General features: G+C 39.9%; 2 protein-coding genes across 2 annotated transcripts; one reads left to right on the forward strand and one right to left on the reverse strand.

Moving 5' to 3' along the window:
- Nucleotides 1-2,040: 2,040 nt before the first annotated feature.
- On the reverse strand, nt 2,041-43,840 carry ube2f (ubiquitin-conjugating enzyme E2F (putative); the record flags this gene model as incomplete). Its single annotated transcript, XM_071545539.1, has 9 exons — nt 43,655-43,840; nt 39,820-40,011; nt 37,110-37,139; nt 34,230-34,295; nt 16,928-16,995; nt 12,917-12,987; nt 11,301-11,358; nt 3,607-3,639; nt 2,041-2,103 (listed from the first exon to the last, which is right to left on the reverse strand). Coding segments are annotated over exons 2-9 (504 nt in total), but the record flags the coding sequence as incomplete, so codon positions are not given.
- A 4,906-nt stretch (nt 43,841-48,746) lies between these two features.
- On the forward strand, nt 48,747-52,845 carry LOC139666357 (collagenase 3-like). Its single transcript, XM_071545544.1, has 5 exons — nt 48,747-48,768; nt 51,857-51,988; nt 52,113-52,274; nt 52,431-52,560; nt 52,686-52,845. The coding sequence occupies exons 1-5, from the start codon at nt 48,747-48,749 to the stop codon at nt 52,843-52,845; spliced, it is 606 nt and encodes a 201-aa protein (XP_071401645.1).
- Nucleotides 52,846-60,948: the final 8,103 nt, after the last annotated feature.

Here is a 60,948-nt window from a genome sequence, read left to right on the forward strand (position 1 = left end):
TGATAAAGAAGTGAGAGGAACGACAGCTGAGACAAAGATGCACAAGATAGAAATAAAGGGAGAGGGCGAGTGGGGAGAGAGAGAGAGAGAGAGAATGAGTGTGTGATAGAAAGAAAAACAATTAGCCAGGGTGCCTGCCTATCTTTCTGAAGCATTGTGCAAACATGTTTGGCTGAGATGAAGGATGGCATTCAACTACGCCCACTCCCACTCAACTTCTATCAAAGTGTATGCAAAACAAATGGCCAAATAGTAAAAAGATTGCCTTGGAGATTTTTTTGGTGAATTCAACCCAGAATATTGTAATTGAAGTCACAGTTCACCAAAAAATGTTTAGTTCGTAAGGCCAATGACAGCAGCCAATATTCTAGTCCTATTTCAGTTATGGGGGAAAACTTTCATGCTTTCTGTAAACAACTGTCGGCCTTCGCCAAAGAAGACTGAGAACTGGACACTAATTTAATTTAAATCCTTCAAAAGCTTTGTTCAAGGATGTAAAACACACACCTACACACTATCTCAAACACACACACACAGGCACACAGAGATGTACACACACACACACATACAAACAAACAAACACGGCAGCAAGGAGAGGATCGTGAGGTCTGTGTAAATTCAGAGATCGGGTTTAGGGAGTTAATTTGACTTTCAAATTGCTGTCGACTACAGAGGCATGGAAGTAGGTAGTTATGCATGAACAAGTACCTGCCAAAATAAAGAAAACAACCTTTTTTTGAATAACTCTGGAAATCTGGAATATTAAATAGTATATTCCGTACCTAATAGAAAAAGGTATCCATAGGCCACTTCCAACAGGACAAACCTAAATTATGAATGGACATGAATAAAATGACGTTTCGGCAAAACAAGTGCCTTCCTCAGAGTCACAGGAACCATTAAAGTCACACAGTAGATATAGACATCAATCATCAACTGTGATGATGTGTGCAGAATATATGCAACAGGTTAAACCAATCACACAGAGGAGTAATAGTTCTACGCATCCCAAATTCATTGAACATTACATGATCAAGAGTGTATCAAACTGCAATTTAGTAACAAGAGGCAACAATAATAATATAGTTCAGGAACTCACTACAGGGTTCCTATAATAAACCACTTTCACAGCAAATATATAGAGAAAATTTTAAATTAGATCCAATAAAATAATAGAATATCCAATGCAATATTAAAATCTAATTATGGCAGAAACCAGGAACCAATTACAGCCTATACAAAAAAACTTAGCCTACAAAAGACTTGAGGGATTCATGTAAGCCTAGAGGTTCTACACTATTTAATGTATATATCCAAAAAGCCTCTGTGTGGAGCAATTTGTTTACAATATCACTCACTACCTCTCTTATTGAGGGAGAGACTCTTTCAATGCCCCAAAATGTCAGAGGACATAGAACTATGTTTTGCTTTAGCAAAATGACCCGCTGTCTTATGCTCAGCTATTCTGTGCCTGGTCCACATGCACAAGACTCCTGAATGAGATCCAGCAGTGTCTGTTCCATGCATTGAGCTATTGAATGTCTTATGATAGCCTTTCTTTGCTAAGAGAGCCTGTTGTGTGCTCTTATTCTTCAACCCATCACACCACTGGTGATGTTACCCAACACTTGCTGCAGAAAATGTAGTTATGAAGTTACAGTATGCATTGTCCGAATATGCTTAATACGTGTGCTGTGAACAGTAGCGTATGGATAGAGTACGGTTGGGATTATGGAGAGTACGAGCGCAAATGAGGTCAAGTGTAGCATAGACTGGTAGCCAGCATGAGAAGGGAGAGAGAATAATCTCCAAGTCCACAAACAAAGTCACGGTTTTACACAAACCTTGCTAGGAGATGTTTGATATTTAACTGGAAGCAAGGATTATGTCAGGAGCGCTCTGAATGCATCACTGACCTTCCCACACAAGGGGGTGACAGGCGCAAACCCTGACAAGCAGGCACTGACCAAGTCTCTAAGCTGTTCAAAACTGCAAAAAAAAAAGTTGCATGAAGTTTGTGTCATCCCAGTATTCTCTGACCTTGTCTCTCAGATGATGTTCTGCTGCGTCGATGTTCAACGGGTCATCAAAGTTCAGCAGGTCCTGCAGCAGAGACGGAGACAGCGGGAGGAAGAGAGGGAAGAGAGACAGAGAGAAAAAACAAAAACAGTAAAGTCAAAGAAAATCGCAAAACTTGATCAGGGGAGACACGTATCATGGCCAGAGGTTCTCCAATCCTTTGTTGTTCTTTAAGAGAATTTCATTTGTACTGGTTTCAGTAGAGAGTTTCAGTACTACTAAATCCTGTTCCCCACCAAGAAAAACTTCTCAGGTAGATACTGCACACTACAGCGCTATTTGCTGTTCCAGTTTCCTGCATCCAATTCCTTGCCCTGGACAGACACTGTAGCCACTGGCGGTCGATAATGTCACCCTGGATTTCGCTCCCACGATAAACAAAACAGCATAATTACCCTGTTGCCTTAGAGACGCCACGCACAGCAAGCGCAGCACAGCGTGGAGTGTTATTAGGGAGATAAAATGGCGGATGACCTGAGAGCTTGTTTCCTGATTAAGAGTTAAGCTTCAGGCCATGACCAAGCATCGAGGCCAATCATCATCACCATTATCATCATAGACACAGTGCTGTCCTCAGGGTGGGAAAATTACTTTCAAATGTAATCCATTACAGGTTCCTGCAAGTTTGCGCTCATATTTTAGCTAAAATACGTGATCTGAAAACTTTCAGCTACTTTTGGATTTTCTTGTCTATAATGGACAATTAAGAGAATGAAATGTGAACTACATTAATGTCATACAGTTTTCAAAACTATCTTTTTGCTTATATTCAAATCAAAACCCTCTCTTTCCTTTCAACACGTTTCTGAACATTAAAGATATGTTTCTTTCTCCAACACCAGCCCAAATCTGACTACCACCTCTTTTTTTTTTTTTATTTGTAATCTATTATTTTCCAACCCTGGCTGTCCTCACAAAGTCTGGCACTAGTGGACATCCAGAGCCAGCTGGCGAAGAATTTCCGCAAGCATTTTGTGTAATTTCATTCTCTCATTATTTCCCCCTATTATATGAAAGTGTTCTTCATAATGAGACGAAAGATAATTTCCCTTCAGGCAAGAATTATGGCCTTAGTTATTACAGCTGTAAACGAGAGATAAACAATGGCCTTGGTTGATCTAATCTGAGCTTGGATTCATATCCTTGGGTTAACTGTTATATACAGCAAGCAATATACAGCAAACAATTGGTTCATTTTTAACAGCGTGGGTTGAATTGATCGGCAGGTAAACCATTGTTTTTCCCTCACATTGTCCCGTAACTCTACAGTTAACAACCGCGATGCAGTTTAATTTCTGCTAATGAGGGCAATTTCCTCCCTGGTTGTGGCTTTCCTCATGTTAACAACAGATTTTAGATACAAGTTTACCACATCACCATTCACCACTGTTGACTCTGCACAATTGCACGCTGCCTGTGTAGAGGCCATTTACTAGGCCTGTTAATGTCAAGTCAAAATGTATTTCAGCTAATTCTGTTTTTCACGAAACATTCAAGTTAAGAAAGTCAAAGTTAAGTTATACTCACGGTAAACAAGGAGTTCAATCCCCAGACCACGTCCTAGAAGCAAAGAAAAAAGATGCTTTCATGAATATTCATGAATACAACAGTCAAATTCTATCACATTTTTTATGTCTGCCTCTGCTGCACTCTACATGCAGCACTACAAGTTTGGAAGCAAAGTAAATGAATGAATAAAGTAAAAGTGGCAGCAACCAGTTCCTCAGTGAGCAAACGCAATCAGCTAAGTGACTGAATGAGCCATTAAAGGCAATATGAAAAAAGAGCTCTGATTGCACTAGTTGTCATTATAATATGCAACAAAAATAAGAAACTCTGAATATGAGCACAGATTGCCTCTTATAATTTCCTCCCTGATCAAAACCACACAGAAATAATAACAAGGAGATTTCATTATCACAGCTATTTAGAGTGCGTTGAAGGAGGACACAAGCTCTAATTTGAGTCACAGCAGAGAAAGGAGAGAGGGGAGAGAAAGAGACGGAGAGGGACAGAAAAAGAGTGAGAATGCGTTCAAGGAAGAGAGAGAAAGCACAAACAGAATTAATGAATCAGATAATTGTAAGCTGTAAATATTAATGAAGACATCTGAAATGCCAAAAACATGTTAATCCTTAGAGTTGTTTGACATTTTTGAAGCCTGTGTCTGTGATAGAGCTTCACACACCTGTCTGATTGGACGGCTTGCAGTACACCAGGGGTCTTATATTTTCCTTCAACATGGGTCGCAAATTATACAACCTTTATTTATTCAGGTAAAATCCCATTGAGATCAAGATCTCATTTGTAAGACAGACCTGAATTACATAAAATACTCATAAAACTAACAATTGAACAATTAATAAAATAACATAATAAAAACCATGAGAACTAGAATCTCTCGCCCTGGGACCCAGGCCTCTTGAAACAAATACTCTTGTCATGGCAGGACCCAGTAAAATTAGACCAGTGAGCTTTTCAGGTCCTGACTTCATAGTTAAAAAAAACCCACTGAACTGATCTCAGAGAGCAAGCCAAAGTACCTCAAACTAAAATAGTATGAAAGAAGTGAATTATTCTACTGACTTTTTCTATTCAGCTGTGGCCTAATCAGAGGAATATAGAAGAACTGTAGATACTAAAGGTTTTTGCCTTATATGGGCCTACAGGAAATCTTGGCTTGGGCCTCAGCAAGGCTAAAGCTGGCATGGGGGGCACTTGGCAATTTCACATCGTACTTGGGGTTTTTTGCCAGACATATTCTAAATTGCTTATCAGTCACCACCATAACAGGGCTGCAAGATATTTACAAAAACGTGTATTGCGCTTCTTTTAGCTGAATATCACAACTGCAATATGAAATTCAACACATGCTAGTATAGCTTTTTTCTACAGATGTTTTTGCTCAGCGGATGAAAAACATGTAAAAGGGGAGAAAATATATGTCATATTTTCTCCCTTTTAGTTGATGCTTTCTCGCACTCAGTTTAAATACACTGAAATATATTTTTCTGATGTACAATGTAAATTGTGGGCCAAGGATTCAGCACAATCCCTTGTTTAGGAGGCTTTCTGTAACACCTATCCCTATGATAAAAAATAAGTAGCAGTGTAAAAATATTCATATGCAATTTGTTTTTTTGTGATTAATGTGCAGTTGTAGATCAGAGAGTGCTATACATTGTTAGTCAAGTAATATATTCAAGTGCTGATCAGCTGTGAGTAAAAAAAATGCCTTTCTAGATATCTCCTTTCTCCTTAGCTCTTACTTCTCTTATTTATTTTCCCAGTGCATCTCTTACATGATTATTCTCAGGTAATTTGAATATTGTCAGGCCACTGTGGCTCTGATCAGTGTTTCCTTTGCATTCATTCAGCTACACAGGACCTCACAGTTGGAAAATTGCCCCATAGCTAGCAGAATGTAAATACAATGAAAATTCATCACCTGGCATTATTAATCAGCCCAAAAAATAATTACAATTGCAAACAATATATTCCACTTTTGTACTCAAGTCGCTCTGAATAAGAGTGTCAGCTAAAATCCTAAAATGTAAATGTAAGATTTCCCAGTGGCTGCCTCTGGTGGTAGCCGTTTTGTAAACAGACTATTCTGTATCTAACCTTCATAAGGAGTGCTGGATATCCTCAACAGTTCCCCTTGAGGCGAAGCAGCAGTGCAGCAGCAGCACAACAAAGACATAAAATGTGGAATTTTATCAGCTCCATCTGCACATCACATCCCTGAATCTCTCATTAGCAGGTGCCATGGGACTTTAACGAGCCACTATGTCATCCAGTGTATAAGTATATAGTAGGCATGGCCCAGGCTACATACAGTGTGTGTGTGTAAAAACAAAAGGCGGCAGACTAATTGCCTTTTATCACTGTAGCTTATGTCTTTCATGATCTCCCAGCCCCTACTCACTGTCACAGGAACAACCCAATGAAATCCAATTTAAAAAAAACAGCAATGGCACGGTGAAATAATATAACAGAGGATTAGAAGACATCACAAAATAACTAAAAACAAAAAAGGGAAGCGTCATCTCACTTGGCTCTGGCGCAAACCGCTGTCAGTTGGCTCACTGATTGACAATTTGGATTTGCACTGAAAGAGTGAACTATGCTTTTAAGGCTTCTATCTTTCTCTCACTGCACACACACGTGTTTACTGATGAGAAGAAGCATTTAGACTTGCATATGCTGATTAACAAATGGCTAGCTAAAGGATGTTTCCTGCCAACTGCATGATAAAAACAAATGAAAACTGACAAGAATTCTAGAGAGAACTAACCCCCCGAAGGACAACTCGTTGCCTTCCTCCTCTCCCTCCTCTACACTAATTTGCTGCAGATGCACACAGAGAAATACATCTGAAGACAGGAAACAACATGCTTGTAGGGTACACACTCAGATTCACATTCAAACCATGTATTTTTAGATTGCTGGTAAACTAAAATCAAACTTACATGCTGCGTATTTATTTTAGCTTGTCGTGATGTTGTCCATGATCCAAAATGACAGCTACAAAGAGAAAGTAGCGGCATACAAAGTACCCAAACAGCCTATGTTTATTTATCACCGCTACTCTGTGTAAAGAAACATGATAAATGTTTGTTTAGACTACCAAATCTTCTTAAAGATGAAAATATATTTATATTTGTTGTTTTTTTGGCTCAGTGGTGTGGAGGTGTGCCAAGTGCTTGCTCATATGTTTGATACTTGATCATTCCCATCGTCCATATCATCCTCTCCCTATCTTTCTCTCCATCTCCACTATTCTGGCGTTCACCAGTATATGTATCTGGTAAGGTAATTCCTTAAAAATAATCTTTAAAACAGGGGAAATGTATAGGCTATAAAGAGCGGTGAATGAGCAGGATAATAATATTTCATTTTCACATTTTAGCCATTTAGCTAACATCTTATCCAGAGTGACCCGCGGCGAATGAGTAGGCTGACGTTCGGTGTCAAAGGACAATGAGCTGTCACAAGGGCCAGACCTGTGACATTTGAATTATAGGACAGTCGCTCCATCCAGTTGGCCATCCTGCCTGCTAATGTGTGGTTGGCTGAGTAAAATATAATTGAGGACGACCTCTTCTGCTTCGCAACACTACTTAGCTAGATGAGTCAATGTTTGTTTGTGTCTGTGTCTGTGCCTGTGTGTGTGTGTGTCTACTGAAGAGCTTGTGAGAGAAAGAATCGGGTGTCACCCAATCTGTTGATGCATATTGAGGACACGTGTCTCATATATATGTGTGTGTGTGTGTGTGTGTGTGTGGTGTGTGTGCATGTGTGTGTGTGTGTGTGCCTCTTGTGTGTGGGCTGAAGTAGAGAAGAGAGGTGACCAGAGTGGCAGTGAGGAGGGGCTGTGTCATCCTCTCAAAAACTAAAAAACACAATTCTCTCTTCTCTGACTCACCACCTTTGCACTCACTTTTCCTCACCTATTCTTGCGCGCTCACACTGTCACACACTGACACTCACTGCACCCAAACGCCCACTAGCAGTCTCATAAATATGAGAGTGCTAGTGCGTTGAGAGTTGGCTCATTTAAGTAAACAACGCCAGATTGCATTTGGAGTTAGACTAGCCTCACAAACAAACACCCACCACTCTCTCACAGACAGAGGGATAAGAATGCATGGTCACAAACAAGCAAGTTTGTTTTACTTTACTTACGAGGACCTTCCTCTGAATATATTCATACCCAAAATCCAAACCCTAAACATAGCCTCAGCCTGCAGTAACACTAGGAGCAACACGATCAACAAGTCATCAGAAGTCCATTCATTTCCTGCAGAGCAAAGCCACCAGGGACACTCGCCTATGGAGTTGGTGGTGGTGATGCAGGTGGAGTTTTTAAAGTCAACATAGTTTCACTCACTCCAATCATGCACACCCCCTCTCTCCCAAGCACCTAAAAAGTGCAAGGGCACTTGTTGGCACACACAAATACACACACACACACAGATTTGCATGTGCATATATGCAAAGCTGCTTTGTTTGCGGGGCCTTCTTGGCAGGTAAGGAAAAGAAGCATAAACAACAGCAAGAATACATTTCTGAGATTAGAGTACATCACAGAAGAAACTCATCTGTGTGTGTGTGTGTGTGTGTGTTTGATTTCTGTGTATGCTTCCATTGGGTGCAGAATATACTTAACTTTCACAAGGTTTACGGCTTTGTGTGATGAGAGGAAATTTTTTACTGTTGAAGAAATGTGCAGCTCAGTAGAAGGGAGTGTGAGGTTAATTTCATGCATACATTCAACCATGCATGTGATCAGAAGCAGGGAAATTAAATACAAGGTTCTGTGTGTGTGTGTGTGTGTGTGTGTGTGTGTACACACCACCTTGTTGACTGTGTCTTTGGACGTTCAATAAAAAGATTGATTGAAATCACTGCTTGGCTAGAGAGGTAGAACAGCTGGTGAGATAGTGTCTATATGCTCATAACAACCAACCACAAAATTTGGCAGCATAAGTTACATAAGTAAGGAGGGAGGGAGTGAGGGGGAGGAGAGGGAGGGAGAGAGAGAGAGGGAGAGAGAGAGAGAGAGGGAGAGAGAGAAAGAGAGAGAGAGTGTAATGGGGAGAGAGTGGTGGGTAGAGAAAAAGAGCGGGGCAATTTGTCATTGTGTCTACTGTATTTTGCTACAAGTGTCGCAGTGCATAGTGGAAACTTGAACAACCCTTTTCAAGCCTTTCCCTTCTATATGTCCATATTTTATTCTTTTCAATCTGCAAAACTAATTTTGTCATCAAAGAACCAATCTGCAGCAGCTGATTTCAATGTTTTTTGGTACCGGGTAACCCTTCGACAAAACAACACAATTCTGAAGCACTGATTGCTTTAAAAATGTGTCACAAAGCTTTGCATGATCATCTTAGGGCCAGCCATAAAATGAGCTACTGTATCTGTGCCAAATTTAATTAACTGAGTGCAAAACCTTGCATCATATTAGTATCTTCAGACCTGTATTACTGTTCTCATCTCCCTAGGTAAAGCTACTCTTCTGTAGCAGTAAGCAAGATCCTCTCCAACTAGCATTGGGGATTAGAATGGTGCGTGTGCCTGTGGGTTCCAATAGATGGATGGATAACATTTGTGTGTGAAATGCGTGGTTGTTCCCATCAGCACCCAATTTCTCCGGGAATGGTCGGCCAGCCCCCCCCCCCCATTAACATCACGTCCGAAGGGGAAAAAAATTGCAGAAAATGTCAAGAGCCTGGGATGGTTTGGAGATGGCTGAAGAGACTGGCATAAACTATAATATGGCCATAGAGAGAACATGAATATTAAAATGCCAAATACAATCCTCAGAATACCATCCAAAAGCGCCATTTCAAACAAATACAAAAAAAACCTTGTCACCGTTCCCTTCCCGACAGACACAATATGAGATGACTGACAGCCACTGACTCATGAGAGCAGATCTGACATGAACCATTGACATTTTGGTCAAACACCCTTCAGACGAAAAGTGAGAACAAATAGATTTGCACTCCCTGGGCTGGTTCAGGCAGATTATGTCATCTACGGCCTGACTCCATTCAGTGCATCAGTTGTACATGCCATCAGTTCTTTCTACATTTAAATTGGAGAAGCAACAATGAGCGTAACTCTCTTTTAGGCGTCTACTTTTCAAAGAAGACAGTCTCCCGGGTGGAAGTGTTTTACGCTTTCTATGCAAACAATAGAATAAGACCGTGCTTAGAGATTACACATAGAGCTGGTTCATCAATTGTTAAAGGAGAATACCAGTGTCATTTAGAGTTGTAGCCCACTTACTGCTGTCTATGTCTAGCTTACATTTCCCCCCCAATCATTTTGCAATGCATGTTCTATATAATCCGCTAACAAAGGCGCAATTACTCAAAAACACATGGATGTGACAGTAATTTTGTTTTTGAGGGACTATTTCCAGGTGGAGGCTTCAAATTCTTACTGTGGGTGTCAGTTGATTGACAGTTAACAGAGTGCAATGCAATGTGTGCATTGATATGAAAACACTTGACTCAGGCACAATGAAATAACAATAAAGCAGAAACTCTGGGCTTCATGTTTACAGCGATAGATTAAGTCTGTGGAAGTTATTTTTAGACTGTACAGGAATGAATGGCATGCAGCAAATGGCTTATACTGAAAGAAGAAAAACAAGCTCTGATATCTCCAACTATGCTGACTGTGTGCAGACACCAGCAGGAATAATGTGAAGGCACAAACTTAAAAAAATAAAATAAAACGGGTATTATCTTATTATCCTTTAAGAGCATTCTGAAGGACTTCTTAAGAGAAATCTCAACCATAATTGTGAGAGCAATCTTAGCAGGAATCTCAAGAGGCATTGTAAGGAGATTTACTGAACGAACCTCTTAACTGATAGAACTGGTGGCTGAGTTAAGAGGGCCATCCAGCGTCTCTGTGAGAACCCATTACCCTTCACATCCGAAGACGACTCTACCCAATATGCATACATTTGCATATTTAAATCATCAAGTGCATTCCAGCGCTTTGATTGAGAGGAGCGTCGGTCTAGATTTCCCTCCCCGCAGGAGAGTTTGCCATTTAAAAGCGGAAGCAGAGACGAGCTGCTGATTTGATGTGATAACATTTGAAGTTAAAAGTTAGTGTGGAGGGCAGGGCTCCAGAATATGACCACATTTAGCTTCTATCGAACTTAATGTTACTCAAAACCTGAGAGAGGATTACAGAGGGCGTCCTTGCTTTATGCTCCGGTAACTGTTTCTAAACTGCTTGCAATAAAGTGCTTCACTGGAGTCAAGGGCAGAGTATTTTTATTTTTTTTTAAGAAAAGGTTTTTGCTATGTTTATATTACACGGTTCAGCAAAAGACTTTTCATCGCGTCCTGGGAGATTTCAAGTGTTTTTAACTGTCCTTAACAGTGGTTCTGCTATTCTGCTATTGCACGGCCTTGTGATCCTTACAATCCTTTTAGCCTGGGACCAAAATTGAGTTAACTAAGTCTCACCCTGAAAGAAAACTGAAACATAGGCTCTCGCCTCGTCAGGAAAACTACTTGAAATGTTCCGTGACCCATTCAGGTCCCAATCCATAATTTAAGGAACACAGATCTACTAAATTAGATATACTACACATACTGTATCTATTCTAGTAAAGAATACCTGATAGTCAACTATCCCAGAAACTACAACTTCTAAAGGAGAGTAAATAAAAACATGATATTTACCTTTAGTGTTCTGGTGGGGGCCCAGCCTGTTCCATCAATAGAGTGTTCCCGCAACAAGCTGCAGAAACACATATACACAATCCCAAGTCATTTAATTTGCTAAAGATATTTGAGACAGTTCGTCACAGCCTGTCACCGTACCGTGTGTCTGAGTATTGTACTGCAAAACTATGTCTAATAATGTCTGGACCAGTGCCACCAAGACAAATTCCTATACATTTCTTGTTGTTGGTGGAGAAAGGCTTCTCAGACTAAGAATTCAGGGTTATAACTTTTAATAAAAGCATAAAAAATACAGGAGAAAAAGCAGTAGTTTTATCTGAGGAGTTTTATTCTCAAATGAAATATCCACCAGCTGTTTATGAAATTGAAACAAAATTAGGTTATTTGAGGCTGGATTGGCTGCATTGTTCAGGCATTGAGCCATACATTCTGATGATATATTTTTCTGAGAATGGATATGTGTTGTATGGAAAAAAAACCTTTCATTTTGTTTTTCCATCAGAGAACAAGATACAAAAGAATTTTGCTGACATTTCTATTTTCTCACTTTGATCTGGCCTGCTGCGATTTGGCACAGCTTTTTTTTTTTCTAATAAAAAAAATAAAACCACAACATGAAAAGATTTTTTCTTTAATAGAATATATCTGCTGCTCTGCAGTGTTCCCATTTTAAACAATGTCTGTCAGAGTGAGCAGTCACTGCTTTTCATATTGCAGTCATTACTAATGGCAGTGTGTTGGTCCACTTAACTGAGGTAATTTCTGTAAAATCAAATTGCCCTGCACATATCTTTACGGACAAAATTGAAATGCTATAATCTGATTTTGTACAAAACATAGTCACTCCAGAGGGATCTCCTTGGAGTATGTAACCATTTCTAACAAGGGTGGATGCAGTGTGGAGCAGTGTAACAGATAATGTAATAAAAACATTGACTAATGATCTAATAACTTGTAAGATTAAGAAAACTGTAATCACTCAGATTACTACAATATTAGTTAATATTATTATTATATCATCAGTTAAAAATATGTTACAAACTTTATGAGGTAATGATCGGCTTTTTTATTACTGTAACAGGTTTTATTACATTTTCAACCTATTTAGAGGGGCATTTTATTACATTCTGACAAGTTATTACCTTATCTGTCTGTTAATACATTATCAGTTGCTAAAAACATTCTAAACATAATTTCTCATAGTAAGATCCTTTATTTACAAGTGAGTTTTTTGATAGTTTGAGAGATTTAGAGAGATTTTGTTCTGCTGGCACAGATTCAAAGAGTTTGTAATTGAGGGAGTGGGTTCATTCCCTTGTTTGGGATTGAATGAGTGAGTAAATTCATGAATGAATGAAGTCCATAACTGTTCCAGGGAGAACAAAAATATATCTATTGAATAAAACAATGTCCTGATGCTAACACCTCTCCCTCCTTTTTTCCTATGTGTGTGTGTGTGTGTGTGACAAGATAAAAAATTAATCAAGGGAGACAGATGTGAGGGGGATGAGGAGGGCGTGTGAACAACAAACAAAAAGAAAAGAGAAGACAACTGACTCAAAAAAAGTTGTCCGAGTGATGGCAAGTCATGGAGCAGCTTTAGGGTGCGTTACCTCAGACAAATCTCTCCGGTCTCAGCGATGTTGGGGTGCCATATTCTGGTGAGGCATTTCACTTTGGGAGGCTGGAGAGTGACAGAGAGAGAGATAAAAGTGAGTAAAGTGAGAGGGGGAGAGAGACGGGGGTGAGAGAGAGGAAAAATGTAAAAGAAAAGAAAAAAGAAAATGGACAATAATGGCAGGGCAGGGAGAGAGGCGGAAAGACAAGGAAAAAGGGAAATAAACAATACAGGAAGAAAAAAAGTAGTAGTGTGAGGGAGGGAAAGACAGAGAGGGTGACAACAGGGAATGAAAAAAATAGGTGGTGGTGAGAGAGAGAGAGAGAGAGAGAGAGAGAGAGAGAGAGAGAGAGAGAGAGAGAGAGAGAGAGAGAGATACTTCTGTGAGACCAAACACAAACAGACAAAACTGACAGAATGCAACAGACAATAACTCATTACTTTGGCCTGAGGCAGACACAGACAAACAGAAAACCAAAAGCACAAAGGCTGGAAAAAACAAAAAAACAAACAAATATGAACTAAGGGGATGAGGCGCATATTCACCTCTGGGAGATGCTTCAAAACAAAACATGTACTTCCCCGAGACATTTCTACACACACACACACACACACACACACACAAACTACAGCAGCAAAGTTTCTCACTCTCAAAAAGTCCAATCCTTTCATCTATTTCATCCGTTTCACTTGGAACTCAGGCAGAGATAACTGGTACTCCATTAGAGAGGGAGAGATAAACCTGTAAGATGAAACTTTACCTCTCTGCCCCGGAGGAAAAAGTGACAAACAGATGTGGAACTTAGGGATGTTGGGCAAAAACCCACCGGGCTAGTAGGGTGAAATTTCTGCTTGCCTGGATAAATTATTACTAGCCCAGCATAGGCTAGATAATGTTATATTCAAGTTTATCGAGGCAGATCATGCTCTAAAGTTATATACATGCATAAAAATAACAAGTCTGTTAGTTAGTTAGTTAGTTACTTTATTTATATAGCACTTTTCAAAACAGCAGTCACAAAGTGCTTCACAGTTGATAATAAAAATGCATAATAGTACACAGAATGAAAACAGCAAGTAAAAATACAATTTATAAACGGAAACAAACACTCAACAATAAAAGCAATATAAACAACAAAACAAAATTAAAAGACAAATAAAACCAATAGGAATTGCAAAGCAACAAACTTTTAAAAATGCCAGCCTATACAAGTGGGTTTTAAAAAGTTTTTTAAAATGTGGTACCAACTCAGCTGACCTGACAGTGAGGGGGAGGCGATCCCATAGTGTTGGAGCTAAAACGGTAAAAGCACGGTCCCCCTTTGTTATGAGCCTGGTCCGTGGGACACTTAAGAGCAGTTGGTCAGAAGATCTGAGTAATCTTGGTGCAGAGTATTGGGTTATAAGTTCAGAAATATAAGAGGGTGCCATGCCATGGAGGGCTTTAAATGTGATCAGGAGGATCTTGTGTCTGTGTTCGTCATTTTTCATAATTTTAATCAGTTAAAAGTCAGGGAAATTCTAATAATTTGTATTCAATTCTTATCACTAGATCAGTATAAGTAATGTAATGTTCAAGTTTAACAAGGTAAACTAGAAGGCACTTGGCAGATCTCACTCATCCCCTGTACTATTACGTTTGCCACTTCTTAATTCATTTCCAGAACCTTCTCATATCCATTCTCATTATGCACATGAGTGCACATCCACACACACACACAAACACATCCCTAAACAAGCACACACAAGCTCTGTCCCACTCAATGACACTCAATAACTGTGTTGTGTTTGTCCTCTCTTGTTTTTGAATTGTATTTGTATACTGTTTTGTTGAAAGCTTCATAAATAAATTTGATTTGATAAGATTTGATTTTGGACTGATTGTACAGTGGGCCAAAAATGACGGCCAATACAAAGTGACTGCCATGCGAAGACATGGTTTCTTACACACACACACACAGCACCTTTTCTCTGCACTGTCCTTTATACCGTAGACGTTTGAGTCATTTGGCATTTGATGATTCATAATGTGTTGAGGAAGGTTACGTTGTCCCCAGCATCGACAATAAACAAGAGTTCAGAAGAGAAATTGTGTCAGCAGGAACCTTTCTTGTGCCTTCAAAGAACTTTGGGGGTTTAAGCCTCGCACCACAAAAGGCGTGAGTGTTATTACTCTTGTTGTGTTTTTTTTTTTTGTTGTGTTTGGTTTAGGCCCTAACCCTAACCCTATATAAAGTGTGGGCTGCCTTTACAAAGGGATGCTGGGCTGAAGATTCAGCAAACCATAAGGTTAGTAAAAGCTTAGCTATTAGTGATTAGAAAGAACAGGAAACATAAGGCTAATAGAACATTAGCAATTAGCTATTAGAAGGAAGAACAGCAAACATACATTAGGCTATAAGAACATTAACAAGAGGAACAGCAAACATGAGGCTATTATAACACAATCAGGACTCCTGCACAAGCAATAGACATTTCCAGAACACGTTTAGAGGAATTATGCAAGGAATTATACAAAAAGGAGTATTGGAATATACACAAAAAGGGGTATTAGGGTTTTAGATTTTCCTTAAGATGGAAAAGGTTTCCAGCACCAAGATGGGCTGCCAGTAAAACATCTGTCAGTATCAGTTCATACTTGGTCAAATTGATTAAAAAATACATGGCTGTCAACCTGACAATAAGGTTAATTTTCTTAATCGCTCAACATCTCACTTATAGATGTAGGGTCATTTTGTCCGACTGTGCAGTGGAAATAAATTTGCCTTGATTGCCTACATTTCAGCACCAGGAGAAAAGTAAAAAAATGTGGTACGGTTGTTTTAAACTGCAGCGTTTCCAGGCCGTTTACAACCGCTCATAAATGAGGCGCTACAGCTATACAGCTCTAAACACAGCGTTTACTGCCTTTCTCATTAGGCCCCCATTAAGATAAAGAGCTTTGTGTTTGTGTATGTAAGTGTATAACAAAGGATTTGGACAAAAACAGATGCAGACACACAGACAAAGAATACAGAATTGAGCACAAGGCATACATGCATGTGCGGACATACATACAGACACACACAAAGACAAAGGCGTGGACACACAGACAAACACATAAAGACACACACAGTCACACGTTGGCAGGGTGAGATAAAGCCGGTGAAGGAAGGATGAATGGATGGATGACAGAAAAAGAAAGAGGTGAGTGGAGGAGTTGTAACTCTACAGGCTACTGTCTACTCCTCTGGTACAAGGTAAAGACACAAACATAAGAGTTAGGTAAAAAAAAAATGCAGTAGGGCAGGCACATATCACAAATCTATAGACAGATTCAAGCCCACTACACTGATATTCTTATTCGCCTTCCATGGAATTCAGTGGAAGGCCATGTAATTCTGGTGCCATCAACATTTTTAGTTGGTGGATGCAACACATATTTGGTGGCACCAGTATTTTGATCTGGTGACTGCTCCACACACACAAATTAATATGTTGTCCATTGAAATATGTTCCCCGTTGGATTGAAATGTACCTAAAATGCGTAATTTTGCTGGATTAATTGGATAAACGTAGAGAATTGCTACAAAAAGTAATAAAGTATGCTATATTATGCAGCTAATTGATATTATAATCCCAAAGTGGTTGTATATTTGTTCAATACTATAACTAACACACACACACACACACGCACAGACATACACACTGTTGACAGCACTAAGCAAAAGAGGGGGCACCTGGGTCTGGCTTATTGTCCATCTCACCTTGAACAAAATAGAATAGAATAGAATAGAATAGAATAGAAGCCATGGGGTTCAAGGGTCCCAGCAAAAGCCACAGAGTCACTGGTTTCATCCTCAGTTTCTAACATATCTTGTTGTTTCTACCAGCCCAAAACAGCCCAAGTACCAGCTAATAATGACACACACAAACATACACACACGTGTTTCATTAAGATGTATTCGGATGCATAAAAACACGCACGCACACACACGATCCAAAGGGGGATGACAGGACCACTCACCACCATGTTATAGGCTTCAGGGACATCTATTTCAAACTGGAACTTTCCACTCTGGTAGTAACCCTCATCTGGAAGGAGAGAGAAGGAGGGAAGGAGAGAGACGGGGGAATTGGAGTTCAGTGATGTGCGAACATGAATATCTGTATTTGATGATAAACATAGTTTTATAATGATGAGAAGATACATGTGTTCTGCAGCTGTGAGCGCTGCTGTCAACGCACAAGGCGAAATTTGTATATATTTAATAAACAGGGATTCTTTTTACTGCTTTTCATTTATATTTATAAGTCATGAGCATAATTGTGTAATAGCTCATACCTCAGTAATCCACCGGTTCCCTTTCCCATGTTATTAGTTCCTACATTAGTTCCCATGAAAATACAGGTATCGCCAAACTTTGTGATAACTATGTTAATAGCTATGTTCTCCTGATTTTACATTGTGGACACGTTTGTGGTGCGCTACACCCCTGGGAAGTGGCACGGCACCCAGATTACATTACAACCTGACCTAACTCAGCAGCTCTGGGAACCACAGGTGGTGTTTGTGCTCAGATTGCAGACGGCAAACTGGGCATTAATATCATCATCATCATCATCATCATCATCATCATCATCATCACCACCACCCAACTCTGATCAGGGTTTAGAAGTGTATCAAACAAGACTCCACAAGCTTCTGGATCCATTGTCATGCAAAAGGCAAGATCAGCGTTCAAACAGGTTGCTGGAGACACTATTCTTAAAAAACAGACCCCAACCTAACAACACGAGAAGTGTATAAAGGACGTGAGATTTACATATAAATTAGAACTCTAGAAGCTTACAAAAGTCAGCCAAGATCAACCAGCTCAGCCTAGATCAATCGACAGGAGAGTGAATGAGCGGACCAATTGGATAAATTGAATTTCCATCTAGGAGGTTAACCCAGGGGAATAAAGGGCTACAGTGTAAGCTGTACATCAAGCCACATACTGTAGGCCAAACACAAGGTTGACTTAATCCCTTCTTTCCACCTTGCAATGCCTGTTGTGGAATAGACTGCGTGCACAAACACACACTCTCTCACACACACACACATACACACACAGAGCTTAAATTCATCCCTTTCCGTTACACCACGTCCATTGGGAGCAGACACAAATAGAAAGGGTTACAAACACGTGTACACACATGCAGAAAGCATGTTAGCTCGCTCACTCACATACACACACACACACACACACACACACACACACCAGAAATTTAATATTCTCAGTCAACTAAGGTGACCTTTTCAGTCCTTCGCTATCCATCTACCTTTTGCTAGTTATCCATTCACACACACAGCTTCTTCATCTCTCTCTCTCTCCTCTCCACATGTAGCCTTTAAAGCCAATTAAAAGCTTGTTCAGGACAGAGTCCATTTTAATAGGGGTCTTTAATGAGTTAGATGGCATTTAAATCTCTACTGTGGTCTTATAGTGCCATATGGCTATAAAAGGACAAGCATAAAATGACTACAGCACTTTGAAGGATGGGAGAGATGGAGAAGTAGAAAGGGAGAGAGAGGCAGATTGAGACAGACAGAAAGACAGAGGGATGATTGTCTATGTCAGTTTAATTACAGAGCTTGATATAGCTCACGCAGACGGTGACTCATACTTTGGACAACTTTTCATCGCACTCAACAAAGGGAGACAGAGAGAATGAGAGGGATAAGGAGAGTGAAAGAGAGAACGCTAGCTAACTACCCATGTAATGATCTTAAATCCATCAAGGTTGTGCTATTATTGCTTGTTCGTGAGTCGGATCTGGATCCGCTCCGAAATTTAATGGGTTCTTCCTTGGCCCATGCTACACCCTTCCACAAAGTTTCATGAAAATCGGGCCAGTAGTTTTTCCGTAATCCTGCTAACAGTCAAACAGACAAACAAATGGCACCAAAAACATAGCCTCCTTGGCGGAGGTAAATATTTCATTCACAACCAAACCATGTGGACTATTCTTGAAACTTAAAAAAAAAATCTTTATTTTATAGTTAAGGTTAAGGTAATTAGTGGGGATTTATTGTGGACATACTGTTGATTTCTTTAGTTAACATAATTTTCTGCTTGCCAAGTACAAGTACTTAATTATGAGTACTGTTCATAATAGTTACCGTTTCACAAAGCAAGGGCTGACGAAATGCCCTCACTTTAGAGGCTTATCCTCATCATCCATGTGAGGCCCACTCTCTCTCTCTCTCTCACACACACACACTCACACTCACACACACACAACACAGAGCAATTTGAGATAAGGCCTCTGTCACACAAAGGGCCATCCAAACCTCACCTGATTCCATTCAGTGACAATGACAGAGTGACAACTTAATTAGGCCAGACAAACACATCTGCTCTGAATTATAAATGGGAAAAGACAGAGAGAGAGGAGAGAGATGGAGAAATAGTGTGTAAGAAAGAAAGGGGTAGAGGGAGGAGAGAAGGTAAGAGAGAGAAAGAGCAAGTGAAACAAGAAAGGGAGTTGGAAAAAAAAATGGACACAAGAGAGAGAGAGAGTCGGAATGAGGAAGAGCAAAACACAGAAAGAGAGAGAGGGGAGGGGGAAGGGAAAGGAGAGACGGCGAGAATGTCTCTTGCCTAATAGCTGTAGTCAGAGACCATACATAATTCAGGACTGTCGTCAGTAAATTGGAACAATCAGTCTTTAACGTCAGAAGATACTGGGTACGCACACAGATACACACTAGGGCTGAACGATTTTGAAAAAATATCTAACTGTGATTATTTTGACTGATATTGCAATTGCGATATGATCTGCGATCTTAGAGGGAATGATAATTTTTACATCATTATTCTCATTTTCATTGAAAAACATACTAAAATGATTATGGTGTGATTTTTGCGGGGATCTGTACCAAACAAAGATGTTTTCTTAAGTCTGTAGAATATGATGTGGAGGCCAGGACATCTCTGCAGCACCACAATATTTAATTTAAAATGGTATTTTGACACACATTTCACTTTTAACAAATATTGCGCCTCCTGCGATTTGAAAATTGCAGTAGGCCATATTGCGATTTTGATAAAATTTTGATTCATTGTTCAGCCCTAATACACACGCATACACACTGACACGCACACACACACACACTCAAAAACCACCCAATCTAACTATTTTGGGGAAATCAATTATTGATTTCCTTCATTAGGGGGTCATAGTGTGCCAATTATATGGCCAAACAGCGAACACCATACAAGAGAGAGAGACAGCGAGAGAGAGAGAGAGACAGAAAAAGAGAGAGAGACTTCTAAGATGTCCTTGAATAAAACATGTCACTTAAATACAACCTCCCGCCTCACAAATCCCACACACGCTTGCCGCCAAGCACACCTCCACCTCGCCAGCTCACGCCAACACACACACACACACACACACACACACACACACACACACACACACACACACACACACACACACACACACACACACACACACTGCAGCCTTCTGTCTCAGCTTGCACGCTCAGGGAGGGATAAACGGGAGGCTCCTCCACCCGTGGTTCATTAAATACTTCCAGTACCGAGCCAGGCTGTGATCCCAGGACTTCTCCCCTCAGTCTCTCCAGGAGATGTGATGTCCAGTGATGTCAATCCAGCCTGCTCAGCTAGTTTCTGGGGTTTCTTCCACCATGCACCTGTCTCTAACTAAAACTGAAACATCATCTGCATAGGCAGAGACAGCAATGGGTGTAGTTACCCCCAGCTCTGCCACTCTCACTCCCTGCAACTTTCTGAGCAAAAGAGAAGAAGCTTAATAGCTGCCCAGACAGGCCTGCTCAGACCCCCCGCTACCTTAATCAGACAAGCCCCAACAAAAAGCATCCTTACCACAGCAAAAAAATGCTCCCCACAACCCATACAGGGTTTGAACAGGAGAAAGTGAGAGAGAGCAAGAGAGAGATCGAGAGTGAGAGAGCGAGAGAGGTATGTGAAGGTTGGGTAGGAGTTGATAGAACTGAGGGTTGGTTCATGTTCTTGTTATTGTTTATATGTCTCGCATATTGCTTATATGTATTGTCTGTCAAATCAGAAACCAGTTCACTCATACATCTTGGATATGTCACTGTTTGTTGTCTACAACACTGGTGCAAAATCAATAAAAAGATTTGAGAGAGAGAGAGAGAGAGAGAGAGAGAATGAGAGAAGGGAGAAAGACAGAGAGAGGTTTCTGAACTTTCTTCTGAGTGAGTTGTTATTGAGAATTTAGCACTAAACTCATTTTACTCAGGGTAAACGGCACATGTTGATTGTGTGTAAACAGGGTCTCCAAGGCACTTAAAAACACAAGTGGAAATACACTAAAGAAAGATATGAAACTGACTTTCCAAGATGTTCTTGAAGGTCTTGGGGCTCTTGAGATTAGTTTTTACATTTCTGCTTTCTGACTAGTTTTGTCATTTTCTGAACATGACCAAAATTCCCCAAAAAACTGAGAAAAACAATATCAACCTACAACTTGTTCCAAAACGTATGACACAAAATTGATCGTATTACTAGTTCTGCTTACATGTACTTACATGTGTTAAAATATAGCTTGGGAGTTACATTTTGATTAAATCTAGGCCAAAATGAGATTTGGAATGGATCAAATTGTTTGACTACCTGACTGTAGCACAGGAAAACCATGCGAGAGAGAGAAAGGAGCTATGCTGCCCAGATTAATTAGCCTAATCCTAATGTCCCCTGTAGGAAGAGTGTTATCATGCCATTAAGTCAACCAGAGTGAAAGGGACAGGTCAATGTTGGTGCTGACAGATAATTACTGTATCTGACAGAGCTCTGAAAGACACATCCATAATTGTAGGCACAATAGAGCGTGACAGCCTATCTGTAAAAGCATCAACGCTCAAGGTACTGGGCTGCCAAGTGTGGTGCTGAAAACATGAGAGGATGTGAAAGTAGTCCAATCAGAAGATTTATTTATTTTTCAGTAATTTCGTTGGGGTTTTTTTGCAGGAGAGCTGGTTGTCCACTCCGCAGAGTATTTTCTCTTTATTCAGGAAGGCTGAGGGAGAGACCCGGGAGAGAAGACTCAGTTGGGATTTGCTCCTAGTCCACTCTTCCAAAGATGGGGGTCCTAACCTCGACACTATCCCTAAACACAAGAAACTATAATCTGAATGATCTAATGTGTCTAATACATTAATGTGTAATAATCTATGCGCTATTTGCATTTATGTGACCACAACATAATTAATAATTGAAAAAGTGTATTACTGTCTGCCACAATATGACAAAAGCAGTTAAGTGAAACATTAAGTTTGGCTTAGCGAACAACAAAACATACTGATAATCTCATTTATTATATTACATTGGAACTGATTAATAAATATAAAAGTGTGTGGTAATATTTTACTTAGAGTTTTTTTTCTAACTCTTTAAGGCTTTCATGATAAAGATGTAATGTATTATTTTTATGTATCAAACATTTGTCTTTATGAGGAGTTATTTATTGCATACATTGATTGTAATTGTGCAATGGGAGCCAGCGTTTTTTATGATGCTGCGTTTGATGTGGTAGGCCTACACAAAGTTTTGTACATTGGCATTTTGTACATTTTTTGTTATTTAAAGGCACATTTTTTTCTCTGACAACTACATGTCCTATATTGTATGAGTGTATCTCCATTATATCAGTTGGTTATATAGAGTCAAAATGGAGTCAAAAAGTAGCTAATGCTGGCTTTGAGTTGTTGTTGTTTCAGTGTTGGGTAGCAAGTTATTATGTAGTTGGGGTTAGGGTTAGGGTTAGTAAGTGTTATTGACATTTAAAGAAACTGAAATAAACTAAGAAAAGAATGTATTTTTTTATAGATATGATTTCAGCAGATCTAGAGGGATGTATAGGTAGATGCCTGCCTTGATGACACACTGCAAACACAAAATCTTATTCTCCGATCTCTTATTCAACAGGCTGGTATGAAGGTGCAGCCCTACAGCTATATGAGGTGATAAAGCCTGTAGCTAATTTCGCATAAACATGTACATGCACACACACTAATGCACAGCGTTGAACTTCTGATGACCCTGTGGAAAATATGCAGTTGTTTACACTAAAACACCTCACGCCATCGCTGTTTGTATCTTTTGTTAACCGTGTGTATGTATCTGTGTACTACATTAGTGAACTGGGTTGTCAGGACAAGCAACAGCAAGTATTAACATTGGCATACAGCCCATACCTGAATATCTCAACCTCAAACGCGAAAGACAACTAACCCCTACAGTGCGCTATGTGGGCCAAGCATTCATTGGGCCAGCCCACCCCCACAAAACAACAATACTGCTCAGTTGCTATTAACTCCATTCCAAATAAGTGCATTTACAAATAGACCGACAACAACGTAGCAGTCGACCCCAAGCGGTTTGGCATCCCCCCCGAGTTGGGAGAGAGGGTGCTAGTCTCATGGGCCGACAGGGAAAAGTGGGAGGACAGGGATGAGAAGAGAGCAGGCAGAAGAGAGCAGGCAGAAAAAGAGAGGACCAGGCAGAGGATGGAGAGGAAGACAGAGAGAAGTACAGGGGAATATGTGGGTAAGGTAAATGTGAGGGAAAATTGGAACCAATTTAGCTTAAAGAGAAAATCAATACTTAATCACATGGGGCAGAAGACTGTGAAATTCCCATTTAACCTGACCAAGCTTGAGAAATCTGCAAGGAAGAAAATACAGATGAACCAAGCGTATACAGGCGTATCCTGGAAAACGTAATTGCTACCAAAGATGTCTCTACTAAGTATTGATTCAGGGGTTTGAATACTTATTTAAATGGAGGTACTGTATTTTGACATGTCTATTTCAATAAATTTACAAAAATGTCTAAAAATATACTTTTCTCATTTTGTCATTATGCCTTTTTGTGTTTATTGTTGACAAAAAAATCAATTCAGTCCATTTTGAATTTAGGCTGCAATACCACAAAATGCAGAAAAAGTAAAGTCAATACTTTCTGAAGGCACTGTACAAAGAGCTCATTTCTTACACAGCCTGGGAAACACAAGTTACTACACTGTCATGTGCATCATGCAATTGCACAACTGGGAATGTTTTTCTGTTCAGGTATTCGTGCCACTCTAGGACAACATATCAATTATGAATATGCAAATCAAGTGGAATCAAGCGGAATAAAGTGAATATCTGAACCACAAAGTGTAAGTGTAAGTGTAATTTCAATCACATTTTTCTATTCTGTTTCTGTGTCAACCCAAAAAATGTTGTGTGAGAAAATGTGAACCCCAATGTGTTGCTGCTGTCCCCATTCCTCAGAGACACAGGGGGCTGAGTCCATGGGGTCACAGCACAGTACTGTTGCATGGGAAAAAGGAGTTTGGCTCCATTACTTAATAAGATTAGTTGGCAAATACAATTAGGCCAAAAAAAAACATTCAGACAGATTTGAACTCATAACAGACGATCACTGAGTTAAGCATGATTTTATATCTGGCCAAAAAGATGATAGATGATTACATTTTGTTAACAATAAATGTAATATATTATATTATAATATAATATAATATAATATAATATAATATAATATAATATAATATAATATAATATAATATAATATAACAGAAGAAATCCCTTAAACATACACAATAAAATGCCTAACACACATGAAAAAAAGAAAGCATGTTTGTGTATGTATGTGTGCATGTGTGTTTTCCATCAGGTTTTGTTGGCCCATTTGGTTTGGCCTTTGATTTATGTTGGATAGTCTCACTGAGAAAACTCGAGCCTAAAGCCTGTTACTGAAAGTGTAAACATGAGAAGCGTAGGTACCTTCATCAGCTGAAAAAAACTGTTCTCTGCACACCTCCACTGACGCAAAAGAAAGAATGCCTTGTAAGCCTTGTTGTCGTGAGGACCTTGAAAACTGCTAGTGAATGGTGCTAGCGTTACCCATCAGATGATTATTTACGTGCGTAGATAGAGTGGGATGTTGGTGAGTGCAAACAGCAGCAATAGGTAACAAAGCCTTTGAGCCTTAGAAAATTCTCTATATTATTGTTGTCCTGTAGAAACTTGACAGCATCAGTGCTGTAGTTTTTGTCCTGGAAAAGAAAGCTGATATTGCCTGCTGTGTACTGTGTAGACAATGGGCCTCATGCAAGAACCACTCGTATGAACAGATTCGTTATTAAATCACTCGTACGAGCGATTTAAGAGAACTTGCCGCATTCACCAATTTTCTCGTATTTACAATTTTCTCTTAGGTACGAACAAAATGTACGAGTGGTCCAGACCTGTCGTACGGGTCACGTACAATCAACCTGCCATTCTCCAAAGCAAAAAAAACCTTTGTTGTTGACTACCTCTGTCACTTTGAAGAAATGTTGAGTTTGAAATATAAATGACACTGTAAAGTAATGTATAATCATGTTGAGATTAACCAGTACAGTGGTTACAGCAACAGGAAAAATAGCAAGGGAGCACTGTTGGCTTTTCCAAAAGAAGGTAGCGCATAATTTATTTTACCAGAGCCGCATAAAATCTCACAAGTATCCATGTGGGTTACATAGTAGCCTATAAGTGTGCTCAATACAAAGACAAAACAAAAAACACTAATTTGCCAGGTTATTTGACAAACATTCAGATGAGACAAATGCAAGGTTGGATTGTATTGGGGGAAATACATTATAGAGGGAGATAAATCTGATTTCTAGGCTATTTTACTCGAGTTGATAACGTTAATGTGGGTGCAAGTGAATCTAAACTTTAAAAAGAGAAATGGCTTCAGGTCTTACCAGGTTGAGGTGCAAGTCGCTGTCCAGGGCGACATCCTCCGCTGAACACCTGACACTGCTATATTGCCAGTTATGGCAGGTATAGGCCTATTCTTTCATCTGTCTGTGTAACAGAGAATTCCTCCTGGCCCCCTCTTTTTGCAGTCATGGATCGCCTTGCTTTTTGCATCTAATTTCATGTCAAGCCATTTCTTTTTTTTATTTCTGTGACAGTGCCCTAACTACAAATTACAAATTAGTCCTATAATATTCCTATAATACTCCGATATGGACTTAGAGTGTCTATGGTACTCAATAGTGAGTTTATAGTGACCATATTGTGGTATTTTTGTCTTCTGTAGTATCACTATAATATTCTTATAGGGAATTATAGCTTTGTTGGGATATATATTTAGTGTTCATCTAAAATGTATAGGAATACTATAGTTGTTTTTCATAAGGGAACGCATAACAGACAACACTGCATTAACAGCACAAGTTATTTTCTCCCATTCCTTGGCTTTAGTAGGGCCTTTGATTCCACTATTGAATTATATTAAATATTATATGCTTAGGTTGACTTATTTCTGATAGTAGGACTTCAGTCTCAGAGCTGGTAGACTTCTCCTTAGTCTTTCATGTCATTTTTATGAATGAAGCTTCCCGACATATGGGCCGGACGCCTAACCTTATATGGCATTATTGGGGCGTCAATTATGCAAATTCACAATTCTCATGAATGCCCATTCATTTAGAACAGGTGGAATTCAGCATGTTTACGCACGTCATTTACGACAGTTTTCTAAAGATACAAGTGTTTGGTGAATCTGACGTGGCACACTCGTACGAGTCCACCTCACGAAAAAAGTATGAGAAATTTAAGATAAGAACATGAAAATGTTCTTGCATGAGGCCAATTGTTTCATGAGTTTCAAGTCAAAAAGCCCCAAGTCCCCAAAAGCTGAATTTTTGGGCATACAAGGTGTCTGCTGGACACTGATGCTGGGCAAAGCAGTGTGTATTGTGGCTAGACCCATTGAGAAGAGGCCATGAGGTTGTTGGAGACTATCAGATGCTGACATCTACACCATTCCCTCCTTGAGAAACTTCAGATAACCACCAAACAGGAGTTACCACCAGCATGAAATTGTTCTTCACCAATAACAGGATGAAACAGCCAATAGAATGTGGCCAGGGAGGTCAGCCACTACTCAGAGTATTTAGAGAGGAGAGATGTTCTCTGTGGCCCAATCCCAATTTCCGTAAATCCGCATTTCTGCATACTTTGCCTGAGGGAATTACCCACAGTTCATAGCGTTTGTGAAGTTAATATTCATGTATGTGGAAAATATCAGCCAATACAACTGATACAAAAGAAAAAAACATAATTAAGGATTAGATGTTAGATGCTGCTAATATAAGCAGCATGTAGCCTAATATAGCCTTTCTTATGTGCTTATTTGTGCTCATTAAGCTTTATTAAAAGTATACCCTTTGCTTTCAACGTGCCTCCTACTGTTTCTTTTTTGTTATCTTTTTTTTTTTTTTTTAAATATTGGACATATTGTAGAGTATTTTCTATATCCATTAGCACAGTATAAGCTTTGCAATGTTGAAAAACATATACCTAGGCCTATTTAACATTATTCATCTTTTTTTTTTAATTTTAGCTTAATAATGCTGTTTAGACAAAAGTGCAAACAAAAAGTAAATTACAAATTGATTAATTGACGGGCGATATCAACGTCTGACGTCGTCAAGGCAACACGTGATACCACAAAGTGCTGTCCCATTCCTCCTGTACCATTTCGAGCCCTCATGACTTCACACACTCAGGCACTACAGCTGCGCACATAGGTGACATCAATTAAGTCTGTGAGGGCTCAGGGCTTAGGGTTTAGGGGGGACATTGGGATTGGGCCCCTGTGTGTTATTTCACGCAGGAACACCTGTATTCAGAAGATCTGATTGTGTCGTTTCATACAGAAATTTTTTTATGACCAGAACAGTTCAACTGGCCAATGAAGTTTCTCTGTGGCAGTCTAGCTACAGTCTAAGCAAGCAACGGAAGAGTATGCAGGAGAAGAAAAGAAAAGAAAAAAGAAAGGAAAAAAAGAAAAGATACTACCTCCCATAAGCCCTGAGCTCAGAATGCTCTAGGTAACAAGTTAAGCTGATTGACCTAACACTGGCTTGGTTATAAGAGACGTTGGACAACTTACATCCTGAGGCGAGTTCTCCTTACATTTTCTGTCTTCCTGTCTGACCACAATTACCTTCCCCGCAGAGCTAATATTAAAGCTTCTATGTGTTCAATATTCAGGCCTACCTAATACATCATTATCAAATTAATTTTGATTGCATAGTACAATGGCTGTAGAAAAATGAGACCATCACAGAGTAAATTGGTTCATTCTACTGCTGGTGCTGGTTTCTATGTGTCCACGGGTGCGATTTCCTATTCCTATTATGCAGGTTTGATTTATGGCACAATGGAGGTGCATCAACCAAGCCAGGAAGAGGACTGCCTCACTCTGAAAAAACAACGTAGCAAGATACTATAGCTGGCTAACACCAACGCGCAGCCATTTCAGCTGAAACGATTCCAATAATTGAGTGAACATGTAACTAATACAAAGATTTTACATGAACTAGGCCTAAGTATCGTGTCTATTGGAATGATGATGTGTTACTTGATCAGTGTAGCCAAACTAGTAAGCTGAATAGTATTGCCAGGCCTAGTTAGCTAATGTTAGTTTGAGAGTTCTCAAACTAACATTAGCTAACTAGGCATGGCAAAAAAATAGCTTTTTCCATCAGCAGCAGCAATTACCTTGTGAACAGGACGATTCTGGCTATGAAAGACGATCACAAAAACAGAACACAATAAACAGAAGAAGACAGATATAAAGATATTTTACTGAATGTCAAATAAAAATTTACTGACACATGGACTGAAGGACTTTTTGCGAGAAGTGAGAATGACGTTTTAGTAGGCCAACCGTTTGCCTGATTTAAATAGCCACTTTCCACCATGAGTCAGAAAATGAGAATAAAAAACTTCTCTGTTCTCTGCGTTTTTGTGTTTTTTTGAGTCAAATCAAATGAGTGTGAAATGTTGGATGCATGGGTAGGCTCACACTTTACAAAAACAAAAGGGACATTTATGTATCTGGGTCAGGCACAGCAGTCTCAACATGCTCTAACACCATGTTGGGGTCACTCTTTTTTTCTGGCACAATGCCACTAATAAGGAAAGCGGCAGAGCTCCGATGGCCCCTTGCCCCCACCAGTGGCATTGACACTCTTGTCAATGAACAGCAATAGGCTTCGTCAACCTTTATATCTGTCCATTTCACTTTTATTTCCAAAAGGGTCCAGCTCTCAGAGTTGGCAGCAAGGCTAATTGTGGTTATCATCATCCTGGGTCTCATTTTCCTAGTTTTTGCCATCATAACGATCAAAATCTACAGTTCACTGTAGAACTTTACATTCCTCTCAGCTGCAGGGAGTGCTGCTCTCCAATACACACCCACAGGGCCGATGCAAACTCCAACAGTCAAACCCAAATAGCGATTAAAACTTGTCCTTTTCAACACAATAACACTCACAGTGCAATGGGACATGCCGTGCCATTGGAGTATGCTGTGCCATTAAATCTGTTATTTTAAATAGTGTGACCTAGTTGGCAAGTAGAACGTTAAGGTACTCTGATGGCACGTTCATGTTTGCATTTTTTGGCCTGCATCTCCACCTGGTGTGACAAACTGTAGAAATGTGTCAAAACAAGCAGTTAATATAGCAGGGAATCCACCAATGTCAGCAATAAGAATCAAAATTATCAGCTATATTCACAATAATACAATCTGCACCTACAAAAGCAAGGAATCTCTGCTGCAGTTAATTTATCGTTGACTTCAAATTCGTGAAATGATTCTGGATGTGGGCGTTCCAACAAGTTATGCCTTATGCACAACTTTTTCCGCATACATTTGATGTATGTAGATCTGATCGGATGGTTGGGTTTGGTTGGGAGTGGGAAGGTTACCAGCAGCAAATGGGGAAACAGGGAACAGACAATTTTAGAATTTGAGCTGTTGCTTTTCACACCCTTTTGGTAGGTTGTTGCGGTTACATAATTTTTGTTTAAGTATTGTTTACACTAATGTCGGTAACCCCCTGTAAAAATGGAAAACACCCTGAATAAAAATTGTTTCACAAAAAAAAATAAGCTACTAATTCTTTTCACTTGCAAGATTAAACAAACAAGCATCCATTTTTACTTACGTAAACGTATCGACATCTGTCAAGCATCTCGCCACCGGCTGAATTTGTATCTGGAGCAAGACAGTATTTAGGCACCCTATCTCCTGAATGATTGACACTTGTGAGACTCGGTGAGATGCATTTAGCAAGGTGGAAGACACAGCAAGAGAGAGGGAGACAGAGAGAGAGGGGGAGAGCAAGAGACAGACAGAGGTAGAGAGAGAGAGAGAGAGAGAGAGAGATAAAGGGAGGTAGAGAAAGAGAAAAAATGAAAGAGAAAAGGAGAGCAAGTGAGAGGAAGTGAAAGAGAGTGGGCGCCCATATGTGTATGTGTGTGTGTGTGTGTGTGTGTGTCAGGGGAGGTTTTGAATTATTGAGTTATTCTTTCCCAGAGAACTCAATCTCCATATCAACTCCTCCAAAAGAACACAACACCAAATCTCTTTATCATTGCTGATCTTTGCTTTTCTGAGCAGATTTTGCCAACAAAGGCCTTTCTGTGAACCTAGCTGGCATTACAGCGCAAATTGCCTTATTTGGGTGGCAGGGAGGAAGAGGTCTTACAGACAAATACACACAATCACTTTCACTCGCACACACACAAAGGCCTGTGACAGCTTGGAAAATTTATAAAGGTCATCCCTTCACAAAAAAAAGCATAAAAGCACCCTAACATCTTAGTTGACAAACTGCGATTCAGTGACAGTTCCTTCAACTCTCCACATCACAAATGTTCCGGATCAAATGCATCCCTCTTGCTGAGACAACGTTCCACTTTCAACCTGAGTTCTGGGAAATATATCCTCAGCCTCCTGAAGAGTTTACCTCCCTAGGGCGATTCTCTACAACCCATTACAAAAGTTCTATTATAAACACTAATTTATCATTTTAAACACTAAAAATCTGGCTGAACTTCATTTGCCCCAAAGTTATCCCCTCAACTCTTTAAACTTTAAACTCTCTCCTCAAGTTTTCTCTTCAAAGGAAAGATAAACAACTTGATACTCTATGCATTCTTGGTAAATTTCATGTTTACATATTTTGAATTGGGCAACAACTAAACGTGCAGCCATCTTGGATTGCCTTGTACCCTCTCTAATATTACTATACGTGATGTTCTCCAAACTAATGTATTGTGTCTGTAACTAACTGAAGGTGGGAGAAAGGAGAGGGGAACAAAACAACTTGGGAGACGGAAACACTAAATATAAATGAGCGCTTAGTGTGATGGATCTAAATGTGACTTTTTCAATCTTCTTTAGACTGGGAATAAACAGACCGAACCAGTAAGAGTTTAACCAGCTTGTCCTAGCTGCACATATTCACGATATTGAAAAAATATGCTGAAATTTGTGAATGTGAATGTGATTTGATATTGATGTTGGCATATCTTGTTCTAAATAATAAATTTTTCAGAGCTTATAAAATAAGAAAAATGTATAGAAGAAAGAACATGAAATGCTAATACTTAATATTCAGTCAGCTTTGAAATTTACTTAACGTTTCTTTTTTGTTCTTTGTTGTATTATTGTATTTTCTCTCTGCCTTTCTGTGTTTTGACACCATGTAGAGAAAAGACACAATGTTCTACAATTCTAGCAACTGCAGCTACAAGTGTAGGAGGCTTCTTCAGTCTCTGCACTTTTTGTTCAGAGGTATAGACTTTGAAGAGGTACATGTGGATTAGCAGCTGGTTATACCAAACAGAAGAAAGGGATATTGGGGACTTCTTGTACCTGTGATGAGAATTAGAAGTAAGTGCTTTCATTCTCACTCGTTGAATACGGAGGGGAGAAACATCCATGCATCCTTTAAAACCATGAAAAAAGACATAGACTCTCATCCAGCCATTCAGTGGGTAAAACGGAATGTCCCTTTTTTAAGCTATTTTCTGAAAAGCAGTAATTGAACGATACTTAAAGTAAATGGAAAAGAGAGAAAGGCTTAATTTTCTGGAACCAGTAATGCATCCCTTGTCCAGTGCCCCCAAGAAACAATTTTGACAGAGACGGAAAGGGAAAACTACTAAAAACAACTGAAAAGAGAAAATGAGAATATGTTCTCTCATCCTATGAACACCTGGTAGTAACATGCAATCTGCATCTGGACATGGTATCCGGAAAATGAACAATCCGATTGCACCCCTTCATTTACACTTGGTATTTATGCGCATTCTTGTCTTCTGCATTTTCAAATTTTTCGTACATACTATGCAAAGCAGGCAAGTAGGCGTGGTGGTGGCAAGACCATCTATTGTCAACAAAAACAAATATGGCAGGTGCAGGATCACCAGAGATGATGTTACTATACAACCTGTTCTTACTTTTCCTTTGCCGCGGAAACGGTCGTCTTCTATGACTCTCTAGTAGGAGACACAGTGATGTTGCCCTTTGGGTGGATAACTTCTCATTCACTAGTGCGAACACACTGTAAAGACTGCATTTGACTCTGGCTCTGATCCAACCATAATGGGAACCAAACCAATCGCAATATGTGCTGTGTGCACATGCATTTTGCATTAACATGTGGCTTTCCTTGTCCAGATAAGATATCCAGATACAAATCACATTTTTACCTTCTGGCAAGATCAGATGAAGACTGACCACCTCATAACTGTTTAAACAAAGGAGGAATTTTGTATCAGGATGTTTATTTGAGGTTTATGTGACTCTCTCTTCCTGTCGCTCTCGCACTCTCCCTGTCTTTTACTTACCCACACACTCAGATGCACATGCATGCACGCACACATGCGTACACACACAGACACAGCACTGTCTGGTATTTTTTCTTCTCTTTCTCTTGGGCTTTGGCTTTGTACGTTGGCGTTTGGCATGTATAAACGTTTCTTAAAAGAAGAGACAAAGAGGGTTTGTTGATGTTACATTTCATAAATGCTGGAGATGACGAGGTAAGTTAACACTTGAGGGTGTGCACATGTGTGTGTGTGTGTGTGTGGGTGGGTGTGTGTGAGAGAGAGAGAGAGAGGGTGAGAGAGAGAGAGACCTTGTGAATAATAAAGGATAAAGAGCAGCAAGCGAGAGAAAGAAAGTGACAGGAATGTGAGCCTCCAGAGAGATGGGTAATTCTGCACCGCTGTGTTTGGCTTGTACAGTATCCGACAGGTACCCTGCTTAGCTATGAACTGTTAGCACTCTGCTGAGCAAGCAGACTGGACCTGGGAAATAACGACGGTGTAGCAGTACTCTTGACATACAGAGAAGACTGCATCGGCATTTACAAGGGAATATTTTACCAGACACACATACACTCGAAAAAATAAAACGTGAACAATTGCAGTTTCTCTCACTTTCTGTCACACAAAACAGACACAGAAAGTGTCCCTCTTCCATAACACATACACGCACACACACACAGTGCCCTGCCTTTTGTCTGGAAGTAAGATGGTACAAAATGAGGGAGCCAAGGATTGAGGGGAGTGGCGTGCAATAAGACCTTGTCCTTACTGTAGGATAGAGTTCTCTGTAAGGAAAAGAACATTGCTGAGCACACTCTGCTCAGAGAGTTGTGTCAGATTAAGTTTACAGACAGTTTGTAGGAACAGCTGATTTTCTTCTCTTTTTTATTGCAGATTCTGAGTATAACTTTCAGGGTTTGGCTGGTGGCAATTTACTTGACATGTGGTTCTTCTAAAAGGGACTGACCTACCACATTTTTCAGACACATGAACAGATCATGACCAATCCCATTAATGTAATGAAGCGAAAGACTACTGTGATGGTAGGAACACTGGAAGAAAAATAACTTTTTTCAAATAACTCCACAGGTGCTTTTTCTGTGATGGTTGAATTACCAGTTGACTTGTATGATGTTGGGAGTGTCATCATAGCAGTTTTATGGAGTGCAACATATTTGCATCCAGCATTTATTAGGTCTAGAGAAGGGGTTGACAGTATCACACCCTAATACAATCTGATTACACTCTATCAGTAACTTTTGTTGGTCTTAAATCTTACGTCGATTCACTTTGTTGAAGCCTATGGAATGTGACTTCCAATGAGTAGAATAAGTAGAATCAGATTAAGTAGTAGAATACGATTAAATCCAGACCACCAACAGAATAAGCAACCAAAAATAGTAGTGCAATAATTCATATAACTGTATAAACTAATGAGTGCAAGGGTCAAAAACAGTGTCCAGACATTATGTTCAACTAATTTTCCTGTATCCCTTGAATTTTTATGTGTAATAGAGAAGTGATAAGTAAAGAAAAAAGTGCCGGGCAGAAACAGTAATGTTTTCTTTTCTCTTACCAGGAGACACTGCCAACTGGAAATGATGCAGTTTGTCCTCATCTGGGAAACTGGCTTTGCATGTACCTGAACAAGAAAGAGTGGGAGGGAGAGGGGGAGAAAGAGAGGCACTCATTAGTGAGTCGAAGGATGAAGTTAAAAGCAGTAGTTGTACACAGGTCTGATATTATTTGCCTCTGAGCCAAATATAAGCATTATAATCAGTTACATGGTATCATACTGTCATTATCTATGTAAATCTCTCCTAATCCACAGCATGCTCTTATTGTCTACACACAATACATGATTTGTTTTAAACGGGGCTATGGGAGCAGGCATGCTCAGCTGAGTGACTTTATCAGAGTCCCAGTGGCACTACATTTCCCCCTGGTGTTCAAGCAGCAGTATTACATCCAAGGGCCAGCCCCAGTAACTAAGACAGACTTCGGTCTTCAAACGTCTGCCATCGCGATTCAGGTGTATGCAGGTTTTCATTCAAACCAAACACTACAGCAGCTGATTTCACCTCACTCTCCGGTTGAATGTGTGCTAAGCAGTGAAATCAGGTGCATGAAAATCTGCACACAGAGGGCTCTCGATGGTATCAGGTTTGAGACCACTGACATAGAACAAGTTAATGGTAGAGATTCAGCTCAGTGAACCTACATTAACATCTCTACATGGAAATGGGAGTAGGGGTAGGGAGCAGGATGAAGTTGGCCTGAGATCTGGGTTCAGGATTGCAATATCTGGCCTAATTGCTATTGTTATGGAAGGGAGTGTGAAAGTTGATCCCTGGTCAGAGTTAAAGGGCAACTTCAATCACAGTTCCTTTGAAGTTTCAGTAGATGAGGGCCAGTAAGTTGACCCCACATAAACACGTCAGTCAAACTAGAGTATAATAACTTGGCCCAATTCATTAAAACTTCAAAGTCACTGTGATATTTTTTTAGCGCAGTGCTTCTCAACCTTTTCAGCTCAGAATCACCAAAAAGCAAGACCAACTCGTGACCCCCTGCTGCAAGCATAAACTGGCATAACAGCATAGGTGTCATTTACACTGGGGACGCTGGGGACATGTCCCCACCACTTTTTGAAATGGCCGATTTTGTCCTCATCACTTTTTAAAAGCATAATTTGTTAAAAATGTTCTGAAACATAGCTTGCACTAAGAAATGTTAACTAACAAATGAGAATGCTTTAAGAAAGGTTTATTTGCACAATAAGAAAACATACAATGCAATGTTAATATAGAAGAAACAAATGCGCATTGTCCAAAAAAAGTAACAGAAGCTAAAACAAAAAATTCAAATCCCCCCTAGCCCACTGATTCTAAAATGACCCAAAAACGTGCATGCGCCGATCAGTAACTTTAACAAATACTTGACTTGTGTTGCAGCTGTGGATGTCATGCATATGGATGACTGTACTTGTGCGGTCGACGTTGTGCGTTTTATGCTGAGTATTTTCATATTGTCGACTCTGTAGTAGCCTAGGCTGTGCCCTTTTGATGCACCGTTATGCAATTTTTTTCTCACCATAATTATCTACTCTGACCTCATACCGATCCCCCCATTACATTGCCTAAAATCGCAGAAGACCATTTAAAAAATGTTTTTTCATCTGAGCCCTTATGTCCCCACCACTTTTCAACACAAAGTGACACCCTTGCATAACAGTGATACCAAATCACGTTTTTTATTTTCCCTTTCAAGGCTATTTTACTTGATTGGTTATTGGAATGAGGCTAGAAGAATACAATTTACTATTTCACAAGAAAAAGGCATTCTTCCCAAAGACAGGGTATTACATACAAATTTGTATATTAGAAATAAATTTCATCACATTCCATAAATCATCTCATGACCCCCTGGGTGTTCTGACCCCCAAGTTGAGAACTGCTAATCAGATCAGTGTTTGCTGTATAATTTTTGTGAGTAATTTGGGTTCTGAGACTGAACTTAAATCCTGGACCCATTCCAAGATTAGTTCCAGTACGGTTGGTGTTGCAGTTTAAGAATGGCTTTTACTTGGATATTTCTATCATGATATATGGACAATTGGGCTTGTTGTTTTGTGTGGGCTGAACAATTAGGCCTAATTCAACTCAGCTCAACTTTGTTATACGCATAGTGAAACAAAAAACTTTTTCTTCGGGTCACAGCGCATTCCAAACAAGAGAAAATGAATTTCATTGTATTTACATTTTTCAAGCTGTGGGGGTTATTTTCGAGTCACCGCAGCTAAATGAATGTAAAGGAAACGCTGAATCAAATGCAACAGCACAACTACTGTTTGGTCGGGCTGGGTGGATATTCTAGCGTGGCCTGCATCTTAAATACAGCACTGTACAAACAATTGATGATCATTTCATCATATTTGGAACCTTCCCTTCCCCAGGCTCATACATCATTTGTGCCAACTAGGATTGCATTACTGCAGCAACTGTGAAGCAAGACAGTTGAATCCTTGAATATGAAAATATTAAATACCAAATTTATCTACTGTGTTGTAACTTTTTTTGGTATTGTGTGCACTAATACTGCAGACTGTCTTTTGTTTTGAGTCACGTTGTGTCCTGTCTGGCGGATGTATGACACAAAACGAATCATCATCATTGTCATCATTTCTAGTCATGATTGTCCTGGAGGGAACAATGAACAATGTTGTGATGCATGCATTGCAATACCCAGATAGCCAATTTTTCAGTCGTCACGACTTCAGAAGTAGTAAGTCAACCGCGTGAAGATGTGGACTTGAGCACACGCCTAATGCAAACATAGGCCGGAATACCATTACCCTCTCTGTAGGAAACACAGGAAGTGTAATGAACCCTGGGAGAATGGGTCTGACTCAGCTGACTGAATGGATGCAGTGTAGAGAAGTCATAGGCGCACTTACTAGGGAGGTTGGCTTCAAGTTCTGCAACTTCTGTTAAGAGAAAAGAGAATGATGAGTAAGAGAGAGAAGGGGATAGAGAGAGAGAGAAAGAGAGAGAGAGAAAGAGACACACACACACACACACACACACCTGACATCAGCACAGTCATGTTTCCAATGTCCCTTTTTTTATATTTTAACATTGCATTAACATATGGATGCTTGATGAAATATTTTGCAATTTTGTTATTTTGCAATCATAACACAGCCTGCGGTAACTTCCACAGGGCCCGACACCTTTCCTAAGGCCACTGAGCTTAACAACTTCAAATTAAAGACGCAGGGTGACGATGCAGCTTTTATGGGAGGAAGTTTTTTGTTTTGTTTTGGGTTGTTTTAAGACATGAGACTGCACTTCAAGTCTTTCTCTGATGAAGGCCTCCATGAATGTTTAGCATTCTATTAGGCAGTTAAATCAAGACAGACTGAACAACATAATTTCTGTTGTCATGACGGCACTGGAGCACAAACTAATGGGATAATTTTCAAATGACAGTTTCAACGTCGCTAATGGAATGGCTGACAATGTATCCAGCAGTGACGAGCATCTCCAGTCTTTGTCTACAGTTTGCAAAATGACACATGCTTTCATATTTGCTTATAGGGAAAACAGGGCGGCAGAGTGGCCTAGTGAGAGGCCGTCCCATGACAGAGAGGGTGCAAGTTTCACATCGCAAACAGCCAAGGCGTCAATCAACCGTGTTTTTGAGCAAGTCATCGAAACCCTACCTGCTCACTCAGTGTAAGTCTGGATGAGAGCATCATGTCAAATTTGTAATTTGTAAAACGAAGAATGAAAACAAAATTGGTTTTACAGACAGGACACAGTGCAAGGCTTTAATGAATAAAACAGTGGGACATAAAGTAACAAAAGGAGGAGGAGAAACACGAGAGAGGAGGGAAAGACGAGAAAAAAAGATAGGAAGACATGAAAAGAGTAGAGGAGCGTTCAGCTGATGTTGCCTCGGGGCGTAGTCTGACTGGATTTTAAAAAGCTCTCCAGCTCTTTGTTTTCTTTTCTCTCCTTGACACCCTGTTCACCACTGATTTGAGTGGGACGGTTTGAGAAAAAAAACAACTCTGATCTCCTCCTCTACCCAAAGGACTTTGAAAGAAGGTGAGGCGAGAGAGGATGCAATGACACGAACTGTGAATTCACACATCGAAAAGAAGTGATTTGTTTGGGGGAAAACGAATGCCTGCTACTTCTTTCTGTGCAGTCTGATATGTCGTTTTTCTGATGCGCATTCTTCCCAGCACTTCCCATGTTCCACTGTCATCTACGCAAGCCAATCCACTGAGATGTGCAGAGAAAAGTAATAACTATATACTGTATTGATCCCCCATAGGAAAATTTTCTCCCTAAAAGCTAGCTTAAGCCATCTAAAAGGTATCTTAAGAAAATCTGCCCTAAAGCTTATCCATAATTTAATCCAGTGGTTCTCAACTATGTGCCATCAAGACCCAAGGGTGTGCCGGTTTTCTATCCAGCCAAACACTACACCGGCTGATTTCACTGATAAGTTCCTCCTCTCTGGGTAAAGGTTTGCTAAACAGTGAAAATCAGCTGCTGTAGTGTTTACCTGGAAGAAAAACCTGCAGACCCGTGGGTCACAGCGGCACATGGTTGAGAACCACCACTTGAATTTATGAGCACTGAATTGCTTTTTTTCCTTTTACACTTTCATTCTTTTCTTTCCAAAAGAATGAAAGAGCCAAACGTCAACTATGATTCGCTTGGCCGTCTCTCAGAGTTCTAGTGTGACTGAAGCTGATGGCATAAAGGCCTCTGAAGAGTCATGATTTGTATGATTTGATTCGTGAAAAAGCTCAAGACAACAAAACAATCAAGTTTCCTTGACAACAATGGGAAGGTTCTGACAGTGGAACCTATTTCTGGTCTCAGATATAATTCTGGGACCAGAATTATTTTTGCTGTAGCAAGATTAACTGTTTTTTATTCAAACATCAATATGCTAGAAGAAAAACAAAGCCTGTCAACCTCAACTTGACCTCACATTCTGAAGCACTGGTCCCAAGCCAGCTCATCTAGTTGTTTACTACCTTAAAACTTGACTTGTCCTTCTAATTGTCGTCCTTGTGAACGCCAAACCAAAGACACTGACGAAGCCAAACAGCAGTCAGATACTGACTTTTCTATGGATGTGACGCAAAGAAATGCGAGGGCATAGAAGGGTTCTGTCCCCAGATATTTAGATGTCTTCTGTCTCCTAACCTTAACTGGTCTACATTGTTTTGTCCTGTGTCAGCTGCAGTAAGTGAAAAGGAGAGAGGAGAGAATTAAGAACTAAGTTACAATGTATTTTATCTGCATTTGGAGTTTAATACAGTACGTTATAACAGTGATTACTGATTGCAATAGATACACCTACTGTAGGTGACATTAGGGATTGGAGAACATGTGTGCCCATGTGTTAAGATGGAGAAGCAGGCAGAGAAACCTTACATAAAACATCTTTGGAAAAACGCAGCAACGAACAAACTGAAAAAGAATGGATATGTTTAAATTTACAGAGGAAAATCCTTCCTCCGAGTCTGAACGTGAAAACGTTCTGTCAGTTGGACACTCTCCGGTTCTTTCTTTTCTTTTCTCTCCTTGACACCCATGAAAACAGGAAAGGATGGATAAAGTGGACAATGTTCCAGGTACCTTTGGTAAGGAGGCGGTCCCTGACGGAGACCCTGTGGGTGGAGTCGGAGGCTCCGGCGGCGCGGCCCGTTTTTCCCCCATCTTCCCTCTTCAGCTTACTGGCCAACGTAAGCATGGCTCCACTGCTGTGATCTGCCCTGGTCTGCCCCACGCTGCGCTGTGCTGCTCTGCACTGCACTGCTGCTCAAATGCCTGAGAGTCACACAGAACATAATGGATGCATTGGGTTAATTTTATGATACTGAACAATGGAGAAAACTGTACATGGCACTGAAACATTTCATTAATCCCAAATGAAATCCTTATCACACTTTATCAGGATAAAATATTGAATTAGGTAGGACAATTTTCAAACTAAAATGACAGTCTGATTATTTTGCTGGACATTATTATTCTTGATGATTTGAGAAACAAAATTATTAACTTCACTTTTTGCGCCTTCAACTTTTTAACGATTTTCAACTGATGAAATGTTTCAATATTGCTGAGATTCCCATATTCAATGATTGGTAACGATTAGTAAACCTGGTCTTCACATAGAAATATTAATAACCTCATTCATTATTTATTATTAATTATTAAAAATCATTACATTTTCCCAGTAAAATTAGTCCTTTAAAATTTGCTCTTGAGATGCAGAGCACAGTCAAGGCCAATGCTTGATTCCATTCAGTAAAGATAGATATTGAGCTCTTTCCACATAGGACGAGTAACCACATCAAGTATCATAAAATATTTGCTGAAGCTGTCATTGATTTCTAACCTACGTGTATTTAGCCTGTCCATAGTATCAGTCCCTTAGCAAACAGAGATAAAACGGACACAAATGACAAGGTGTTAAAAGGTGAGACACAGGGAAATGATGATTCACTTTGTTGCTGCAGTCCTTTACTTTCCCTGTTTAAGCAGTAAACTGATTGTCATGACATCGGTTAATTACGGTGGAATAAGTGGTTGAAATTGATTAGAGGAGCCAATTGCTATTAGACTCCCTGTTGTGGGGAAACATATAGCATAGGGCTACAAGTCATCTGTTGGTGTGTGTGTGTGTGTGTTTGTGTGTGTTATAGACTTGTTAAATCAGCTTATTTGCAGTAAATTGAGAAAAATGAATGGCCACAACCCCTGGCCCCTTTGCTTTAGACACAACAACACATTAAGAATCTATTCTATACAACACCCAACAGACAATAGGTGAGTTGATTTCTGAACATCTGCCAATTAACAACTGTAAGCAGCTAAAGTTTGCTTTCCGGGAAGTAAGAGAAATTAATTCAAGGAGGAATCTGGGTTTTTTCCCTCTGAGACACACAGTGCAATGCAATAATGTTAACACTGGTATTACATACACATTCAAAGATAGCGAATATCAGAGGATGATCTCTCTTGGAGTCATGTCAACATGACCATGCTGGAAGATCAAAATGTTCTACTAAAGTAAAAAATCACTTTGCAAAATTCTACACTATGACAATCTATTGATCTGGTCGATTTACACATCACTCTTCCATGGGAGTTAGTGGTGTGTGTCTATAGTCCAATAGAGCAAACTTTTGTCTGGAATTTAAAGAGGCTTAGGTGTTAAGACCACTAGGAGAATAGGTTTTACACAGGGATGGGAGTGTGAAGACTCCAGCAGCAAACTTCTGGGGCATCTGAAATCCATTTGAAATGACACAGTAGAAAACTCACTGAAGTCTTATATTATGAAAAGATACAAAAGACATTTGATGTTTGACATTTCTCTTTCAATGATCAGAAAAAAGTTAAGTGTACCAGACAGAGGACAGCCTACAGAGACAAGTATAACAAGCCTTCTGGTAGTACGAGAGGCATTTTATCATAACTAAAGGCTTTTCAATAGATTCATTCTAACAGCTAAATAATAAAAAGACAAAAGAGCTGCTTGCTGTTTCTGCCAACATTATTCTTATTGCTGCAGAGACCAGAAGCCATTATCTCCAGCCTGGCATTGCTAAACCTCAAGTACTGTAACACTGCTGACAGATGAAAATCTTTGCTCTCCATAAACACAGCTTTAAACTACCAATGCCATGGAACAGTAGACCAACTGAGTTTATTTATGCTTCTGCTGTTCTTCATTTTGTTGGGTGCGTTTTTTGTGCGTTCTATCTTTGTAAATTGTTGGTATTGTGGCCTTTCATTTTGTAAATGCATTTGTAAAAGATAATATTTGTATTGGGCTAAGGTATTTAATTTAAAAAAGACTGCTTTTCAGGAATTAAGAGAAGAAACGTTGATTCAAGACTGTGACACAGGAGGTACAATTTCACATATAAACTGCTCATCTATCTAACAAGAGAGTCAAGGTAATTAAAAATAAATAAGAAAGTAATGTAAACCTTTGCACACATTCCACAATCACAAAATCTGACATCAAAGTCAACTCAACAAGTCAACATCTGAGAATTAATAATAGCTGGTGAAATAGAGTAACTATTCCACCACCTTTCAGTCAATTTCAGAAGGTTAAAAAACATCACATTCACCATGAAACATGCTTTCTGATCTGCTTGCATCAATTCCCAGTATTAATCTCATATGACTCAGTCCTGCTGACCCCACTGATCCCTTTTGCAGTTCTGACACTGTTCAATTCCTTCTTGTTTTCTACATCTAAAACAGAAGCAGAATATCCCACTGGGCTGAAGACCTAGAAAAGAAAGAGAGCCTCCCTGCTCCCAGTGACTCCATGTAAATATTCAAAATTGAACAGCCACAGCAGGCAACAATGCATGGCAGAGCTTCCACCCTGACTAAAAAAAATATCTGCACTGGCTTCAGCAGAGAATTTTAGTGTCCTACGGGCCTTTAAATGCTGTTGCAAATGTCTTTCCACCCCGCTAAGGGAACACTTCATCGGAGTCCCTGTACTCTCAGTGTGTTCAGTGCAGGCACTGGGTTAGCTCATTTTGTTAGCAGCGGGATGGGAGAGGGAAGGTATCAGATATCTGCGAGCCCATGAAATGTGTGTCACTGAGTCCGACTGAACCCCACCTGCCTCAGCTGTCAGTCACTGCACCCCAGCCTAGCTTACTGGCACACTGAGTGCCAGGCTGTTAGCCAGCTAGCTATGGGGGGGACAGGGGCAGGGCAACGCAGTCGACTCACACACAGCCAACCGAGCTGGTAGAGGAAATACACACACATACACGGGATAAAACACAGCAGGATCTATCAAACACACACACACACAAACACAAATGCAAATGAAGATGCCAAATCACACCTATTTATTTCATGTCACTCTCCTCTTGTGCACTCACACCAGATTCTCGTTCAAAAGATCTGACACACTGGCACAAACTCACACATACAAGCACACACATTTTTATACTCAGTTACTTTTCCTTCTCAGTCTTGTCCTTACACTAGATATTCAATGATTCTTACGTTAAGCTGACTATGAAGTAAAAATGTATCAAACTAATGCTACATTCCACAACGCGCAAGTGTGTATCCCACAAGGCAACATGCTGTCTCTTGTGGGACTGAAAGCCAGGGAGATGTGCCTAGTTAATTAAATCACTTTTCCATCACCTCCTTAGCTTGTTAACTAGTTTACCATAATAACTACCATCGCTAAGCTACAGCTAGCTAAGCAGAATCCGATAGCAGGTGCCTCACACAACGCAACAAGCCTGAAGGCGTATTTCAACTTATGTTTATCACACGCATGTTTTGCACAATTGTACGAAGAAATATGACTTGTCTGGTCACTTAACAAGCAAGTGTGACTTCTTAGCGAAGTAGATAGCTAGCTGAGGTAAGTGTATTCAGTATGTGTAGCCGCTATGTTGGGCGTTTCTTTTACCTGCTGCCTGGGAGATAGCGCTCCGTAACGTTACTACACCATAATCAACTACACTCCTCTGTTCAAGGCGCTGGCTGCAACTGGAGATTACGAGAGGCACTTCAGACAGAAAATAACTTCAAAAATAAATAATGCAAGGGCTTAACGATAGAATATAAACAAGCTGGAGAATCAGCTGTCAGAACTTTGCTCCGGTGTCATCGGCGACGGAAGTGCAGTGATTGTGCCGTTCGTTATTGTTGTCCGTGTAGATACGGCGGCAGGAAAAATAGTTCCGCACAGCAGTAAACTGTTCTTGGGGGGTCCAAAATTATGCTTAACATTACAGTGATCCAAACGGCTGGTACTGCATACATACATACTGCATACATGTTTTTGTTGTTTAATACATAATTATTATAGTACTGTCTAACATCCACCTTTGGTAAAACTGATTGTAGTACCAGATTAGATTAGTTTTGGAAACTTTTATTTATTTTTTAATGAATTCATTTATACTATATCAAAATAAAATGCATACTGTACAATAATAGTACAGTTTCAGTACTCTGTTGCAGGTGACACTCACATATCAAGATAAAGTACATACTATAAAGTGCATACAAAATAATGCAGCATCAGATTTAAATGTAAAATAGTAAAAAAATATCACAAGTTAAATCTTTTTTTTTTTAAATAACTCAGGGCAGACTAGACCCTATCCAGGTCATTGCTTGTTTTACTCTCTGATCAATGTTCACTGATACCCCACTATTGTAAGTACTTACAAGTAAGTACAGACACTGAATGAATGCAAGACAGCATTTGTGCTGTAACTGGACTTACCATTCCTTGCAGGTGTGTTCATCCAAGCCCCATGGAACAGGGTTTCCACAGGTAAAATTATTCGTGAAGCCTGGACATTTTTGTGCTTTGCCAACTTGTAGTCTAATAAACACAAATTCAAAGTATACACTTGTGATATAGACTTTGGCTCTTCTTGAAATGTTTTTATGTCTATAGTTTTTATCTTCTTATTCAACTTATTTTACTTCTATTTTTTATTATGTATTCTACACTGTATTTTATTTTATGCTTCTGTAAAGCACATTGTGATACCTTGTTGTATGAATGTGCTATAGAAATAAGTTTGATTTGATTTGATTTGGTTTGATTCTTTAGAAACCGGCTAACTTGAGTTCAATCAGTGAAGGACTTCCCAGTCTTTTTTTCTTTTGGAATTTAGCAGTGAACAGTTCATGTCAGGTTTCAAAAGTCAGAAATTCATGGAAGTGGTGCACAGGAGAAAAAAACAAACTGTCTGAGAGTATTACTGTCAAGTAGAGTTGTTCAAAACAAACTTGTACAGCACACTATTCCAGTGCTGAACCCTTTTACCATGGTTGGGCCCCCGAAGTGTTTAGATAGATGAATAGATGAATCCACAAGTTGAAATGGTTGAAACCCCTAACTGCTCTTTAGCCTGTGCCCCCCCCCCCCCCCCCCCCCAACACACACACACACACACACTCCCCCCGACCCCCACATACATACACACACACACACACATACACTCATTTGCCGTGAGGAGAAATACATTTGTACACAGTAGAAAACCGAGACTCTCACTGTTTGGCAGAACAGCTCATTTGGTTCTTGGGGCAAATCCAGCCCACCCTGCAGTATCTGGACAGAGCTGTGATTCACTCAGCCTGTTGTTCTGAACCCGAGGGCCACGGAGGCTGTCATTGTAAACAAGAACTTGTTCTGGACTGACCTGCCCGCTTAAATGAAGGTTGAAAGAAAGAGCAGTCTACTGTATTATTCTTGGGTGATTATACTGAATTCCCTCTTGTTCTGTTTGGACAGGTGCAGGGTATTAGGCTTTCTGTGATGCTCATACAGTAAAGGACATGCCCCCGAGACTATGTTATGTCCACTCTCTCCTCCTCACATGGTGTGTCTCACACACACATTAAAATAGTTGTCATTGTTCAGTAGAAGTCATGCTAAGGACAAAGCATACACCTGTATATGGAATTTGTAGTCATGACATAATTACAGAGAACAGTGTAGAATTCCCTTGATATTCTTTTTTAAAATGTTACTGAAATGTGATCCACTGAATATTGAAGGCAGATTACATCAACATCAAAACAGGGAGAGGATAAATATCAGCACGAAGTGAGGAACAGAGAGGAAGGCCTGTCCAGAGAGGAAGGGGATGTTTGAGGGAGAAAAGACAGAAATATAATACAACTCTACAGACTAGCTAGGATGTGAATAAATTGAAGATACAAACAAATAAAAACTTTCACAATAATAAAATACAATATCAACTTTTTCACCACCAATTTAAATGAACCATATAAGGCAAAAGTCACATGACACAGCAGCTGAAGTGTTGCAGTTTGAAATAAAATATTTCTCCAGACTCAGGCCTGGCACTCTGCTATTACATCGATACACTCATCCTCTATTTGTATCCGCCATGGCCTGCTACAATTCAATTCTGTTTTCTGTAGATGTTATGGAGTATGTTTTGATCGTATGGTCATATGTGAAGGTCATGCCACTATGTCTTTATTGTGTATATTGTGACCACCATCCTCTATTATTGAAAATCCAAATAAAAACAGTTCAAATAAAATATTTCTCCAGACTCAAGAACAGTTACGAGAGGAGAAAACAACTTTGCAATGGTCTTCTACCCAAAGGAAGCAATTAACAGAAATCCAAATAACAATAAACCTTAAGGGATTTTACACTTTTGTAATCTGCGCAGAAGCTTCTATAAAAGTGAAATGTTTAATTTGTTTCTGTCGACTTTGATGGCAACCTGACAACAACTTTGGAATGTCTTCCTAAAGTCATAAAACATAAAATATTAGCAACTCCAAGAGGACTAAAACCCTCTTAAACCCGTCTCCTCTCCTTCACGATTGAAGTGGATTTAATCAGTGAAATCAATAAGGGATAACAGCTTTCACCTGGAGTCAGCTGCTCAGCCTCTTTCACAGAAAAAACAGGTCGCTCAAATGTTTTGCCCTTTCAGTGTTAATTGGCTGGGGCTTAATGCGGTCTTAATTTTGAGAAACACTAGCACTAACATTACCACTGGTATGAGATAGAAGCTATCAATCGTCTTGACCATGGTCTCATCTGTTTACAGTAATTACCGTATTTCCTCTAATAGTGGCCGGTAGTCAATTAAAAGCCGGGTCTCCGATAATGGCCGGGGCCGTGGTCAACACGAACAAATAAAGGCCGGCCCCAAATACAGGCCGGGGAAAAAACAAAGTAAACACACGTGAATTCGCAATAGCTGCGACCACGTACTGTGCGGCTATAGGCCGCCAAAGGGTGGGGAAATTTTTGTGGACCAACCAACCGACCGACAGAGCGAGCTATAGCACTGCTGGTTGCAGCTGAAAACAACGGTGGATACCGGTAAACTCCTAGCGGAAGTCTCTGGAGCGTGCCGCCGTCGATTACCGTAATTATCATAATGCATCGCAGTAACAAAAAAACGGCTACCTAACGAACCCAAACAGAAGCAGATCAGAAAACACGGAGGCTTCGTACTAAAATATGAGCAAATATACTTATCAAACAGAGGGAATTAGAAATAAAGGCCTGTCTCTAATATAAGCCTGCTTCCAATAAAGGCCTGGTAGCCTGTGCAGTTGAGGTAAATAAAGGCCCGGGCCAATATTAGAGGAAATACGGTATACCAAGATATCACAATTCATCTGACAATGATATATTGATGTTTAAAAATGCTACACATGGCGACCTATAATGCTACACATGGCGGCCCATATCTGACTGACGTGGTCAGATATGGTCTCTGCCACTCCCACATGACAATAGAGTGTGGGACAGAAAACACACGCCACACACTACGTGTTGATACACGCTTGATGTAGCGCCAACTGACACAGAGGCTGGTCTCCATTGTGCTGCCGCACGAGAGCCTCAAGCTCACCAGGTCAATTTCTGACAGGTCTCACATCCCAGTACTGAGCACCGAGCCTGAGAAAGACCCAGACACATCCTACAGATAAAATCTGATGAATGGACAGGGCGTTGACCACGACACTCCACACCTGTTCCACCGAACAGTGCAGTTGACGTGACTACACTACATGTAGAATGCACACGGATGGCTGTAGCCACTCTGTCTGCGTAGCACACGAACAGCTGCTGGGTGCGCCTCGCTGTGGCTGTGCATTCCAAATAAAATGCAAACACACGTACGGGGCACAGCCACTGCAGTTTGTCTTCCTCCCCTCTCCATGAGGAGGGGGATAGAAAGCATGCAGTTGAATCGCCCTCTACCGAAAAGAACTGTTACGTTCTTAGGTGAGAACCTTCAATCCCCCTCAGGCCATCCGGCTGAGCATCGAGGCAGCATCTCTCTGTCTCTGACAGAGGAGCTGTGGTCTCGAGCCGGGAAGGAGGCCGCTCTTCTGCTGAAGACCCCAGGCTGACCGAGCACTGGTCCCCGTAGCTGAGTGAGGCAGTGCTCTGACACAGAGCGCTATCCTGAACGAAGACCGGTGCGGTCCCGTCACCGGCCGGCACACACCCTGGTCTAGCCGATCAGCACAGCGTGAGGATTCAGGGGGGCGGTAGCTGTCTCCCGATATTCTTGACAGCCTTCCCATCATCACATAGGGAAAAAACCTGCGTCACCGCTCGCCATTTATAGAGCGAGGCCCCATAGGGTTGCATCAGCTCATCCTGAGTGGCTGAGCATGTGCATGCAAATTTCAGTGCGCTGAGGGAACTAGATGAGTGGTTAAGCCAATAGAGCCCTGTTACGCTATGTTCAGACTGCAGGCAAAAGTGGCCCAAAACTGATTTTTTTGCTCATATGTGACTCATATCTATTTTTTTCATAACAGTGTGAACAGCACGAATCACATGGAATCTGATCTTTTCAATTCTGATTTGGGCCAATTTCATATGTGGTCCTAAATCAGATACAGGTCTGATTTTTTGCAATGCGACCTCACAGTCATATCAGAATTCATGCGACTTTTACGTCACTCTAGATCGACATTCGTCACAATTCTGCGCTGGTGGGAGTCACTCGGTGAATACAAACATGGAAGACAGTTACGATGGAGGTAGTCAGTGGAGGGACAGTGAGGTGTTAGACCTCATAAGTATTTGGGGTGACACTTCTGTATAAGCAAAACTTGAGGGGTCGTATTGTAACCTGTCTGTGTTTGAAAGCATATCGAAACAAATGGTCGAACGGGGCCACAGAAGAACATCAACTTATAAATGAAAGCGTAAACGCTGACTTGAGTGGCCTCCATGTTTACTTCCGTACGACAGCGTGCTGCGTGTGACGTCTTTGTTATTGTTCTTTTGCGCATGCGGGTCAGTTCAGGACCGTGACCAGTTCACATTGGAATCTGATATTGGCCACATTTAAAAAATAATGTGAACAGCCAAACAAAAAAATTGGACCTGAGCAATAAATCTGAATTGAGCACTAAGGCTTAGAGGGTGAAGCCTGTGTGAAATAGAACCGCAAGTTCTCAAGTAATTAAAGGGAACTGATGAATAATGCAAGGAAGTGGTTAAAAGTACTCGAGTACTATTACTTGAATACGTAATACAGTGTTGCAATAATGGCATTTTGTATTAAGGTACAGTTTTTTCTGTGTTGTGGTTGATTTTGAAGTTGATGGTACAAATTGTTTTTTTAATGTGTTTTTAAAATAATGTATAAGTCATAATTCTCCCCCTCAAGAGTAAAATGTATTTTATGGCTCTGGGAACCATTGGGAATTTGTGGTTCATTGGGTCACACACATTTTGAGTGCAAAACTGCTAAGACATCTAATAATTTTCATGAGTTCAATAAATAAATCTTACAAAGGAATTTGGTGCTACTGTTTTTATTACAGCACACTTATCCTGTCTGAGTTGCTGAAGATACTGTTGTTGGTCAACTTACCTGAGACAATACATTGAGCAACAAGGACAGTACAGCTCCTCTCAGTGTCCAATAGTAGGACATAGTGACCAAAATAGTTTTCCACAAACACTGGTCTACAAATTGATTATACGTTATTACAAATATTTAAAGATGTAAAATAACAGTCTATTGTAGACATGAGAAAATGTGCATGCAACCAGTCTCCTATCAAATGAAAAACAAACAATTTTTCTATGCAGTACAGCACATCAGAATATGTTGCAGAATAAATTGACCTTAATGTGTATATGAAATCACCTAAATATTTGCCAGAAAAAATGATGAAGCCAGAGCTATTATTATTGTCCCCTATGTGTAATCGCTGTAGTTGGTTGGCTTTGTGATCTGGTTCTTGAGTAGTCATACAACGTGATGACTGATCTGTGACACGTACAAGTACCGCTTAACTTGTTGGATGGACTTTGGCATGGGTCTACAAGATGAGTTTTTTGGTTTGTAATGACATGAAACAGGGCACATCGCTGTCTTACCTAAAGAGTGACTGATGCTTTGACTAAGCGTCTTCCTCAAGACAGTGCAGTGTCCATTATTCGAAAATATAGTTTTCCACTAACACTGGTCTACAAACTGGTTCCATTTATGGACAACAGATGAAGTAAGGCTGCTAACGTAGTAATAACTCACGTACTAAAAATAATAACTACGTTATTACATATGTATATCAGGATGGAAAACAACAGCCAAAGAAAATATGTGTGCAAACACTCTTATCACCCTCCAGCAATAAACATACAGACTTGAATAAGCGCTCCAGTGTCTCACTTATCGTAGTCTTAAAATAGCTTTGTTTATTACAAATATTCTGTCAAGGTATCTTTAGGTAAGGCCAGTATCTGCCAAGTGTTCCAGTTTAATTGCTCAGAGGCAATACAGTAAAACACATAACATCCATTATCCACCATTACTATTATCACCTGTGTGAGTTTAAATTCCTCCCAGATATTCACTTTAATTGTCAAATCTGATTATCAACATCTAAGTGCAAACTTATCAATCATTTTATACTTTCATTGCAATACCTAATGCCTAGTATATGTTCATTTTCAAAATCAGTTGTTTTAGTATAAGATAATATACAATAATAACAAATACATAACATATTATCATATAGCGCTATATCAAATAGTATGTATTATAAATCTGCAATTGGATCACAAAAATGTTTACTTTTTTCATGGGTGATTCATGGGATTACTATAACCTTCATGATTCAATGACAATCAGTTCATGATAATCATGAACGTGTCATAATTACAGTATCTTACTATGGAAAACCTTTTGGTTGGCTGAGCAATCACAGCCTTACTTCCTCCTGACTGATTTCCTAGTTGCTCAACACACCCAGTCCTCAGCGTATATATAGGAGCTGCTTCCAGCACAGAAACATAAGTCGCACTCGACGAGGAAACATGAAGTCTTTCAACCTGTGCATTCTAGTAAGCCTGGCAGTCACAGTTTACTGTGTGCCAATATCGCAAGTTACTGTGCAAGATGAGCTTTTTGCAGAGGTAAGGTATCCTCACTATATATTCTCACTGTTTTGCTATAAAGATGTGTTCAAGGCGTGCATTTGAAAACTTTTCTACCAATTCTGAATGTTTTGTTCTTATAGACAAGTGAGGATCTTATGTGACTGTAGTGTACAGTGTTAACATAAAATACATGCAGATCCTCTCCCCTTCATCCTTCATGCAATCTATGTCTGTTCTGCAGCTGCTGCATTATCTAACCATCTAACCCTTGTTCTTTCTTGCAGAGCTACCTGAAGAATTTCTTCAACCTGACACAGACACAGAGACACACACAGACGTTTGATCTTGAAGGACCTGTGAAAGTAGATAGGCTGGATCCCTAACACAACATCATTCCACTGGTGGCATCACACCACTTGCAGCCACCTTGGTGTTTTTTTAACAGTTTTTGATGAGTTAAAGAAGTGTTGAAAACACTGTCTTTATGTCTCCATTGCTCCATTTCTTGGTTGTTGTTTCCAAAGAAGCACCTGAGCTGAGTGTCTATAATTATTTCGGTGCCTTGACTTACATTGGAGCACAGCTGATCAATCTCATTTCTAAGATACATTTGGGAAATCTGCACTCATAGCAATAAGTGCAGGAGCAAAAAGCATCCGTTAAATAGCTTTAATTTCACTACTGGCTCTTTCCTATTTGCAAAATCTGACAGGAATTTGTTTTTGTTTACAGCACATGGTGATAGTTACCCCTTTGATAGCCCTGGTGGCACCCTTGCCCATGCCTTTGCCCCGTCCCCTGGCATTGGAGGAGATGCCCATTTTGATGATGATGAGATCTTCACCTTCAGCTCAACACAGGTGAGTTCTTTCACAGGCAAACTCTATCCTATTGGATTCTTCTGCGCTGTGAATGTAAATTTGGACATAATTGCCCATCACTAAGCGAGAGCAGGAGCACAACTGTAATTTTGTGTTTCCCGCTGCAGGCTTCGTCCTCTTCATTGTAGCAGCCCACGAGTTTGGCCACTCCCTGGGCTTGTCTCACTCCGAAGATCCTGGCGCTCTCATGTACCCTCTGTACAGCTTCAGAAACCCTGACACCTTCGTCTTGCCCCAAGATGACGTCAACGGCATCCAGTCTCTCTATGGTTAGTCGTCATTGCCTGGTTCACTGTAGCCTGCAAAACTGATCTCTGAAGAAGTCACGCCTGAGCCTGGAGCACTTCATGCTTTCCATAGGGCTTTGTTGCTGAGTGATGCAGAACTCTCTAAATACTCGATGACTGATTTGATTTGACCTCCAGGTCCAAACCCTGATGAGGATCCCTCTGTGCCTAGACCCGCTCCCCCCACCACCCCCGACGTCTGTGATCCAAACATGGTCCTGGATGCTGTGGCCACCCTGCGAGGAGAGATTCTCTTCTTCAAAGACAGGTATGCTAGACATTGAATGACCAAGAATATGAAAGCAAAACACATGAGAATGACATTGTTTTCTCTAGATGGGAGAACTGGCTGATGTACTAAAGTTGTCATGTTGTGGTGTTGTCTGTTCTCAGCTTCTTCTGGCGTAGCTACCCACAGAGCACGACGCCTCAGCTGAGTCGCATCAGAAGCTTCTGGCCCAGCGCCCCTGCCAACATCGATGCCGCTTATGATATTTTAGCCAAAACAGGAGTCGAACGCGCCACGTCCACCCACAGCAGCTGTTTTGGCTAAAACATCTGAAATACATCAACATCTTTACCTTTTCTTAACATAGATCATCTAGATGCGGTGTAATTACTATTTCGGCTGTACTACATATTTGATATATTCAGTAGATATATATTTTATATCGTTTTTAATCTAGTCGCTGAGGGTCATGGGTAATTTCGGCTAATGTAGCTTCCGCTATCGTCCAAAACTGACAAGAAAACTTGATTTCTCAGAATCGAAGGTGAAATAATTAAAACGGATGGCCATAAAAATAACCTATCGTATTGTTGAGTTATCAAGGACAGTTTCGTGTTTTTGTGTTGAGAAATGTTAAAGATATCATAGGTTTTGTTACGGCTTTAGCTGGCGTCTTGCTTCACCATAGTAACGGCTGCTGAGGCTCTTGGGTGCTCCCGAGTCCCGACTGACAGAAAAAAAACGTGGTGCAGGCACGAAAGTTACTTCCAATTGAAATACATTAGTTTGAAAGTCGTGCTGAGTGACACGAAAAAAATGGAAAAATCGTGTCCATGAACACAAATCAATAGATTAAATTACGTGACTATTTCACGAACTGCCGTGAGACCGGGTTGGGATAGCGACTGTCATTGAGAAGCTGGCCATGTGGACAAAGAAATTACAAGAGATAAAATAAGACTCATCAGGTCAGCCTGGACCAAGTCAAAATCACTGAGAATACACAAAAAGTAATAGAGGAAAAGGCCCAAATCCAGGATGACCAGGAGTGAATCCAGGCACTGAGAGAGACCCTTGATCAGTCTATTCTGAGGGAGAAGCTGAATGCTTAAAAAAGCCAAAATGACTGAAGACAAATGTCAGCGAATGGAGCATGAGATATTAAAGAGGCTCTCAAGAAGTCAGAGACAGAAAAGGAGCAAAATAAAGATTCTGAGTACATATGAGTGAATATGACAGACAGGCCTCGAGACCAGTTATAGAGGCACTAAGACACACCTGTCTTGTGCATGAGGTTGACAAGATGAAGCTGGTCTCAGAACAGCAGCCTGAGGGAGGAAAACAAGGAGCTCAGCAACTCCTATGACCTCCAAGCCTGGAGAAGGCTCAGAGGGAGCATTATGTCCTGATGACTATTCAGATGATGACTATTTATTTACATTTGGAATAGTGATTCATTTGATATGAGTAACTGCTCTGTGGAAATGAATGATTATGGTGTTTGTTTCTATACGATATTTTGGAGCTCAGAATGTCAATGGATCCTATGAACTGAAATAAAACTATATTGTATTTCTGTTATATGGAGCTCACCAAGAAGAAGAAGAAAAGCTTCTGGAGAAAAATGTTCAGTCAGAAGGAGAAGAAACACAGCAAAGATGGAAAGGCAGAGGAGACTCTTGCTTATCTAGCTGAAGATGGACAGCAAAAGACTATCCTTCTTGTTTCTACCTCCCCCACACTCATTCTCCCATCAGAGTCACTGACAGAGTTTGGCATGTTTTATGATGATTGCCATATACTGCCCAAAAATGTTCTACAGCAACTACAACACCATAATGACATGCCATAAAACAGGATAAAACATAACATTGTGAGTATTTGCCTGTCTGGAGTCTAAGACCAGCCTTGATTGAACTACACTCCGATTCATCTTCTAAGTTCTGCCAACAGTATACACTTCCACTGACAGCACCTTCTCTCTGTCCCCAAAGTCCTACTTATCTGCCATCACAGTGTAAGAGCTGTTGCCAGAGGCCTAATTTATAAAAAAAAAAAATCTGGATTTCATCTTCAATTTGATCTGAAGATATTTTTTTCAAAGACTTTGACTGAATGAAGGTCCATAAAAACCTTCTATCTCTGTGGGTGATCAAGGTTCTGATCTCTGCGTTATAAAACTCCCAAGCTGTTATAGCAACAGCATTTGACTTGAGGGTGAAAGCTGAAGCCTGAATAGGAAGACTAAAGAAAACAGACCTCAGCTGGACACTTACATCCAAATAATACTGTTCACACATTGTTGAGGTGACAGGTTATTCTACAGGATGACCCCAAAACTGTGAAACAGCTTTCAACACAGCCTGAAGAAAACCACTGGGCCAAGCAGCAAGTGTTTCCATGCAGAAGTCACCAACTGTATATATTTCTAAATAGTTCATTCAGAGTTACATTCACTGCATTATAATGTCTGTCTCCATCTGTCCTTTCTGTGTAGTCCTCCCAGAGTCATTGTCCCCATAAATTGCCTCTTTGTAATGGAATGTTCTCCAAAAATCTGAGTTTTAGTGCAAAATATTCTATCGTGAAGGAAATAAAATGCATCTCATTGAAACTGACAGTAGTCCTTCGAGGAAAAATTGTATTTAATTAATTATACCTTAATAACTTAATTTGTAAAGCACAAACAAAGTAAGCATAATTATGATACACTATGTTCTTATGTTTACATAGGTTATAATTATGTGTGAGAACCTATATCAAAATGTCTTGGGCAAAATATATGAATAAGTCAGGTGGAAAATGTCAAAGTGTCAAATGCAAATTTGATCAAACACTGTCCTCTAGTGGTAATTTGCAGAACAATCTATCCCAAACATGTATTTATTGAGGGTTTTACTTATTAATTTACTTATTTTTGATTCTGGCACATCTGGTTCCCCATATGAGACGTTCATTCTACTGATGAACTGACAAACAACTGTTCTACTTTTGCGTTCTCTACAAGGGGAAAACTTCAAGTTTTGCTCTCTTGTCAGCTGCCAGAAGTTACCAGCATTGGCCTGTTGACTAGCTGGCTAAGAGAGGTTTACAGTTTTGTTTTACAATATCTGATTGTATCTACTGTCTTCACCTAAGCCCTTTACAAACTTTCTGTACACTTAATCACTAATATAGTACAAACCTACAACCCTGCACATTACCAGCACCATGAGAGAGAAAGAGAGAAGGAGCATGGTAGATATAATGGATTAAATGAACATGCATGTTTTGGATATACTGTATGTGATTAAAGAAACAGTCGACACAATGTTTAAAATATTACATGGCCATATTTGATGCTTTACCTTAGATTAGTGACAATCATCTGGCATTTTTGAAGAATACAGTACAAGTTATTTACCTTTAGTAACAAACATCCAGACTGACATATTACCAGTGTTTTAGTCAAAGAGGAAACCTTCACACAGAAAAGTTGTCATCGTCAAATCTCAAATTTGTGTTACTTTTCAGCGCAGCACATGTTAAAGGTATGTTAAAGGTGAAACCTTATGACATAACATGGTGCTACAGAGAACTGTTGTATTGAGAAGTAGCACAAGATTCAGTGTCCCAAACTACATTCATGACTTTGTTGAAAAAGACACATCCTTTTTTGTGAGTGTTGGCAGAAGTCAGTCTTCCTGTGGTTTGCAGGCCAGCAGGCAGAAATACTTCACTCCCACCTCAACCTCTGTCTCTGCAGACGTCTCCTTCATCACCGACAGCAACCTGCGGAGAGGAACAGAGGAGGCAGGCTGTGTCATTTTTCACTCACAACTGTGTGCAGTTTGGGACAACATATCTTTCATCAGAGCATGTGTTGATAGCACATAGTACAGTGTGTGTTACTCCTGCACACATTGAAAAGCAACACATCAAGTATGTTGCCTGAAACTACAGTGAGGAGGCAATTTGAGGATGGATAAACTTTTAACACAATTTATGACGCACTATTGACTACAAATTGGAGCACCCAAAGATCTGCTTTGCACTTTTACGTAACATTTAACAGTAACATTTAACTTAAAATAGAGATAGTTATACTTTTTCATAATTTTTGAGAGAATTGTCATATTTAAAGAAATGTGTGTGTGTGTGTCTGTCTACTGTACATATGTGTACTTTGTAAGGTGTGGTTCACCTCTGATTGATGTCCTTGGAGAGCCTGTTGGCCTCCTGTGGGTTTTCTCTCAGCAGAGCCTGACAGCTGGAGAAAGACTCCAACATCCCCATGTAGCTGGAGAGAGGCATGGCCCTTCTCACTCACACTCATGCCTGTAATATAAAAAAAAAAACACACAAGGACGCATGGATACACACACACACACACACACACATACAAACTGAGTGATTTTTCCAAGTTTTTCCAAGAAGGTGAAGAAATAAATTCTCTTTTCTCTACATTTTTTCCTAAATGCTTTAGTTTGTGGGACATAGCATCACATTTTTATTATGACAATGTTATACCATCCTTCTGATCATAAACATGCCAGCATGTGCGCAGATAAACTGCAAAGGTAAAGAGAATGAAGTCAGTGAAACCAGTCCCTACAGAATTTTGTGGTGTTTTTATGTAATTATTGTCACCAAATCATTCAATTTGCTGGAGATTCTCAAGACAAATTTGCAGCGTTTTCTGTGTTCATTTGTTAGAAAAGATCAAAGAAAACTCTAAGTCAGAAGACAAAATTGTGATCATCATGTTGCTGACAGGCGTGTCCATTAGAATATTTCTTACATTAATATAGCAATGAATTTGAAAAACTCTAGTCCTTATTGTTGGTCTTATTTTTAAGGATGAGAGAAGATTTATGTAGTAAAAATGGAATGACTGGCAAAAATTTAAATACCTTTTATATTTACAAGGCCCTCTTGAATTTGTGAATAAACGGTTTCAGATCTGTGCAGCATGAATGAATGAATCTGGAACAAAGATGATTGAGAAAAAGCTGTCATCACTCACCACTCCTTGTCTGGGTAAGAGAGGGAGTCGTAGGCCTGTCGGTAGAGCTCAGTAGAGTTGGGGCCAAGGTGGGGGCTGCGGTAAGGTCGCAGGGCCGCGTAAAACTGACAGAAAACATGTAATGAAGCATGGAGTCATTATGGGTGTAGAAAGGTTGCCTGGTTCCAAATTAGCATTTTGCCTCAAGTTGATGTGTTTACTCCATCTATTAACACTGAGGAAGCTCCTACATGTATCCTTAAATTAGTAATATTAGATTTGGGTATGTATGCAGGTACAATGTATCCAAAGTGTTATATTTAATGCTGCTACATGGACCTCTCTCCTGATTTAGTTGAGCGCTAAGAATACTTTAATGGAAAGTATGGCCTAACAGATATGCTAGTAATCAAATAGAGCGCTGCCCAACTAGAGCCCAAAATACACCCTATCCATGACTATATGCACCTCTCTGAAGGAATTGTATTGGTGCACTAAATATGATTAGGAGACAGTATAGTATACAGTAACAACACTGAGTGGAGATGGGAGAGAGTAATCCAACACGGTGATCAGGCCGGGCAGGTGGGTCTGCAATACTTCGCAATCGCTGAATCTGACGACATATAGTTTTTAGTCTCAGAGCGCTGACAACTTAGTGGATGGCTGGATACTGAATGGAGTGCGCTGAGGGAACTAGATGAGTGGTTAAGCCATTAGAGCCATTAGAGGGTGAAGCCTGTGATCATAGATCTAGAGTTACAATATGTAACTATCGTTATTGCTGGACACATCACACACACACACACACACACTAGAACTGAAATAGAAATAGAACTGAAATAGAACTGAAATAGAAATAGAACTGCAAGTTCTCTAGTAATTAAAGGGAACTGATGAATAATGCAAGGAAGTGGTTAAAAGTACTTGTAATACAGTGTTGCAATAATGGCATTTTGTATTAAGGTACAGTTTTTTCTATGTTGTGGTTGATTTTGAAGTTGATGGTACAAATTGTTTTTTAATGTGTTTTTAAAATAATGTATAAGTCATAATTCTCCCCTTCAAGAGTAAAATGTATTTTATGGCTCTGGGAACCATTGGGAATTTGTGGTTCATTGGGTCACACACGTTTTGAGTGCAAAACTGCTAAGACATCTAATAATTTTCATGAGTTCAATTAATAAATCTTCCAAAGGAATTTGGTGCTACTGTTTTTATTACAGCACACTTATCCTGTCTGAGTTGCTGAAGATACTGTTGTTGGTCAACTTACCTGAGACAATACATTGAGCAACGAGGACAGTACAGCTCCGCTCAGTGTCCAATAGTAGGACATAGTGACCAAAATAGTTTTCCACCAACACTGGTCTACAAACTGATTATACATTATTACAAATATTTAAAGATGTAAAATAACTAGTAGACACAAGAAAATGTGCATGCAACCAGTCTCCTATCAAGTGAAAAACAAACAATTTTTCTATGCAGTACAGCACCTCAGAATATGTTGCAGAATAAATTGACCTTAATGTGTATATGAAATCACCTAAATATTTGCCAAGAAAAATGATGAAGCCAGAACTATTATTATTGAACTATTATTGTCCACTATATGACTCATATCATTGCATGTAATCGCTGTAGCTGGTTGGCTTTGTGATCTGGTTCATGAGTGAAGTCATACAACGTGATGACTGATCTGTGACACACACAAGTACCGCTTAACTTGTTGGATGGACTTTGGCATGGGTCTACAAGATGAGTTTTAGTTTTACATGGAAGGCAACTAGGCCTTTTGGTTTGTAATGACATGAAAGAGGGCACATCGCTGTCTTACCAGAAGCAACAGTGAAAGGTCAGACATTTTGATCCATGGCAGATAAGGCTTTGAAAAACCTGGGTAGAGGGAGTAAAGAATATCATTTGCAACAAGCCTAAAAAACAGATTCAAATTTTAAAAATCTAATTAAAAATATTCTCAAATATATAGCTCCAAGTAAAAAAAACAAAAACTCATTCAAGTCTGCAGGTTTATTGCAGCAGGGTGACTGATGATTTGACTAAGCGTCTTCCTCAGTGACAGTCCATTACTCAGAAATATGACTGAATGACCTGGTTCCATTTATGGATGACAGGAAAATGCCAAATGAACAGCCTATATTGGAAATAAGAAAATATGTGTGCAAACTATCTCCTATCACCCTCCAGCAATAAACCTACAGACTTGAGTAAGTGCTCCAGTGTCTTACTTCAGGTAGTCTTTATAAGTACCCAGGTAAAATAGCTTTGTTTATTACAAATATTCTGTCAGTCAGTCAATTAGTTAATCAGTCAATCAATCAATCAATCAATCAATCAAAATGTATTTGTATAGCATATTTCGTAACAGAATGCAGCACAATGTGCTTCACACATTATAAGCAGCAAAACATTGAGTTAAATAAGACCACAGGCATGTGCCCATAAATTGCCACAGATTACTACACAAGATAAAACCAAAAAACAACTAATATGGTGGGTAAAACGAGATAGGAGAAGGAAAGAAGAGAGATCCAATGTAAAAGCAAAGTTAAGAAGATGGGTTTTAAGTTGTCTTTTAAAAGTACCAAGTGTTCCAATAGCTCGAAGATTTTCTGGGAATGAGTTCCAGAGCCTTGGGCCATAACAGCTGAAAGCTGCGTCCCCATATTTGGATTGGGTTCAGGGAACCACTGACAGGTTGGAGTTACATGGCCTGAGAGATCTGCGGGGAACATATCTAGCAACCATATCTTTAAGATAGTTGGGAGCATTTCCATGAACAATGAATTTAAAAATCAATAAAAGAATCTTAAAATCTGAAAAAATGAAGGGATTTAAGAACAGGTGTAATATTTTCTCTCATTCTAGTGCACGTCAGAATTCTGGCAGCGGCATTTTGAACTCGCTGGAGATTAGTAATTGTTTTTGCGGGCAGGCTTATCTAGTAGAGACAAAGCCATGAACAAGTTTTTCAGTGTCAGCAATTGAAATAAAATCACGTACTTTGGATATATTTCGAAGGTGGTAATAGGCAGTTTTACAGACATTGCTAATATGGTTTTTAAAACCAAGTTCTTTGTCTAAGACAACTTAGACCTCACATGGGTTTTGGCCTTAAGAGATAGGGAGTCTAAATAGGCTGACGCACTCTCTCTCTCTGGGCTTTGTTGCCAATGACAAGGACCTCAGTTTTATCCTTATTTACTAGTAGGAAGTTCTGTCAAGGTATCTTTAGGCAAGGCCAGTATCTGCCAAGTGCTCTTGTTGAATTGCTCAGAGGCAATACAGTAAAACACATAACATCCATTATCCACATTACCATTACCACCTGTGTGAGTTTAAGTTTCTCCCAGGTATTCACTTTAATAGTCAATGATTATCAACTTCTAAGTGCAAACTTCCTTATCAATCATTTTATA

The sequence above is a fragment of the Centroberyx affinis genome, unplaced genomic scaffold (genome assembly GCF_046629955.1).
Source record: "Centroberyx affinis isolate AG114_WGS23_722 - 3 ecotype Tasmania unplaced genomic scaffold, CSIRO-AGI_Caff_v1 ptg004951l_1, whole genome shotgun sequence".
Lineage (NCBI taxonomy): Eukaryota > Metazoa > Chordata > Actinopteri > Beryciformes > Berycidae > Centroberyx > Centroberyx affinis.

Excerpts from the sequence above, each read along its gene's own strand:
- LOC139666357 (XM_071545544.1), top strand. The coding sequence starts at position 48,747 with ATGGAAGACAGTTACGATGGAG. Across the intron at positions 51,989-52,112 it reads CTTCAGCTCAACACAGGTGA|GCTTCGTCCTCTTCATTGTA; the intron begins GTTCTTTCACAG and ends TTCCCGCTGCAG. Across the intron at positions 52,275-52,430 it reads CGGCATCCAGTCTCTCTATG|GTCCAAACCCTGATGAGGAT; the intron begins GTTAGTCGTCAT and ends TTTGACCTCCAG.